Source organism: Magallana gigas, chromosome 2 (genome assembly GCF_963853765.1).
Source record: "Magallana gigas chromosome 2, xbMagGiga1.1, whole genome shotgun sequence".
Classification (NCBI taxonomy): domain Eukaryota; kingdom Metazoa; phylum Mollusca; class Bivalvia; order Ostreida; family Ostreidae; genus Magallana; species Magallana gigas.
Genome location: NC_088854.1, coordinates 5,628,839 through 5,695,228, shown reverse-complemented (window position 1 = coordinate 5,695,228; position 66,390 = coordinate 5,628,839). Strand labels below are relative to the sequence as shown.

The 66,390-nt window shown below is 31.4% G+C and overlaps 5 protein-coding genes across 6 annotated transcripts; all 5 read left to right on the top strand.

The window, feature by feature from the left end:
• The first annotated feature begins 9,751 nt into the window (after positions 1-9,751).
• On the top strand, positions 9,752-21,148 carry LOC105320739 (prohibitin-2). 2 transcript variants are annotated; one of them, XM_011418790.4, is made up of 9 exons: positions 9,752-9,830; positions 16,134-16,244; positions 16,716-16,849; positions 16,938-17,070; positions 17,587-17,726; positions 18,047-18,121; positions 18,466-18,587; positions 20,527-20,728; positions 20,870-21,147. In XM_011418790.4, exons 2-8 carry the CDS (start codon positions 16,142-16,144, stop codon positions 20,720-20,722), a joined length of 903 nt encoding a protein of 300 aa, XP_011417092.3. In that variant the 5' UTR covers positions 9,752-9,830; positions 16,134-16,141; the 3' UTR covers positions 20,723-20,728; positions 20,870-21,147. The 2 variants fall into 2 exon arrangements, with proteins under 2 accessions (XP_011417092.3, XP_034303079.2); XM_034447188.2 differs by lacking the exon at positions 9,752-9,830 and adding an exon at positions 15,703-15,805 and having other exon boundaries at positions 20,870-21,148.
• Positions 13,969-14,385, top strand: LOC136272675 (uncharacterized). Its single transcript, XM_066074686.1, has one exon. The coding sequence runs from the start codon at positions 13,969-13,971 to the stop codon at positions 14,383-14,385; it is 417 nt and encodes a 138-aa protein (XP_065930758.1).
• Positions 21,149-22,499: 1,351 nt separating the features above from the next.
• Positions 22,500-25,021, top strand: LOC109617690 (cholecystokinin receptor type A-like). The gene has a single exon (XM_020064267.3). It carries the CDS (start codon positions 22,540-22,542, stop codon positions 23,731-23,733), a length of 1,194 nt encoding a protein of 397 aa, XP_019919826.3. The 5' UTR covers positions 22,500-22,539; the 3' UTR covers positions 23,734-25,021.
• Positions 25,022-27,611: 2,590 nt separating this feature from the next.
• Positions 27,612-43,743, top strand: LOC105320756 (prion-like-(Q/N-rich) domain-bearing protein 25). Its single transcript, XM_034447186.2, has 21 exons — positions 27,612-27,658; positions 28,093-28,177; positions 29,305-29,371; positions 29,880-29,902; positions 30,100-30,151; positions 32,646-32,662; positions 33,666-33,729; positions 34,017-34,088; positions 35,137-35,156; positions 35,397-35,451; positions 40,135-40,154; positions 40,372-40,432; positions 40,761-40,777; positions 41,042-41,087; positions 41,357-41,391; positions 41,878-41,929; positions 42,345-42,367; positions 43,145-43,193; positions 43,301-43,329; positions 43,423-43,474; positions 43,605-43,743. Exons 2-21 carry the CDS (start codon positions 28,100-28,102, stop codon positions 43,613-43,615), a joined length of 843 nt encoding a protein of 280 aa, XP_034303077.2. The 5' UTR covers positions 27,612-27,658; positions 28,093-28,099; the 3' UTR covers positions 43,616-43,743.
• A 6,696-nt stretch (positions 43,744-50,439) lies between these two features.
• On the top strand, positions 50,440-65,860 carry LOC105343622 (uncharacterized protein DDB_G0272530-like). The gene is made up of 26 exons (XM_066074680.1): positions 50,440-50,539; positions 53,168-53,255; positions 53,387-53,441; positions 53,719-53,738; positions 55,006-55,066; positions 55,174-55,190; positions 55,772-55,826; positions 55,925-55,941; positions 56,113-56,161; positions 57,147-57,166; positions 57,568-57,622; positions 57,734-57,750; positions 58,995-59,058; positions 59,169-59,185; positions 59,339-59,384; positions 59,707-59,723; positions 60,839-60,902; positions 61,001-61,017; positions 61,790-61,853; positions 61,949-61,965; positions 62,099-62,144; positions 63,531-63,568; positions 64,180-64,231; positions 64,531-64,553; positions 65,597-65,645; positions 65,799-65,860. The coding sequence occupies exons 1-26, from the start codon at positions 50,499-50,501 to the stop codon at positions 65,858-65,860; spliced, it is 1,071 nt and encodes a 356-aa protein (XP_065930752.1). The 5' UTR covers positions 50,440-50,498.
• Positions 65,861-66,390: the final 530 nt, after the last annotated feature.

The window sequence follows — 66,390 nt, the reverse complement described above, 5'->3', positions numbered from 1 at the left end:
CATGTCTTTTATGGATACTTTTCTTGACTTATGTTGTCTGTTACCTCGTATTATCTTCACCCCTTGACTGGCTTTTTTTTATCATTTTAACGATATGTTTATGATGTACTGATGTTGTCTTAATTATTACAGTGCTACTCTTTAAATGATTCTATCTCTCTCTCTTCAGTTTCAAATGTTTTACATAGACTTGCATCTGAATCAAATCAAGTTATTGAAAACAGGGTGTTTTTAATTATACTTAATTGTTAAAATACTATATTATATAATTTTCACCTTTCTAACCTACTGATTGAATTATTTCTTTTTCTTTTTTTTTTTAAAAACGTAGGCAGTGTTTCATTTGCATTGGTAATAAATTGATATCCTTAGATGATGTCTTCAGTATAGTTGTTGTACATGTAGTTTAATAACATGGAACTAGATTTTGTTTTTTTTTAAGACCAACTTGCTACATAGATTCATTTTGTTGGTCAAACAAAATGCATTTGTCATTTGCTATCATGGCTGCATTGAGTATAAACCTATCCAACAATTACAATGGTTATAACATTTTGAACTTGTTTCAAAGGACCTCATTTTGCCGATGATAATAAATCAATTAAAATTGTACGATATATGGAAGAGATTACTTCTAAATATTTTCAAATATGAAATCAGGTAAAGATGAAACATGCTTTTAAAATACATGAAAAACCTCCCCTCTAGGGTTATCAAAAAATAGAGAGAAAATAGTTTTTAATTTATTCCGATGAACATTGGTCAGTATAATGGCAAGCAAGGGCAGCTTGTTCTCGTTATTCTGAGTGTAATGATATATGTGTCAGCTAGAGACACGTTATTAATATAGGTCACAGTTTCTGTGATAAAAATTCACAAACAGCACAATAATTACCGGTATACTACTTAGTTTTAGATGCTGGAGGACGTCCCATATCTTGTAGGAATATTATGATCCTTAATTTAAACAGGCGTGGTTAGTTCAAGGATGTAAATGAATCAAAAAATATATCATCAAATACATACATTTGTAAATGTATTACTGTTATAGATATGTATTTACAGTGAAATTCTGACAATTTTGATTTTAATTTTTCTTTGTTAACTAATTTTTTTTTTTTTACAATTCTAGAAATTTTTTTTTGTATGTGTTCCAAACCTTTATTATTCAATTCAATTATTTGTCCCATTTGAAAATAGCCTAGCGGGGTTATTAGTCCCATTAGAACAGTTCTAGTTAATGCAGCATTGCTCTCACCAAAAATGTATCTATTCAGTATCTATAAGTGACAAAAAAATTGTTCTTGTTCAAAGCGTTGCTCTATATCTCGATCGGGTTTCAGTATTCAGCCAGTGTGCAATCATATTAAAGATGCGCAAAGATTTTTCTTAAATTTACATTTAAAACATGTTTTCTTGTGGGACTTTAATCAAACTGGTATATCTAGATGGACATCACGCATTAAATCACTATTTGAATCTATGAAATTGTTACATATTTATGATAATTTAATCGGTCTGTGATGTTAATGAATTTGGAAACAAGCTTTTTCTTACTTAATTATGAAAATGAATGGTTAGAAAAGATAAATCAACTACCAAAACTACAATTGTATAAAAGCATTAATTAAAACAAATTTAAAAACTGAAAATTACCTTGAAATGAACATCTCAAAGATCTTTTATGGCACAATCCAGATACTTCCAATTAGAATTTAAACGGGGCGATAAAAAGGGGAAACGTCTCGATGAAAGAATATGTATTTTTTGTGTATTAAATGAAATAGAAGACAAGTCATTTTCTGTTGAATTGTGCAATGTATTTTGATTTTAGAAGGGAATTATTTAATAATGTCGGATATAACCAACATTATTAATGTCAAATATAGATTGTATTATTTTTCTACTGTCAAATTTTCCGAGACAAACCTTTAAATATTTGCTTGAATCTTACCTTTACAGACAATCATTATTGTATAAAAAACGCAATGCGTAATATGCGTAAATATATTATAATTGTATTATATAAATCCTATAAAGATTCAGATAGGTATTTGTATCGAAAATTTATAAATAAGGTCAACCACATGAAAAATATGCTATTTCAAATTATTATGATAACATTGATTCCCAATTGAGGGATGCAAGTAAAAACAATCAAAAACTTTATTGGAAGTTAATGAAAGATGTTTTTCACACCAAATCTACAACTGAAATACCACCTATGCATTACATAGACAATAATGGCACTGCTAATTTTGCATTTTCAGATAACGACAAGATTGAACTTTGTGTCATCTGTTAAGCAAATCTATATCATCTAAGAGTTTTCCTGACTGCTGGAAATTGGCACATGTAATTCCTTTATTTAAGAAAGATGATCCATCTATCACATCAAACTACAGACCAGTGTCATTGCTGAGTTGTATTAGTAAAAGTTTTGAGAGAATCTTGTTTAAACATCTATACAATTTTTTAAAGTCCAACAACTTATTTTATAAATATCAGGCTGGTTTTCTGCCTAGACATTCAACTGTGCACCGACTTTTAGAAACATCACTCTGTTATAAAAAGTATTGATGATGGTACCGTAATTATTGCTGTATGATCTTTTGTGATCTTTCAAAAGCTTTCGACAGGGTCTGGCATAAGGTTCATAAACTTAAATCATATTGAATCTCAGGGCCAATTCTTGAATGGTTTATTAGCTACTTAAGCAGTAGAACACAGAAGGTTATGTATAAAAACAAACTCTCTTCTAGTCAATTCATAAATGCAGGTGTCCCTCAGGGTTCTGTTCTTGGCCCATTATTGTTTTTACTCTATGTAAATGATGTGGCTAAAACATGAGATCAATATGTAGACTTTATGCTGATGATAGTACATTAAACAGTGTTCAAACAATATTTCTGTCATCGAAGATAATCTTAATTATGATCTTCATCTACTTAAGGAATGGTCAAAACAATGGCTTCTGGAATTTAATGCACAAAAAACAAAAGTTGTATTCTTTAGTTTTAAAAATGTTGAAAAATTTCCTAATTTGTTGTTTTATGATTGTGCTTTGGAATATGTTTCACAACACAAGCATCTAGGAGTATTGTTATCTTCAAATTTAAGTTGGTCTAATCACGTAGACATCATTGTAAAAAAAGCTTACAAAAAACTTGGTCTACTTAAAAAAACTTAAATTTACTGTATCTAGAGATATTTTAGCACAAATGTATATATCATTCACAAGACCACAACCAGAGAATGCTGTAGAAGTTTGGTCTGGATGTACCCAATTTGATATGGATAAGCTTGAAAAGGTTTAATTATATGCAGCATGAATAGTTTCAGGTCTTTCAGTCATAGCTTCAAGAAATTCTCTATATTTGGAAACAGGATGGGAACCATTAATAATGAGAAGAGACCGCTTTAAATTATCTACTATGTTCAAAATTCATAATAATCTTGTTCCTTCTTATCTAAAAGATATATAACTCCTGTAATTAAAAATGTCACTTCAAACTTTAAAGGGGCATGGTCACGATTTTGGTCAAATTTTATTTTTCTGTTTTATTATTTACAATGTTTCAGGAATGCATTTCTAATGATCAAACGAAATATGAGAGTCAGTCATTGAGTTATAAGCAAGGCACAGGGCTCACAGTTCTTTGTCATGTAAACAAGGCTCGTGCCCTGTTTTTGTTTACATAGGTTCAATTTACCAGTAAAAAATCTTTTTCAAGCTAATTTGTCTATCTTCTAATTCATTTTAAGCATAAATAAACAGTTTCTAACGGTTTTATTTTATTCATTTTAGGTCTAAAACTGAAAATTTCACTTCAACATTCAAAATGTAAACAAAAGCTTTGTTTACATAGCAAAGAATTGTAAGCTCTGTAACTCGCTTATAACTCAACGAATGACACGTACTCAAATTTTGGTTGCCTATTTAAAATGCCGTACGGAAGCATTGTGAATATTAAAATCGAAAAAAATAATTTTTGACCAAAATCGTGACCATGCCCCTTTTAATACTAGAAACTCCTCAAACTATTCTTTGCCTAGATGTAGACTAGATGTTTTTAACAAGTCATTTTCCTGACACTATTCGTAAGTGGAATAGTCTGAGTAATAATACCAAGGAAGCTACTTCATTAAATATTTTTAAGAAAACACTACAGAGCGATTATAAAAAGCCTCCTAAGTATTTCTCCTTTAATATCATTCATACGAAACTAAGGCATACTTGTGTTCTCAATTAATATCTTTATCGATGTAACACAATACTCAACCCAATGTGTTCATGTGGAAGTTTAGAAGGTGCACATCACTTGTTCTTCGTTTGTAAAAAATATTCATTATTGAGACAATCATTTATGTATAATCTTTTATCGTTGAACTTTTTGAATATAATTGATGTACATTTGATACTTTGGGATGACAAAACTTTATCTTAATATGATGAAAATATAAAAATATTTAAAGAAGTTCATACGAAAGAGTGGAAAATTTATTTGCATGACTTTCTTATCCATCCTAATCCTAAATCTAGATTTAAAACTTATGATTTATTTGTATTTCATTAAATGTGCTATAACTGTTATAAATGTTAACTGGCATTGTATGGCATTGTAATTGTAACATATTATGTACAAGGAGAGGACTTTCTAAGTTTTTGAAACTTGTGTCCAGTCCTTTTGGCATTAGTCAATAAAATATGTTCAACTCAATTCATAATTGAATTTGCAGTGACATATAGGCCCAATGGGCCGGATGTTTATATATTTTTGTATTACATATTTGTAATTTTGAACGTTATCACACATGTCACTATAATAAATAAGGTTGATGACAATTTGTTTTTGTACATGACCCTATGTGTTCTATTATTTAAGTAACCTCTTAAACCATTGTAAAAGATGTCCACTTATACCTTAAGTTTGAAGTTTAAAAATTAAAGCTAATTCGTGCCACACCCTGTCAAATGCTTTCGAAAAATCACAAAAAAGTCATACAACATATTTTCCCATCTTCTATACTTTTGACAATGCTGTGATATGTTCCTAATAGTTAGAATACCGTGGAATGGCCAGGCAAATAAAAAAAAAACCCCAAAAAACAAAAAACAAAAAAAACAAGCAAAAGAAAAAAAACAAATTAACCCCCCCCCCCCCATATTTGATAGGGTCTTCCTTGTTTGACCATCAAACTGTACTCACAAACAGTAGAATTTGGATGAGATATATGACGTGATTTGATTTTTGATCATAATGTAACATAGGTGAATGTACATTTAAATATATTTGAGTAACGTGTTCAGGGCTTTGTTATTCATGAGGTCAGGACGATTTAAATTCGCAAACAACCTGCAAACTTACTTTACCTTTACCACAGAGACAATCACACCAGATTTTGCATTTTTTAAATTAAAAAAAACCCACATGAACGCACGACTGTTCCAATTTCTTTCATACATGTAAATAATTAAGATAGCTGTTTCCATTGACCTTATTTACGACAACTTGGAACATTAATGCTCTTATTTACATGTAGAAAACAGGCTCTAACAATGAAGGGGTGGCCTAAAACCTACATGTATAAGAAATCGATGTAAACAACATACCTCTGTTATATAAACCGAGGTCTGGTTACAGTGTATGGAAGCGAAAAGTGAAATTGAAATTAAAAAACCTCAATGTTTGAAGGAAAGCATGAGGGAATAATTTGTAGAATATCTTTAATTTGATTCTTTTGCAAATTATGAGTGGCCGATCTTGTACGTTTGAACGTTTACGTTTTGTACGTTTCTTTAAATTCATTCCTTGAATGTTATCGAAATACTAGATTGGGAATGCATGTGAAAACGTTCAAACATGTTTTCTGCTAGAAGTGGAATTGGAGACAATATTATAAGAAATGGAATACCGCTAGACGCGTAATCTTGTCAATGTAATACTTGTCCATACGAAGAAGGTTTCATTTAAGTGCTTAGAAATGAACAAAGGTCGTTATAATGTCAATATGCAAATTACTAAATAATATGTAATTTTAAATAATTCATACACACTTCAAGTTTTTGAGCATAAAGGTGTTCAATCGACTGGGTGCGTCTTGTGGACCAGGCGCGGAATCAGGATTTTTTTTTCCAAGGGGGTGTTCGAGTGATATACGTTAACATTGTTTAAATTTCTGGCAGGGGTGACATGAATGAATGGTGGCAACGCACTTTGAAAACATTACGCACTTTGAATTTTTTTTTTTTTTAAAATTGAAAATTTTTTTCAAAGTGCTTTACTTTTCAAAGTAACACCCCGTCTAGATCCTCACTTGTAAATAATTTCTAACAATTTCAGAACAAGGTATCATAAGCAGAAAGCTTGATTTGTTCGGTAGCCATCCGATCGATATGTCTGTTGACATCTTTGGTGGTTATTTCTCCAGTGATAGACGTTAAATAGCTGTAGGGATCGGCGTGTAGCGTCACGTGACTTCTCGATGGTTTTTAATGAAAATGTACTTAGAACATGAATTAGTATATCCATCAACCATCAGTTGAAAAATACAAGTTAACTTGTATGATTACCCTCCGAAATGGCAACCGACGCATCCGATAATTTTAAATTGTTAATTGGTTTTCCGGTATTATTCATTAACCTGTTAGCTCTTTATATTCTAGCCAAGAGCTCAAAGTTGGATTTCAAAATCAGAACTTTGGCCATAAACCTTTGTTTAGCGGATTGCTGGACCTGTATTTCTTTGTGCCCCCCGAGAGATTTTTACCGCAAGCTATTCGGAAGCAACCTGAAAGACTTCTTCGTCTTGCTTCCTGCAACAGTTTCTTTTTTGACAATCACATTGTTCAACCTAGATAGATTCCTCGCCCTCAAAGCTACAATGATCTACTACAGGAAGGTGTCCAGACGTAGTTTACAGACCCTCTGCCTGGTGACATGGCTACTGTCCTTGGCTCTGACTTCCGCTCAGTACTGTAGCGTTACTGGAGGGAGCGTTTGCTTGATGGTGCCCTCCTCTGTCAAACGTAACACAGTGATAGTGGGCTACATACGGTTAGCCATTTTTCTGACGAACGTCTTTTTCTTCGGGACTTGTCTCTACCACGTCAAGTACGGCTTCGCGGGGGTTTCCGACAGGTATAAATGTATGAGTCAAACAAGGGCCTTCCTGAAGATATCCGCCATCACCGGTACTTTTTTAATTCTGTTTACCCCTGGGATGATATGGACCATACTGAAGCCGTATGCCACCGACCGGACCATGGTTGTTATCACTGACATTGTGTGTGGACTTAGTTTCTCTGCATCGTTTATTATGGATCCTATTTGGTATATTTTAAGGTTTTCGGATTGCCGATTCCAGTTGAAACTTTTACGGTATGTTTTCCAAAAACATAAACGGGAAGAAATTAAGGCACAGAGAAAGACGTATTATGCCACCTTCCAAATCGCATGTAGTTCACAAGAAGTCTCTGACTCTGTCAAAATGTAATTATCGGGTCTAAGATACAAACTGTTCAACTACACAGGCTTTAACAGGAAAACACTGAAAAGTATGGAAATTGATTTGTCATTGTAGAACAATTATTTTATGGAATATTTCATCATTTCAGATTTTTGATAAACGAGATTAGATTAAAATTGTATTTATACATCTTCTTTGTAATCTAAGTGATTTTCTGTGTTTCTGTTACATCATTTCAAACCCTCATTCAACGTACAATTTGTTTTCATTTCATTGGTAGAGCATTTGTCCTTATAACTAATCAGTTTACCTCGACGCAGAAAACCCAAGAATAAGATGCTATGTTCTTGGAAGATTAATGTATCAAGTGACAATTTTAAAATAAAAAATTCAGCGATAATTTGTTTAAAAATACTTTAGGTAGCAATAAGCGCGGTGAAATGTCTCCGGTAGGTGTATACTGAGATCGAGTTGTATGGCTGCTTTTGTTTTGCGTCACTACATCTTGTTACCTTGTTTGAGCAGACACAGTGGAGTCATTTAATTTGATATTTGATGAATATGGTAGATAGGTTAAAAAATCATTCTCGAGTCAGTTAATAGCGCCATTTTTTAACATCACAACTTCTCCTCAAAACAAACAAACGATATAAAAACAAACATGATGGAACCATCAATTGTCGCCAGATAAAAAATTTAACATAACATAATTTCCACAGAGAAATTAATATTTGTAAGAAAATTTGTTTTCAAAGCGTAATATGCCTTTTTTGTGCGTTCTGATAGTTGTTCGGCTACAAATTTCATGTTTTCATCTGATGTGCAAACAACACCATTATATTTATATTCATCTGTTATGTTAATTATTTGGTGTATCAATAAAATCTGTACAAAGTTTTATCAACTGTTTTACCACTTAAAATCATAATATTTATTGTTTTCATATTCACACACAGTTTTCAGTCAGAACAACATTTTCCTAACACATTTAAACTGTTTTGTAAACCAACTGGTGAATCTGAAACAATAATGTGATCATCAGCCAAATATAGTAACTTGGCATAGTATCAGGATAAGCAGGATATGTGGTCCATGATGTCAGTGGTCCTATATTTTTTCTAAATCCACATTGATACTAACTTTGCAAGTTATTTGATTCGAGATAATTATCCAAGCGTTTCTGTAAAAGGTACATAAGAGTTTTCCTAAACACCTTGTAAAACTGAGACCTCTATCATCGTTTTTGGGAGTTGATTTTAATCAACTCTCCTATGCAGTTACTCTGGCAAACAGAAAGTGAAACAGTGTTTGGTGCTAAGCACAAATCATCACGGCTGACAAGACTTCGATTACTGATACACAGTTTGATGGAATTAATTCTATCTTTAAATATTACACAACATGATTCATGTGGGGTATTTCTGTTGCAGGTAATACATTGAAATGTTGAACTTTCTGATTTGATGCCAACATATAATAAATTGTGCTTGAACCATTTGTATTAAAAATGTGAAATAACCTTGAGAGTCACAAAGAAACCTCCCAATAAGTATAAATAATCTATACGTTTTACAAATATTTGTGAGCAACTGCCCTTGTAAGTTTGATGTCTTATCGAGTTGATATCTGTTTTAAAATGCCAGGTTCATATATATGATTTCTGGTAAAGGGCAGTCTGAAAATGTATCATTTAATGTCATGTTGTATAAAATTTCGGAGTCGCGCATTAAAATAGAAATTTCTCCTTTAGATTTGTAGTTGGCTCATTTTCAAAATTTGAAAATGTTTCTTCTGATCTAGTTTTGTTCACATAACGCTTTTATATAACAGAAACAAAAATAATACGAATCGTTATTTTGTAGTGAATTGGCATTTTGAATATTTGTTACCAAATGCTAATCTCACTTTGAGACACTTTTTAAAGTATTTGTATATGTATATTTGTATATAATGTATATAAGTAATCCACCTGATGATCCAATCCTTGAAAGAAAATGGATGGCTTCTGTGGGATTTTTACAGGTTGTAAGAGTATCTGTACTGTTGGTGATAAATTAAGTCATCATTAAATGCACACTTCTGTGAAATTATTTCTACTTTTTAGGTAAATTCCTCAATTCAGAAAATGTAATCAAATTGAAGATTGATTCGACGATGTACTATCATCAACATAACAATGACGACCTGAGAAAAATCCTAATATATTTGTTGTTTTCGCCCGATTTCGCCTCTCCGGTTCACTAAATCGTCATACCATTAATATGGAGATTTATAAATTCAGTCAGATTACGTAAGGAGCAAGGATGTAGGACCATGTATGATCCTTCCGACTCAGTCGTGTGAGAGCCTCCTTATGACAGGTCTGTACATACACAAACTTGTATCTCAATTATATCTCTATAAATAGTGTTCAGCCAGTACTTGTTTAGTTTAATCCATAGATGATTACCAGATATTGTTTTTTTTGGTTATTAATATAAACTTTACACGTTCTTGAATCACGAACACCAGTTGATGAAGTAGACCGTGCTAGATCGATATCTGTGATATATGATGCTGCCACGTTCAGTAATCCAACACAAAAGTGAGAGACTCTCTCTGTGAGCGTTTACGTAATTTAACACTACCTACCGTTTTTGGAATTGAATTCTGTAATTCTGTATGTTTGGGCTTTTTTGTATTTGTAATCCACATTGTACATTTTGATTGCTGAAAAGCGATGACGTATAAGAACATGAAGAAAGGAAAAATAAATATTGTGTTTAAGGTATATGACATAACTACTAGTAAACAAGAGGCCCATGGGCCACATCGCTCACCTGAGGAACAACAGGTATGATAAACTCAGCTTAATGGAGTCATAATACAAACTATCTGGACAATGTACAATAATACATGTAGATCCTGTATAAATAAAATCCATTTTCCCCTGGATATTCTTATGTTTATAATCATTAGTCCCTTTTCTAACAAGATGATTTTATAGTCATATCATATGTTGAGTATTGCAGTTCTCAAAATGATCCTTAACAATAGTTTATATATTAGATATAAACGTACATCAAACTCTGAACCTTCTCGGGAGGCCAAAGAAGTGTCCTGGGGCCAAAGTCTTAACAATTATAAAGAAACATCTGGCTGATTAGTTTCTGAGAAGATTTTTAAAGATTTACCCTACATATTCCTTTGTTAAACTTTGACCCCCCATTGTGGCCCCACCCTACCCCTGGGGATCATGATTTTCACAACTATGAATCTACACTATCTGACTGCTTTCACACAAGTTTCAGCTTTCCTGGCTGATTAGTTTCTGAGAAGAAGATTTTTAAAGATTTACTCTGTTTATTCCTATGTAAAACATCAACCTCCCATTGTGGCCCTAACCTACCCCCAGGGTTATGATTTTCACAAATTTGAATCTACACTACCTGAGGATACTTCCACACAAGTTTCAGCTTTCCTGGCTTATTAGTTTCTGAGAAGAAGATTTTTAAAGATTTACTCTCTATAATCATATGTTAAACTTCTTCGACCCCCCATTGTGGCCCCATTCTACCCCCAGGGGTTATTATTTTCACAACTTTGAATCAACACTACCTGAGGATGCTTCCGAAGAAGTTTCAGCATTGCCGGCTGATTAGTTTCTGAGAAGAAGATTTTTAAAGATTTACTCTATATATTCCTATGTTTAACTTCGATCCCCCATTGTGGCCCCACCCTACCCCCGGGGGTCATGATTTTCACAACTTTGAATTTACACTACCTGAGGATGCATCCACAAAAGTGTCAGCTTTCCTGGCTGATTAGTTTCTGAGAAGAAGATTTCTAAAGATTTACTCTATATATTCCTATTTTAAACTTCGATCCCCCATTGTGGCCCCATCCTACCCCCGGGGGTCATGATTTTCACAAATTTGTATCTACATTACCTGATGATGGTTTCACACAAGTTTCAGCTTTCCTGGCTGATTAGTTTCTGAGGAGAAGATTTTTAAAGATTTACTCTATATATTCATTTGTTAAACTTCGACCCCCCATTGTGGCCCCACCCTCAGGTGAGCCTAAAAAGGTTAAGTTTACAATACAATAAGTTGTTAAAGTTGGTTTCTGGAAGAACAGACTTTGAAAATTTTCTTAATAAATATTGACAATTTTTTTTACTTTTTTAAGCTTTAGTTTTTAAGATCTGTGTACAAACATAGAATTGTGAGCAAATCTCTGTATCTTGCTTATAATTCGAAGCTTAACACTCAAATATGGTTAGTAAATAGAAATTGTAAACAATTAAACACAAGAAACATGCACTACATGTATAACAAATAAAGAACACAATTTATTTTTTCGAAATGAATCATATATATACATGCATATACCTACATATTTCCGTCAGCGATATCAAACTCTATTTAAACTGAATAAACTCGAGAAAATGCCGAGCATCTCAACAAAACCTATTGCATTAATCTACATGTACCATTACGCAAAAGATAATGCCGAATTACCGATAGAATGAATTGTATTTCAGTACCCCTACATCCGATTTTGCTCAATTTGCGCAGGTAAACAGTTAACTGTTTGATTTACCGAAGTCTCTGTTTGATTTGATACGTAAAATCACGAAATACAGACGATAGTTTCCAGGTTACAAAGCATAATGAGAACGAAACGAAAATCAGAACAAGCTAACACCAACGTCATGTGTGAAAACTGTCAACGCATTGAAATATTTAGCCTCAATTTACTTCACAAAATCGGCACCAATATATTATGTATGTTTCAAAATTTCCCTTCATACGCGAACTGTTGCACAACAAGCAAATTCATCATAGTCAGATCGACCCTTTTTCGTATAATGTCATGGCTGCTTTAAACAAAGAACCTCGTTTTAGAAGTATGGAATCATTTTACCGGATGCCGAACCCGAAGCTATTAAACTGATTGAAACACGCCTTTCCTTTATTATTATTTTCGTAATAACTCAGATTTGAAACAGAATTACCACTTAATTTTTGCAATTTATATTTTCCTTCCCATAAGGATAATTTATGCTAAACTAGGTTGAATTTGCCTCGGTAGTTCTTGAGAAGAAGATTTTTAAAAATGCACCCCCCTTTTTCTACAGTTTCAAGGTTTTCTCCGCTTTGAATACAGATCAAACTTTTATTTCTGCAATTTATATTCGCCCTCCCATAAGGATGCTTTGTGCCAAATTTGGTTGAAATTGGATAAGCGGTTTTAGAGAAGAAGTTCAAAATGTAAAAAGTTTACAGACGGACAGACGGACGGACAGACGGACGGACAGACGGACGATGGACAAAATGTGATCAGAATAGCTCACTTGAGCTTTCAGCTTAGGTGAGCTAAAAACCTAATCCGGTTCAATATTTTTAATACTAGTCTATTTTTACCTTCATTTAGCCTTATACTTATGTTCTTACGTCCAGATTTAGCATTTTTTTGCATATGTTTCTGTTGCCCTACTTGTCATCCAGTAGAAATATAAAAAATACTTAGAATATCAAGAATGAGCTAATGACACCACATTAACTGATTTATGTTCTCAACAATCCGGTAACAGGATCTGTTGATTGATAGAAGTACAGTACACAAAGAGGCCATGTCCTGTATTATCACTACTGACATTTATTCCGAGATCGATTGCGGGATTACCTTTTTAAATTTAAAATAGGGGGAATCATTGTCACACGAGTTGATAGCTACATATTATAAATTGATTAACATACAGATGCATGAAATCGTTGGGTATTTTATGTAGAAACTGTAAGTCATACTTTGCAAAGATTTAAGCAAGGGCCACGTCACTTGACAAGCATTGTAAAAATACGAATATCAAAGTAAAGCACTTTTAAGTAGCATCAGCCATGACATCAAACTGAAAACCAAGTATGCACGTGAAAGTTAAGTCAGGAAAGTTTAAGGTTTGTACAGAGTAGTTACCTGTCCAATTTTAGAAACCGATCAGTTCATTAGAAAGATTGTAAAAATACAAAACATGGAACTGTTTCTACATGATTGCAAAGGCACTAATACTAGAAATTAGAGATCATACTAAGGACCTCTGTACTTATAAAGACTCATGTTTATGGCTATATCTAGTTATTCCAGAAGCTTTACTAAATACGGTACATATAAAAAGTTTGCCTCTACAAATATAGAAACTTTAGCAGGTACACAAGGAGAACTGCATTTTGTTTTTTAAAAATAGAAATGCTCTAGTAGATGGAATGAAAAAAAACATACTTAGTACTTGGAAATAGAACTTAATGCCCCGTACTTATATTATGTCTGGTACCAATAAAGTTATTTCCGGTGCAGATATATTTGTGTCTGGTAAATACTCAGTATATAGCTGTGTCTGGTACAGATATGTTTATGTCCGATACAGATAAAGCTTTGTCTGGTACAGATATATTTATGTCCCTTACAGTTTAAGCTATGTCCGTTACAGATAAAGCTATGTCTTTTATAGATTAAGCTATGTCCAGTACAGATAATGCTTTGTCTGGTACAGATAAAGCTTTGTCTGGTACAGAAAAAGCTTCGTCTGGTACAGATAAAGCTTTGTCTGGTACAGATAAAGCTATATCCAGTACAGATAATGCTTTGTCTGGTACAGATAATGCTTTGTCTGGTACAGATAAAGCTATATCCAGTACAGATAATGCTTTGTCTGGTACAGATAAAGCTATGTCTGGTACAGATAAAGCTTTGTCTGGTACAGATAAAGCTTTGTCTGGTACAGATAAAGCTTTGTCCGGTACATTTAAAGCTATGTCAAGTAAAGATAAAGCTTCGTCTGGTACAGATAAAGATATGTCCAGTATAGATAAAGCTATGCCCGGTACAGATAAATCTTTGTCTGGTACAGATAAAGCTCTGTCCGGTACATTTTAAGCTATGTCCGTTACAGATAAAGCTTTGTCTGGTACATGTTAAGCTATGTCTGGTATAGATAAAGCTTTGTCCGGTACAGATAAAGCTTTGTCCATTACACCATTACCGATATTGATGTGTCTGGTATAGAAATAGCTTTATTCGCTACAGATAAAGCATTTTTCGCTACAGATAAATCTTTGTCCGGTACAGATAAAGCTTTGTCAGCTACAGATAAAACTGTGACTGGTACAGATTAAGCTATGCCTCATACACTGTATAACACATTAAGCTTTGTCGGTACAGATTAAGCTTTGTCCGGTATAGATGAAACTTTGTTCGGTAGAGTTAAAGTATATCCGATACAGATTGTAGCATGCTTGGTCATCGAATCGAATCAAGTCTTTGATAGTGATGAAGATTTTTATTCAATGTTGGTTCTTCAACGTAAGAACTATAAACAATACAACATTTATTAGTAATTACATAACAATCATACATTAATTTTATTCACAAAAATGTCAGTAAATAATCAAAATCATTTCTGTTAGAAAAGAAAATATTATGTTGATACTTCACCGAAACATGTAAACAAACCTGGCGCTTTACCTTACTTTACCGTACAAAGAGGGATAACTCTAAGTTACTAATAACACAATAATTCCACTAGTAGCAACTTAGGTAGTAAATGAAAACGATTTGATTAAAATACAGTACATGTAATGAAATATTGATACAAATTACTAAGTGACCAATCATTATCAATTAAAGTAACGTTTCACTACATATGGGTCAAAATGGCGCCATGTATAAAATCCACCCTAGCAATACTTGAACGTAAATGCTCTAAATACAGAGTAATCGTTATGTCTACATTAAATATATGTATATAAACAAGATCAAAGACGTTAACGTTACAGTAAGCATAAATACATATGTATATAATTGTAAAAAATACCTTGTTCTCCTGACCAAGTCAATAAGCGTTACAATTCGTTTATCGTTTTCGTCAAACCATGTGCACAGAGATGCTGGGCGGAAGTTACATGATACACTAAGTTTTACCGGACCCAAAAATAGAAAAATTTCCCATCCGGAATTAATTACATAAAATCATACATACATGCATTAGACAAATTGTAAATAAAGGTTATTTTAAACATTTGAAGTTTTGAAGAAATTACAACATTTACACAGATAAAGCTATGTACGGTACAGATAAAGTTATGTCCGGTACAGATAAAGTTATGTCTGGTATTGATGAAACTTTGTTCGGTACAGATGAGCTATGTCCGATAAAGATAAAACTGTTTCCGGTAAAAAGCAGAAAAGATTAGAAACTTAGAAAGGTCACTGTTGGTCTAAGACTCACATGAACTAATTTGATATATAGTTAAAAAGTGGGCCCGTCTACGATTTAGAGCGCTGATGCCAGATCTAAGTATGTCCAGTATTGGTATAGGTATATACGAATCTGATCTAGGTGTTTCCTCTCCAGGTATGTCCGGTGCTGATAAAGGTATATGTCTGATACAAATATAGATATGTCTGGTACAGGTATAGATATGTCTGATACAGAATATGCACGTTCGGTACTGATCAAAGTATGTCTGGTACATACGGTTATGTATAATTATATATGTAAAGAATATGTATGTCTGGTACAGATTGTGTAAGTCCAGCAGATAATATTTGTATCCGGTACAGATTATGTTTGTACCGGCAGACTATGCATGTCCGATACTGATCAAGGTATGCTTCTTTTTCAGCGTGAATAATGGGCAAAAAGAAGTACATCATTGGATCCTGTGTGGTCGTGGTTATATTAATGATAGTAGTCTTAATTTCCACATCCTATCACAAACTAGCCTCGGATGAAAGTAAGTATACAGTAGACGTTGCATTAGAGCAAATCTACTGATCAATACTAGTTTAAACAATATGAACAAACAAGAGTCCATTGGTCAGTATTGTCAATTCTAGCAAAATCTCTGTATACTGTTTTAATCGAAAAATAGTCCCTCAAAATAAGATTTCCTCAGACCTTATTGGTTACGCAATGAATTTAGAAAACACATTGACTGGGCTAGATAGATTTCGAGATATGATGCGGCTGAAATGGTGTCGTGAAACTCAGTCCAATCAACTGAGGTCCAGATTCACTGGTTGTGACTTAGATAAAGGGAGGGGTTCAAACGCATGCTGATCGGTAGTACTCTAAAATATAATGGGATTACTAGTATTAGAATTAACACCGATAAACTTATGCTTCGATGAAATATTTCCAAATTTGGAGATTTTTGTTGACTGAGGTAAATGTGTCGACAAATATTTATGTTTTCTGTGGGCAGTTGGCTTACAATATGACGTCATCAACAAGAAATTGGGCTCCTCTGCAGAAAGAGAAGGGCTACACAATGGACCTCCGGGGTTCGAGTTTATCGTCTTTCCTAGCGTCTTCAGGTCTCTGGAATTCTCTTTGAAGGTAGGCTACTCAGAAAACGTGATGATATTATTTGACTTGCGCAAAAAAGTTATGATGCGTCAATAAAAAAAATTGATCTATGTTTCAGTGCTTAAACAAAGATGGCGTCGAGATTAAACTGGATGTGACGTATCAGTACAAAGTGCGCGCTGTCAATTTACGCACGGTGATTCTGGACTTCAGGAACTTCACTGGCTACAAGAAAGTGCTCACCTTTGCAGGTTGATACGCGTGATTGTTAATTGTCAGTAGTGAACGGGATTCACTCATTTACTAGCATACCTTAACCATTAGGGGCCATATTGATATATATTTACATTTTCAACTGTCTTTGTCTGTGATAACATTACGAATCAATTTTTAACCCTAAAACCCAATAACTTCATAAAGCATGAGTGACACATATAGGCGTGTCTTACAGCATAACCATGACACGGTATTGGCCGAGGCGCGTAGTAATACATAGAGTGTGCTACATAAAAAAATAGTGATTTTAAAATAATGTTGTTTTAAACTGTACAAATTAAAAATAATATAAATATAAGTAATAAGGAATCATACTTTGAATATTATGAGGTGATAATTTCGACCAGAGCGTGGTCAAATATATCATAAGGCCCTTCGGGCTTTATTGGATTTGACCACACCCCGACTGAAAGTATCACCTCATAATACTCAAAGACTGACTCCTTATTCCTTAAATAATGATCTCACTTTTTATTTTTTTTTTATTTTAGGCGAGGCGGCTCTCCACGAGGCGTGCAGCTACTTCAACACCTCACAGTTTCAGAGTCAAAGAGCTGAATTTCAGGAGTTTGTCCGGAAGAAGCTTATTGAGAGGTACAATATATTGTACGCGGACATCACCGACTTACAGGTAACAAGTTAACGTGAAATGTACACGTAGTTTACATCTCAAACAGTGATATTTGCTTACTTATGACAACTTTTAAGTTACATCAAATGGAATAACGTTATTCTGAAGAGAAAAAATAATGTCAATCATTCAAATATCATATTTGTCGTACCTTTGAGAGTATATTATATACTTATGTTACGCTAAAAATTCTGAGTTACTTGTGATGTCAAATAATTGTGAAATTTCAATAAACTACATACCAATAATCCAATATCTGAATATGTGTAAGGGTTCCTTACCCAAGAATAGTGTTTTATTCTTTCACGCTTGCTGTTCAGGTGAGCAATATAGAGAGACCTCCGGAGTATGAGAGCGCCATCAGGAGCAAGGAAAGGGCCCGAGAGGACATTCAGGTACGCATGCTCAATGCTGCTTTATTTGGTCTAGACGCTACCTTTAATACGTGAATCAATAAATATGAGTTGACAAAATGAGGTGAATTAATACAAATGGTTATTATATTCACCTGACCTAGCTCCTGTGACCTCATTTGAGAAATCTTATGTGTGTGTTTTTTTTTTCGTAAAATACATGCATATTGATTAGTAATGCAGTAGTTTTCTAATACCAAATAACTTTTGAGGAGAATTTATTTACAAATAATTTGATACTGTATCAACCAAAATAATGTGATAACTTGTTAAAACGTACAAACATGCGTATTCCTAGCTAACATGTAATGGTTTCGTTTATCCAGGTGGCTCTAAATGAGAGACCGAGGCTGTTGACGGAAGCAGAGACGGCGAAACGTGAGGCGGAAACTCAGGCGGAAATAATTAAGAACAAGGCTGAGTCTGATGCCAGAATTCTGACCAACAAGTAAGGCCTTATAAAGGGACCATATAGAGAAGGCTTGTAGCTAAAGAAGATATGTCATCACAGTAAAAAACCAAGGTTCCTTAGCCCTATAAATTAGCTATTTCCCTGGCATCTGTATCATTGTCTTGAAAATTTACAAGAAATGTTTCAGATCCAGTTATGTTTTGTTCAAATTACAAGACTTGATTTCTACTCTGAAATAGAATCATACTAAATATTTAGAGCAACATTCGCTTTCTTCATGTTTAGCCTTATTGTAAATAGTACGAGGTAACGTCGTTATTATATTGTTGTCTTGAAGTAATGTGTTTTTAGTTCACTTCAAGCGAAGGTTTTCATGAGCTTTTCTGGTCACCTTATTTTATATGTATTGTGAAATCATTAGAATTCGTGGCGGCTCAATTTTCGCGGGATTCACTGGTAGCATTTCCTTACGAATTTACGTCCTCGATGACAACAATCTTTGATATGGTTAGCTTTCTTACTGAATTTGAAAACGGACACATCCACAAAATTACATCCCCACGAATAAACAAAAGCCCACAATCCACAAAAATTGGCCTACACGAATTTAAATGATTTTACAGTATCCGCCCATTTTTTATGGCCGTCACTTAATTAACTTTTTTAATTTTTTACTTTCTCTCTAGAACTATTTAACCAAACAGTGCATTCTTGGGTCAACGGAAATCAATTTTACCTTAAAAAAAAAGATGATAAAAAACTAGATAATGATAAGTGCCTCAAAGATCTCAAAACTCAATGCACTGTAAGTGCTGAATTAACAAGAAAGCTTCTTTGTATAAACATGTATTTACATTCTACTGTGTTTTCCCATTAAATTCCGTGATGCTTAAATGCCTCTAAATGCAACTCCTATTCACTGCGTATGAATTTACGAGTAATTTACATAAGTAGTTCTCAAACAGTGATTTCTATGTTATCGGTTAAAAAATGCATTTCATGAATGTTGTCAAAAACACCATGTTTTATAATTATTCAACATAAAAGTTGACTTTATTGTTAAAAGCAACATTTCAAGAGTTATTTATCATGGATTATATTTTCATGCTCGTCGATCTCATCTCAACAGTCTATGTGAAAACAGTTTAAACCGGTTTTACAAAACAGCTGTTCTTGCTTTTACTTCTTGCTCCGTGATCTGCACTTTATATCGATTTATTTAAGTAAACAATTGATTTCTTCAGTAATAGAATGTAAATATAAGCATTGAAAGATTTATTTTTGACGTCGTCGTGTCAATAACTGCCGTCAGGTGAGCAGACAAATTATCATAACGCGCTAACGCGCGTTATTCAATTTGTCTGCTCACCTGACGGCAGTTATTGACACGACGACGTCAAAAATAAATCTTTCAATGCTATAGTATACGGTATTTTTGTAACTTGTTCAAACCGTGGCCTTTAGGCAAATAATTGGACCACAAGTGGAGTGCAAAGTTCTACATAGGAATAAATAGGGAAATTATTTTAAAATAATTTTCTTGATAGAAATAAAAGGTTTACATTTGGTTTACTATTGCTAACGTACTAGTTAGTATTCTGGTATAGTAGTGATTTTAAATTGTCCAAACGAGATCAATAGTTCAGTGCAATGAATGGTTTAAAAAGTTCATCATTGAAATATACATGATGTAATTTTAAAACAATCTTTACAAACTTCATGTTCCACTATGTGATAAGCACCCTGACATAACGGAAGTTCTTGGTTAATCAATCCATGACCCTGAAACAGTTGTGGGGCATGTGGCGAGAGGGGGGGATGTGAACTTAACGTAGATGCGAAAACGTTTGATATTTCGTCTCAAGTTCTATAAAGCCACAAAAATCTATAGCGTTGTTCTGGTAATTGATTAGACCTATGGACCTCATATTTCAATAAAAATATAGGGAAATGTTTTTGTGTTTTTTTCCTTCAGAGCCAAAACAGAAGCGAGTGGAATTCTCCTTCAGTATGAAAAAGAGGCAGAATCCTATCAAAGGATTCTAGGGAACACGGGGTTAAACTTAACCACCGAGGGTTTCATCTCGTACCTTGGGGTACGAGTTATTGCTGATGCTAAGAACCCGGTCTACATTGGACTACAGAGTCCGGCCAAGTCGTCCTACAACTAACTTGGAGTGAGATTTAAATTATATTAATGTTACTGCATTACACACACACACACACACACACACACACACATATATATATATATAAATTGTATGTGAAATTGCATTATGGCGTAGGTAAATAATGGCCGGCCATTTATTTCATTTCAGATGATGCACCAAGCTGCGTTATTGCTTTGATTTGAGGAGGAGGAGGAGAATAGAGTTCAGTAACACTTATCACACTGTCAGACCATAGAGCGCTTAATCTAACAGTTATGCATTTGATTTTATAAAGCTGTGATACATATCTACTCTAGTTCGTCTGTGCAAACTTATATTAAAATGTTTTATTAAATGATTTTTTTTATTTTAAGTGTGATGTATTGAAACAACTATTTGAATATAGAGTGTTATCCAAATTTACCTTTGTTGAAAACTTAATTTTTGACAGCTAATGCTATCACGTGTCATATACATATATTCTTTTATTCTGTGTAACGATTAAAAACGTTCACACCAATTTGAGTTACGTACTTTGTATCTGTTAACAGAGTTTAATTATTATATAAATTATGTATTGTAAGTTGTAAAGTTTAACAATGCAGAAGAATACTATAAACACGCACTAAACATTCACCAATGGAGAAAGGTTTGCCACATACGTATATTTGAGGTAAATATTGAGGAGTGGATACTTCAACATTGAGGAAGGTTTACGGTATGACACGGGAAATAATTTTGCAGATTTTCGTTACATTTATCTTTCTTATTTTTTAACATTTATGCTGGCTTTCAACATTTTATTAGTAGATCCTACATCAGAAAATAACCACGATTGATCATATGATAAAGTGAATTTTAGCCCCATAATTAAATTTGTTAAACGTGTTTTTTAATAGGGAATATAAAGTGCATGACGATACAAACATGCCATACCTTTCTGCAATTAATATTATATATATATATATATATATATATATATATATATATATATATATATATATATATATATATATATATATATATATATATATATATATATATATATATATATATATAGACACACACACACACACACACACACACGTATTCACCAAATCCTGATTGCGAAATGTATTGCGCCAGTTAATTTTTTTTTCCAGTAATCATCTAACTTTATAACAGAAAAAAGAAAATATTTAAAAATCCCAATATATGTTCCGAAAATCAGGGAATTTGCCTTGAAATAATTTAGAAGGCGGTTGCTACTGAATCAAAATCTGTGTGTGTAGGGGGGGGGGAGTGTTGTGTTAGCGTAACAATATAACAAACTTATACTTTAACGTTACTTTAATTTTGTTCATTTCACGACAGTTTGCTATATGCCCCCCCCCCCCAATAAAAAATAATCAACATGAAATCTATATTTAAATTTAAGAAAAATGTTTGCTGGGAGAAAAAGTGATAAAGTGTACCCCCCTCCCCTTTTGATGTTTGACGCTATCTGCCTGAAATAATTATTTATTACAGAAATAAACATGTTGATAGCTTTAAATAAAAATATACCCATGGAAAATACGTTACCTGACGTTTTCAATGTTACATAGCTTTTCGCATGATTTTCAAAAGTCACGTGATCAATGACCCGTTTCCCCTTATTATATAGGCATTGTAATTGTTCCAAAGTCTAAATGTTTGTGTTTGGACCGGAATCAACCAGCAGGAGGAACAAATAATGCATAAAATGCATTAATAACAGTTTCCGTCCTTGAGCAAGAGAAGGAAACATTAAGTTTAAAACTTTTGATATCATATGATATGATATTCATACAAGTTTTGTTCTTAACTTCTTCAGCAGAATGAATGAGACTTTAAATAGTTTGAACGCTGATTTTTCTGTTCGATTTACGCCTCTCATTGTTATTCTTGGAATCGCAATGATGATTGGAGTAGTCGGAAACTGTTTTGTGATTCACATAATTAGGAGAAAGACCGAATTGTCATCCAGTGAAATATTCATCATGTGCCTATCAATACACGATTTTATCACGTGTTTTGTAGGAATACCCGCAGAGATATATGGCTTATTGCATTCAATCAATTTCACCTCGGACGTGGCATGCAAGATGTTGAAAGGTATACAAGGTGTATCAATAATGACGTCATCTATATTATTGTTGTCGGTTACGTATGATCGGTACAGGCGAATATGTAAGTTAGAAAGGAACATGAACCAGAAAACGACGAAAAGTATATGCGTGTTGTCTATGGTAATAGGAATTTTGGCAGCCAGTCCTATATTCGTTTTCTACGGGAAGGAGACGGTCCATCTAAAGAATTACAATGAGACAGGGTCGGCATGTTCTATTTCTGACTTGTACAGAAATTCCACAGCTCTCCTGGCTTACTTTGGACTTCTAGTTATCTATTTTGTCAGCTGTATTGTGGTTATAATCTTTGCTTATTCACGAATAAGATCTGGTATCGTGACCTCCCAAGCGGCTCTTAACAAGACGCGGACATCTTTGGACCCAAGACAGATGAACGCCGTCAGATACAAAGTCCAGGGTAGGCGGTCTTCTTCTGCAATCACTAACTCTGAAGTTAATATCTTCAGTTTATCTACCACGACTAACACAGAAATTGAGAACAGGGATAGAGAAACAATATCTAGTACTGCATCGACAGCCCTGGGACAGTCCAACGTCAATAACCAAACTAGTCTTCATCAGACATTGCCAACAAATGAAAGCATGACGATGAAAGTTCATCGCAGGAGAACATTGCACAGGCGTACAAGACGAATGACCCTTGTCTTTATGTACATAACTATAGCGTTTGTCCTCAGCTTTCTGCCGTACTTAATTGCTGCAATTCTTCTCAGTACTACTGAGCACCTTGAAGAAACACTCGGTGAAGAGATGCACGTTTTCTTCAAGTTTTGCCTCAAGTCTTATTTCTTAAGCAGTGTAGTTAATCCTTTGATATATGGATTCTTTGGTTCAAGATTTAGAAAAGAATGTAATCGATGTTTTTCAAAACTTTACAAATAGACTATCATTTTGATTTGGGATTTATACTCAATCTGAAAAAAATGACCAATCACTTCGAATACCTTTTTTAAACATTTTGAATTTTTTTGAAAGGGAAAAATACGTTTGAGTGAATTGTTTTTATAATTATACTTTTTTCTGATGGTCTTTAAAACAATGAGAAATTGATTGATATTACAAAGAATAAGCTTTAAGTCAAAATCTAGTAAATGATTCCAGATTGTCTTTTTGGTGCTATGATTATTACGACATTATAATTGATTTGATGAATCTTTTTCTGTACGCTTCGGAATTATAGGAATTATGTAGAAAATGAAATAAATTCTTTACAAACCAATTTAACATGATTTTAAAGAGGGGGTTAAAACTCAAAAGCTTGTTAAATGACATTTTTGGAGGGACTATAGGCATTCTAGATATATTTTTATTAGTCAAAAATGGATAAAATCCGAGATTTGGTAATTATTTCCTTCATATTTCATACAAAATGAGAGTCTAAAACATGGTTTTTCGATCTTTGTGTTAACTAAATATTAAGCCCAGGCTCACCCTATCAAACAAAGATATTGTTATGAAGCATCTTTAAAAAAAAATATATCTTGAATTTCATAAAACTGGAGGCACCTACCATTTAAAAGATTGACCTAATGCATTTTAACAGTATACAAACTGTACTACTGTATGGGAGCTGAGGGTTGTTGATAAATTAGATCGAATGATTAGTGAAATGTAGTTTTATTTGGTTTAATAGAAGGATCAGAAATTTTCAGAGATTTTCAAAGAACGATATGGAATAGTGCTTTATCAGATCTTTATTCTAGATTATTATTTGAATAAACAGAGTTCATGAAACCAAGTGTTGATGTAAAATACAAGTAAAATTTAAGGGTTTATCTAAATGACTGGAGTTTGACTTGTTTCAAATAGACAAAATTGTCCTTGAGTTTGATAAAGGAATGTACTAAAGTTCAGAAGTGCCTGTCAACGTTAGTTAGATAAAAGTTTTAGAAAATTGAAATGTTCAACAGGAAAATGAATCCATATTTCTATCCGAAACTGACAACACTGTTCACTTTGCTGTATTTTCCTGTTGACAACCTCTGTATTTACGGTGATTTTTATACTGTGTTTTTGCTTCTGATTCCTCAATGAGACCTTTTTAAGATAAATGATTAAATTTTTGCGAAGTTTATCAGTGTCCTTTTCAAAGTTTTTGTAATCCTTTTGGAGGATGTTCATTCTACCGTGACTCCTATAACTACCTTGACTTCATTCATCAACATCTAACATTGGGTGATGTAACGTTCTGATTTACATATGTCAAATAAGAAAAGCGAAACTACGACACTACATCACATCAACTACCGACTCATTCATCTCTTGCGCCGAAAAGTAGTACATAGTAGTAGTAGGTGTATAGTTTTCTACCAACGGTTTCTGGATCCGACACAAACATTTTTTAAACAATGACACATTTTTCATATTTAGTGTTATATTATAAGACACATTTATTCCTCACGGGTTTCGATTTTGTGCTATCAGAAAGCCTGGCCATATTTCAGGATGTGCCAAAAAAAAAAAAATCTTAAAAACGCTATTACCGATGTCTAACTTGTTGAGGAACAGCGTGTGTGTTATTTATACAAAACGTAAATTCTGTGTCAAAGTACAACTCAATCATTTAGGAAAACCCGAATCTGTGGTTGTCAGAAGTTCAGAATATCGCTATGTATTCTACGAAATATCAGCAAATGAAAGTACCATACAGTTATTATCAACAATGCCTAAGTTATGTGTGTGTTAAATATTTAAGCAGCAAATATAAAACATTATTGAATTTTTTGTGATTAAATGAATGTACTCAATAGTCTTATTTTAAAGAAGAAATGTGCATATTGAAAACTATGTTCTTTATTTCAACGAAATCTTTTATTAATTAGTGAAAGGCAACTTTTTATTTATTACAATTGTTTTGGAATTTGATTTGATTGCATTGACTCTGCAGAAAAACACGAATTTCAAAGAGCATAAAACCAACATAGTCTTGACGGGCTTAAAAATTCTCAAACATGTTAAAACAAAATGTTAAATAGACATTATAAAAAAAAATCACTTTTTATCATGTTTGATTTGGACAAGTTTAGGTCAGCAGTGCCTAGTATTATGAAAAATCTTAAAAATCAAAATTCCAAATTATCATCGATTGACAAGGGGAATATGTGCCCAGTAACAAGATAGGGATTAATCCGTCATTGGGTTTTAAGTTTTTATGTTTTAAATTAAGACTTTTTTTTTAAATTTTAAAACGTAAAGTATTGAATTAACAATTTTACACACGTACATTCTTACACTGAGTAAACGCTATCGTTCATGTCTAATTTTGTTTAAAGTAAAACGTATTAATAAGTTAAAAAAGTAGCTTTTTATTAAGCAAACCAGAGCAAAAAATCTGTACTGAAAATGATGGCATTTTCATCAGCAAACGGTTAATTTATGACTGTTTTAAAGAAAAGTTTAAGTTGTAGTTGCCATTTTAAAGTTTGTTTCCACATGAACATGAAAATAAATATCGTGGAATTCAATCGATTTTATTATCATATATTCTGAATCATGTGCCAATTGGAAGATGTTTATTTTGTAAACATGAAATGATTTATTATTTAATTTGTTTAGCTACCAGCCCTCTTCATTCCCCTTTTAGAATTAGATAAGTCACCCTATCTTACAACTTTTGAATGAATTAATATTGAAAGAATGCATTGACCAATTTTCATGTAGACATATTTAAGTTTTTAGAGGTACCGTATTCCATTTTGTACAATGTTTGTACGCTGTGGCTTTTACGCGATATTTAAATGTCAGCTGACACATAATCACCGCCTTTACCTAAAATCTGCCAAAACGAAATGATACACCTTCACTCCATTATTCATAAAATATGATGGAGTGCAGTACGTTTTCAAAATGTCTGAACTGAAGGTTTTTTCTTTATTTTTATTTTCTGACAGGGATTGCTTGTAAATAAATACCACAGCCAACACTTTTTCGGATAGTTTGTGTAGTTAATTATTTCCAATTTATCCACGTTTTTTGATGGAAACGTTGTGTTTTGAAATAATAATAACTTAACTTATTACTTTACATTTTAAAATGAATAGAATAATGACAATACATCAATTTAGAGTAAACAGCCATTCCAGAGAGAGAGAGAGAGAGAGAGAGAGAGAGAGAGAGAGAGAGAGAGAGAGAGAGAGAGAATAAGTTAAAGTCACTAAACGAAAGCACCAACGAGGAGTGGGCAGACTTGATAATATAAATCCCAAGATAAAAATAGTTGGTGTTTTCCCTACAGCGTTTTTACTGACGCAGAAAATATTCAGTGTTCATTCCTTAATTCTAAATACAATGAATATTTATTGAATGATTAATGAAAACGTGATTACTTTCATATCTTATATTTCGTAATTGATTTGTCCGATGAAGATTAGATTTCAAAAATTAAAGTATAATACCTCTGCCCAGTGCAATCGTGCTAGAGTTATACATCAGTAGAAAATTTAGCTAAAGATTTTTCTTTGGCGGGATAAACTTCTAAATCCTTCAACAGTTTATTAATCTGATCTGCAACTTAGCTTCATAAAGGTGTAGCTCCAACTTAAGGAATTACAAAAGGAATGATTCTAACTATAAAATGTACCTACTAAAAAGTGATGAATGGATGTATTCGCTTGAATGATGTCACACACATATCATTACGAAGTCTTTAAAATAAGCAATGCAAATTTGTTTTGAGTAAGCAATAACTTATACAGATGATTAATTTATACATCATAGTTGTTTTCATGGACCACTGAATTTCTAAATACCGATTATAAAATTTCTCAGGTTTTTGTTTTTCATTTATTGTAGAGGAAACTTCGAAAAGGTAAAAGTCTGATTGTTTAAAACATTTATAAAGATATACTATATTGTTTATCTTTATACATGTTTCCAGACAATTGTTACTTCATATTAATGTTATATCAGAAAAATATTTGAGAAAGACTTTGTGTTATCAAAAATGTAAAAGTATTTAATCTGTTGAAATAATCTATTCTTTAAATTGATTTGAATGTACGATTTTGTTTGAAAATCAGTCATGTATCATTAATTAAACAGACAAACATTAGAAGTGGCTGTATCATAAAACAATTTCGTTTATAATATCAACATTTTCGACGACGTTTGATTATCGTGTGACAATCATAATTGAAATATGAAAGTATGTGAAATCGGGTTTAAAAGTAAATGAATGTCATCCATGTTTATTCCAATATTTTAAAAAAATTAAATTAAGCAATTAAAACTTTTATCTACTAGCATCATCATGCTGCTGCTGTACCTAGGAATTGCGTTTGTCGTAGGAGCCAGTGTTAAGGCCCAAGGCCGGAGAGACTGTGTCATCGTGAGTAAAATCCAAATTAACAAAAAAACTTTATTAAATGTCTTTGAGAATCATATAAAAAAATTGGAAGCAAAGTTTAAGAACAGAGATTATATAAGGAACACCAGCCAATTTTTACATTAATTATAATATGGCTGCATAAATTTAATTTGAAACACTGGGACATTCAAAACACTTATGAAAATCTTTTAATATAAAATGCAAACGTAGTGCAAAACTAAGCAACTTTGACACAAGACCTAAAGAAAAAAGGAAGTTTTACAAAATGGGATCAGTATTATCTGTGAAACCATTGATTTAGCAAAAGTCTGCGAGCAAGGTCGTATATATAATGATAATTCTTATTCATCTATCTCTTGGTTAAATAATTATAATTGGTGTCGCGGTGTGAGAAAGCCATGCTTTGTAAAAACCTAAAATCGTGGAATAATGAACAAATTCATTATCGTAAATTGATTTTGCTGATGTAATGAATCTTAGTAAGAAACAAGAAATCAAAACAGCCAATGTTATAAAAAGAGATATTTGTTAGATTACTAAACAAATGTTTATAAAGCTGATCAGGAAGCAAAGTACTACATGATGTGGCAGAATACAGTATGTGATTATACTTACTGGCTGTACATTATTACCAAAACTGCTTATGTAAGAATTGAATATTGTCAACCTCTTGTCAATATGTACAACTGATTTTAAAAGGTGAAAGTGTAAAAATACTTCATCTTTTAACAAGATTTAAACTCTTAATGAATACTTCTGCATTAGAGAATAGGCACCTGATCCTATCTCTATCTTTTTGGAGGTCCGTGTTGCTCTGCTTTGAATTTGTATTTCGTTTTATGGATTTTTGAGATGGTTCACGGTTTGTTATTGTCATTTTTTCATTAGTATAAAGTCAAAATTTGTGATTCAAGTGCATAGAATTATAACGATTTTGTTTAAACATTACATCAATCTCTAAAGATTTAAAGCATTATCCACTAAATATTTGGGTAACCAGATATCCTTGAAAACACGTAAATGTTCTGAATACAATAAATTATACACACAACCATTTATAGATGATATATCATATCATATTTCATTTTTAACACATCAGATCTTTGCATCCTATTTGTATTTTTCAGATTTTAGACCAGGACACGTGTCGCCAGGGATATCGATGTGTTCGGGGACAGTGCAGACCCGATATAGGTAAATATACACATAGTTTCAAAAATCAATCTCCTATTAGATGTGTTATGATGGTGTCATTTTGTAAATTTTGAATTTACTGGGTGGCAGTAAATACAAAATTTACAACATGACACACTGCAACCCGGTAAATTCAAAATTTACAACATGACAGTGGAGTTGATGTAGCTTAATTATTCAATTATTAAAGGAAATATATAAATCAGTATAAATGACTAGCAGATTGAGGATTTAATAAGCCTCAAAATGGGCTGAATGTAATTGTACCTAGACTTTAGAAAAACCAGTCTTTAAGCCAAGTTACATGTTGTTAAATCTGAAATTTTATTCTTAAAATCAAATGACGCTTCTATTTTGTCAATACATTAGCTTAACTTTTAACAAGCTTGACAGTCGCTGCTTTATACCATACACACTATTTTCCCATTGGCAAACCCTAACTGATTCTTATCAATTACAGGTATTTAGTTTGTTACATTCCTAATTAAAAGTTTTGTTTGTATTTCAGGTCAGCCGAATGAATGCTCAATGGTAAGATTTCCAGAGACTTTAAAACATTCTGACACGGCAAAACGGCCACTTTTTTGTGAAAAAAGGATGAATAAGTATTTTATTGATTCTTTGATTTTAAGTTGTAACTTTGACTGATAGCCTGTTAGATGTCTTACATCAGACATTATTCGAGAACGTCCTAGTTAAGGAGTGTATCGTATTATTTATTTTTTCAGACGAGGCCTTGCAGACCTAATTACAGATGTATTCAGGGCTTTTGTGTTCCAGGTAAGTATTTTATATTGAAATGTCCCTATAACTGTAACTTAAGAGAAAAAATCTTGAAGAAGTTTTATTATATTGAACCCTCTGTCTTTAAATTAATTCTATTATTGTCAACACAAAATGCAAAGGATTTGTGTAATTTAGTTAAATATATTAAGAATGCTTTTGTGATCAGAAAACTTCATGTATAAACTTGCCTTTTTCAAGTGACCAGTATATGTATCGTAACATGTGTATATTGTATATGTCTATGAGCTGTACGGCTGTTGACCAATAAATACATACCAGTATAAGTAAAAGCAATTGACTAGAAAAGATGCGTGTAATAATTTAGTTTAAAGTTGTCGTTATTCGAAGAAAGTCACACACCTTGTGTGAACTCATCTAAACAATTTCGTATCGACAAACATGTGTTTAGTATAAAACGGTTTATTATTGTTTGTTGAAAATGTTTAATGGGTCCAAAAATGAGCCATCATGGATTTTAACTTAAATCTTCTGTTATTTTATGTTCAAACGCAGATTTGTAACGAAAAATTAGAATTTTACTTAATTAAGGTCTTCCGTTGAAAACGGAAGACCTTATAGTGATTGTAATGTTTTTTCTTTCTTTCTTTCTCTCTTTCTTTTTCCCCCCTTTTTTTCGGCAGAATTTCTCAGAGATGGCTTAATAGATTTCCCTGAAATTTTCAGGGATGATAGAAAATGATAATATCTCGAGGTATTTTTTTTTCATTTTTTCAAAATTCATTTCCGGTCGTCCGTTTCCTGTCCCACGTCAAAAAACCTTGTTCCCTCGAGATCTCAGAATCGGCAAGCACTTGGACATCCAAACTTTGTGGGATGATAGACCTATAGCTGTAGATGTGTTTAAACTATTTTGTTTTGTTCGTCGTAACTTCCGGTCGTCACCGGAAGCACTTCAAAAATAATTATTTTTACGCATTAAATTCCTTTTCGATATGATGAATGTATAAGTATAAATCTATACATAGGTTATCTATGCGATGCTATATCAACAAAAAAATTCTACTTCCGGTGAGATATCTCAATTATCTCAGGTAGCTTTTTTAAAACACATTTTGTACCCACGAGATCTCAGAAACTAAAAGTGATCAAAGCAGGAAACTTTCACGGATGAGAGACATTTGGTTGAAAATGTGTTTAACCAGTCTCATTCTGTCGACCGTCACTTCCGGTCCACACGGGAAGAGTTCAAACAAATCAAGCTGTTTATCCGTTTAACTGTTTTCATTCGATAGTTTCAGTTACTTTGATAAGTAATAATGTGAGATAGGCAAGTTAACAAGAAATAATAAATTAAATTTTCATTGAGCACTTCCGTTTGTCCGTTTCCTGTCCCGAGACTAAAAACCTTATTTCGACGAGATCTCTAAAACGGTGACGACTTGAACAACCAAACTTTGTGGGATGATAGACTTATGTTTGTATATGTGTTCACGCTATTTTTTTTATCCGGCGTAACTTCCGGTCGACACAGGAAGTACACCCAATTTTGATTTTTTAAAAATATGCTAGTTAATTAGCATGGGATATCATTTTAGCTATAAAAATACAACAGTCATCTACAAATGGTAAAAAAAAATAAAAAAATTCTACTTCCGGTGAGAAATCTTAAATATCTCAGGTAGCCTTTTTTTTTTAAAAACAATGTACCCATAAGAGACCAGAAACTGTGAGATATCAAGACACAAAACTTGTATGGATAATGGACATTTGATTGAACATGTGTTTAAGGGGTTTCATTCAGTCGTACGTCATTTCCGGTTCTCACTACGAAGCGTTCAAGCAACAGAAGTTTTTATTTTTAACTTTAGATTTTTTTAACTTTATACTCAATGTGATTAACAGTAACGTATCGTAGGTAAATGTACTGAAATATGTACTTTTAATTTCTTTAATCACTTCCATTTCTTCGTTTCCGGTCCCGAGACAAAAACCATTTCTCAATGATATATTTACAACAAATTAACAAAAACTTGAACATCCAAACTTTGAGGAAAAACAAAACAATGTATGAAGATATGTTTACCATGTTCTGTATGGTCGAGCCTAACTTTCGATCGTCAAAGAAAGCACTCAAAAATTGACATTTTTTCTTTTTGTTTTGTTTATTTTTTGGGAATTCCTGTACAGTCTATATTATATCCATTTTCTGTTTAAAAGATAAATGGATGTTTTGTACAGATTATTACATGAGGAACGGAAGACCCTTTTGTTGCTATAGCAACAAGAGTCTAGTTCTAAATATGATTGTTTCTCTTAAAGATTATGGTGTACTTTTTGCACGTGATTTACTCACTGAAACTTTGCATTTCATTTATATTTATCTATCAAAATGTTTAAGAACTTTAACGACAACAGAACATGTAATTAGATCCAAATCAAACCTATCATTATCATGAAATGGTCATAAATATAGCATAAGATTAATGTAGGTTGGCTTTTTGATGTGCCTACTTTTATTTTTTATTAGATGCAACCAGCGGATGCGTAAGTACTGTTTGAATATATTGACTCAGTTTAAGAATAATAAATACGTTGGACCATTTCAGTGAAGAAAATATATCAGGCATTTTATCCTTTCTGATTATATGTGTGGATTTTATTCACTAGTTCTGGAAACGATCGATTTTTTTAATCCGTGGTTTTTAAAATATGAAAACTCAAAGTGTGATTTCTGATTATAATTTTTCCGGCGTTTGTCCAGCGGTGTCGCCATCGCAGGCAAAATTTCATGTTTTTATGCTTAAATTTTAAATCAATTAATATTTCAACTGATGGCTGCTTTCACGTTTATTCACAGTAAGGACCAAATATGTTAAGTTTATAAAATCATCCTTTAACAATTTGTCATCTAGAAATGACAATATTTGCAGAAAAATTTATCTATATTCTTTTCATTCAAACTCGTCCAAACTAACGCTCATGAAGCAATTATGCAAATATTCTGCATAAGAATATATGGGGGAACATCTTAATAAATCTTGTATGGAAAGATGAACCGAGTTAAAAACTGATACAAAACGCGGTCTAATCACCAACGTATTGTAGATCCAAGTATGTTCATAACATTCCTGTTAATGATTTTATTACGTTTCCATTAAAATAATATACAGTATCTTTTGATTTTGTGATGTTAAATGGCAATCATACCTAAATCGAGAAGTTTCATTTTTTAAGAGGCAATTATTACATGACCTACAATGTGGCCACTGTAGGTTTAAATATGTTCAAATTAAAAAAAAATATTGTTTATACAGTATCACGTCAACCTAAAATGCTGCATTTTTGATATACTGTACAAATGATCTGATAATGATTTTAAAAATTGATTGAAAAGGGCAAAGAATATAATTTTTTAAATACAATGAGAAGAAGTTTAAAGTTTTCAATTAAAAATACGTAGAATGAGGTGGTTGAAAACTGGCAGAGGAAGAGTTTTTTTTTTTCAGGCGAGCAATGCACACCTTTAGCAAATTGTTTTATTTCGTAGCTTGGCTGCCAATTTCAAGAAAACGTCATTTGTGAAAATGATCGTTGTGTAAGGAGTCCGGGAGGTAAATTGATTTGTTTTACATTGACAAAAACATCAAAGAACATTAAACTATTTTCACTATCCTCTAAAACAACGATATATATTTCAGAAGTTTTTATTAATAAATGAAACGTTTAAATTATGTTCCTGATGGAAATCTATTTTTTCAAAATTACAAATAGACGATTGATATGTTTAAGACAGATTCTTGAATAACATGGCCGACAATTCAAAAGTAAGTTAACCTGATAAATTGTATGTAATTCCAATGTAACCATACCTAACATATTGATTTCCCCTTTGTAACAGCATCGTGTGGACCGTTGTACGAACCTTGTTCAAGAGGCTATTCATGTCAAGCCGGAGTCTGCACATCCACTAGTATGTATATTACACAAATCTGAATCATCTAACTGAATGAAAACCTATTATCTCTCTCTCTCTCTCTCTCTCTCTCTCTCTCTCTCTCTCTCTCTCTCTCTCTGGGTAGGGGGTTGTATGTATCATAACCATTAAAATGAGTACATTTGGAATACTTATTGTAGAGCAATACTCTCTCAAAAATTCTTTGACGTTCGTTGATGCCTAAATAAAACTATAAGTTGACAATGATGCAAGGTGTGTGTAATTCTTGCTGCGCTCGCCAGAATGGTAGCACCGTAAAACATATTAAGACATGAGTTAATTTTAAAGTAAGGTTTGCGGCTTGCATTTTTTAGAGGTTGTACCAAAGTTACATACCATTTTGTTCACTTTACTAAAGTCTTTTTTCTCATGACATTCAAATGAATTTTGCCCGTCCCGTTTTATAACTACAAAATGTCAAAGTTCATGATTTCCAATTTTCATTTTGATGAAATGTAAACAATTTCGTGAAACTATGTTAATTTTATATGTGACTATTATGGGGGTTATTTATGCTTAAAATGTTCGAAAATAATATCACTATTTATATCATGATTCACTTTTATTAATTTCTGATGAACTATCTTAAAATAAAATAAAATGCAACAACAGTCTTAATTTTGGACTACCATTTTGTAAACAAAAACATCCTATTTGAAACCTTTCCAAGTCCACCGATTTCAGGAAAAACTAATCTTAGAATATGTGTAATCTGATGTTTCTAAAACACTATTCAAAATCATATGATGCGGATTTCGTTTTCGTGGAAATTCAAAAAATGCTTGTGTCCCCTTATTTTTTCATTGATACTAAAAAAACCCGCGAAATAAAAAAACTGAAATCAATTATTACGTCATATAAATTTTTACGTCATAACTGAAATAAAGGGTAGTTGGTGTTACGTCACAATGAAAATGAAAATGAAATTATCTCCCTGTAACCGCAAACCTTACATTAGATACGGATGTAAATTAAAGATTTCTTCAAACTGGAACACTAATTAACAACCTGAAATATTTCTTAGGTTCACCAAGATGCAGACGAGTAAGTATCTTATAATCCAACTCCTCAGCTAATGGATTGGAAAAAAAATGAAATTGAATTGATTGAATCAAAATGCTATCTTTTATAAAAAAAATATACTTTAGCTGCAAGTATTTAATCTACTCTGAATGCTAGCGTTTATCTATTCTCAAATTAAGACCGAAGAGAATTGCTTCATGTATCTATCTAATAATTAAATGTCAATGAAATTTAAAGTTGTTAATTGAATTTTAATAACAGGATAGAGATTGTACAAGTATTGAACATTGCCGGCAGGGAGTGTGTGTTCCCAGAGGTTAGTTTTATATTATTTAGTGCAGCTTGTTGATTAACATTTATTGATATTGGCTTAAACCTTCAACGTTTAACGACAACTAACTGCAATTTGCATCAAACTTTTTTTTTGAAATTGAATTTAATAAATAATTTTTCCTTGTTATATCAATGTAGCGCATCCAGAAAAGATTGAGTTCCTAATTTTATTTATGAATATCCGTGTCTAATCTAGTTTATGCCCGTTGTTGTTACATGCAAGTAGTTAATGAAGTCCTTTAAAACATGTCAAAATATGTTTGTGATTTTATTTTTATAATTTTAAACGTGTTAAATAGCTTGTTTTATGATTGCACCATTTTAATTATGTAAACTTCTTAAACAAGACCTTGATTTTCATGTTAAAGACGACACAACAGAAAACACTTTTATAAATACCACCACCAAAGAACTATATATGATATTAGTCAAATTTGTCCCCCATAATTCGCAATTTTTAAAGTGATTCAGGTACAATAATTTGTTGTGTTATTTTATAAACGAGTTGACATTAAATATGTTTTTCACCTATTTATTTGATTTATATGCACTCACTTGCAGTATATGACGTCAGAAGTGTAGCTATTTTTATAATTCAATCAAAATCAGTCAAAAATTGACATTTTTCTTATCTTTTTTAAAATGGGAAATATAGAGCGACTTTTTGAACAAGAAGGAACTTTTTGTCACTAATAAGTACTGGAGAGATACATCTTCGGTGAAAATATTTTGTTTGTTCAAGGAGTCGCTCAATGTTTCCTTAAAGAAAAACTGCTTCAAAACAAGCCATTTCATGCTAAAAATGCGAAAATGGCGGGAAAAGGTAAATTTCATGATGTCATATTTTTAAATTGCGGGTACTAAAAACAAAATGAAAATTATGAAAAAATTTCAAATGTATATTTGTACAAATAAAACAAAAAATGACAGTAAAATGACAATGTTCATTCAAGGGGGCCATTTTAAGCTCAAACCATATATAGTCCTGACGATATTCAATACATTTGTAATACTTTTTCTTATTTTCAAAAATCATCACTCCTTTGACATTCAAGTATTGATGATTTTTGAATTTAACAATTAAGAAAAATTTAAATAGATAATAAGATAATTAGGTCACGTAAGTCACTCAGGTGATCTATTACCATTGGTCTTCTCCCTTCGTCGTGCGTTAACAATTTTACATTTTTAACTTCCTCTTAAAAACTACAAGGGCAATAGTTGCTATTTTTAGTGTGAAGCATCTCTATGTTAAGATTAATCAAAATTTTGAAATTCATGGCTCTACCATCCCGGGGGTGTCATAGGCGGGGCCAAATAAACAAACAAGCCATATTTCCAAAAATGTTATTCTCCATTTCCAAACATGTGGGGGAAACTTAATGCATTGTAATACAAAAATATTCTTCTCTACTCCTACATACGTTTGAGAAAAACTAAATGCATGGTTACAGTATGATGTCCATGAAGCCCTTTAGCAAATGTGCGAAATTGATGACCCCTGGTAGGTACAAGGGTTCAGGCCCCAAGGTAGGGATCAATATGGCTATGTAGTAAAAATATATTAAATCTTTAAAAACTCTTCTTCTCTACTTCCATCTATTAAAAATTGAGATATTTTGCCATAAAATTACAAAATGCCTGCACCAGAGTAACTGGTTACACCTTTAGTGTATCATCACGTGTGAGTTAATGTCCGTAAGCATAAATTGAATATTATCTGATAAGTTATTATTGAGAAATTAATTGAAAACCTACTTTCAATTTCGAAAAACCAGCCCGAAATAGTTAAAATGAGAGTTAGGTGGTGGAAACGTTTTGGCGGATTCAAGTCAGAAGGATTTTGTATCGAAGTATATGCTTGCAATGAAATAATATTGTATGATTCCGTAAAGAATGAATATATCTAGTGAAAACATATTTAGCGTTTGCATAGAAATTAAAATATGACAAATGTTGAATAAATAAAATGAGCCAATTCGTTTCTTGAGTGCGTGATTTTAGTTTTGATGGATAGAACTTTTCAGTGTAGGGCGAATTAATCACATTGGACTTGACAACTTTGGTTTAAGATATGCAAAAAATATATTATTTTGTTGATTATGAAATAATTCTATACCACTACAGATTTGTAGAAAACCTTTTGTATTGAAGTGTTAAGTATGAGCAGATTGTTATAACAACTCTATGTCTGTGTGAATTAATGATTATGCAAAAACGGGGAAGTTGCATTTGGGAGTGGGGTGACAGTATTTTATCTGAAATTGTTATTTGGGAGAGTGGTAACAGTTATATTGTGATTTGACCTTAAGAACAAAATTTAGAAAAAGAGATACCACGAAGTATACACCCACTCCCTAATTTGAAATAAAATAAAAAAGTTTGTAATTTTTTCCCAGTCAGCTGCAACAAAAAATGTGTACACATGACGCATTGTCTCATGTTATTGTATAAAGTTGCAATAATATCCACGCTTGCGCGGGATGCCATCTAGTATAAATATTATCGAGAAAACTAAATGTATTGTAATGATGTCTATGAAGCCATTTACCAAAATTGTGGTTTTTATGTCAGGGGTTCAGGCCATTGGGCGGGGCCAATGCGCCTACATAGTGAAATTGTATTGATTTAAATTTTCTTCGTTGTTGGAGATAGTCATGCATTGTTATTATGTTCATAATATTCTAATGTTCAATGGTAAGATTCATGGTTCCCAGGCCACGAGACAGATGTTGAGGCGGGAAGGGGAGGGGGGTTAATATTATCATATATTGAACGTGTATTTTTATTAAGTGTACCGGTATTTGCTGTTTGTCATCCATGAACAAATTTAACCTTTTCCTGAAAACTTAACAGTAAATTGTCACTTAGCAATATTGAATTGATATATGTTCTATTTTAGGAAATTTACTATATTATCAAAAATATTCTCTACTTCCGCACATCTGTAAGAAAAACTGAATTTATAATTATGTAAACCAGGAAGCCCTCTGTATTTGTATAAGTGTCCTAAGGGGGAAGTGTCTGTCTGGTTCATGGGGATCCGGACCATTTGTTTTTGTTTTTGATAAAACATGTTACGAGCCACCTTTAGTTTATCTATTAAAAATATAAACATAAAATCTTGAAAGTTAACAAATAAGAGGCAATTATTTACTACCAATTTCTTGTTTACAAAATTCTAGGAAGGAATATGGTGGGTGGTCATTACCATATTTTAGATTTTATTTTACTCCAGAATGTAGATTAATAAAATTCATATATGAGAATCCTCAAAAGGTCTGTCTGGTTATGGTACTAGGTGACCGTTAAGGTCCGTTGGTTTTTTGTTTATAATATGAGAATTAGCGCTTTACGTGAGTGTAAATCATTAGCTGTTATTAAAACATATCTATACTACTATATTAAAATAATAGACTCGAATTTTTAGTCTTTAATACCGAGAAATCGGAAGAATACTGTCTTTTGTTTTATATATTTTAAACATCTTTGGTACTTGAAGATTACCAATTTGTTTTTATTTTTTCTCAGTTAAGCTTCGCTAATTAATAATCAACGAAAATTCCTCAAAAAATCCCGGAAATCACCTGGATTTTTTGGATTTTACAATCTTGCACTTGCGCAATACATTCACACTAACGGGATCTTTAGTTTATATTTGTTTCCACAATATCACATCTGCCTGAATAAACTCAGAAATGATAATACAAATACGGTTAAATTTTAATTGGACTTTTGCTATATATTTTGTTCATATAAATTAATGATTTCTTATGAGAGAAAGTATAAAATAACAAATATAAATTTCAACTAAGCACTTACTTTCATCTTCGTGATGACAAAAAATATTTGATTACATGCAAAAATGTTACATTATATTTGTTAGGAGAGTGAAGATAGAATATGTTTTATCGTTTAAATTAATAATGTCCTACAGACCCAGTTTTACAAAGAATATACGTGTACGTTGGTGAAAAGGTGTTGAGTTCTTCCATTCTATGGATTAAATTTTTTAGTTGAAAGGTATTTGCAGTCTCAAAAAGGTTTGTTGTGATGTATTTGACTGTTATTTTCAAGGCAACATCATTCATTAACTTTCTCCAAAATCGTTCCAGAGCGATTCTGCAATTTTCTGCTACTTTACGGGTATAAGTAAGGGAGGGGCTTTTCCCGAGACACAGTTAGGTTATTCAAACTAAGGAAAGTGTAGTGAAATTAATAGCATTATTGTAGGCTTATAGCTTTGTTATGTAAATGTCAATAATAAGGTGTATCGATGTACCTATTTCTAAATGTCCGATATGCAATGTCAACCCGTGTACGCACGGGTCAAAGTCTAGTAATTTAATATGTAGATACTTGTTCCAGTGTGGTGTTTACCATTGTTTAAGACCAAGTTTATACCCGTATTAACTGATTCTCCTGACCTATAAGATTATTAAATGCAAACAGAAACTATATCATATTTATATAATCTTATAAAGACAACAGCCAATTTTTGTCTTTGTAGAAATTTAAATGCATAATCTCAATTTAAACTTGCATAGGTATTGAATTCATTTAAAAAAAACCCCACAGATAAGCTTGATTAAAAAATAATACTTCCTAAAGTTAACATTTTGAAACTTGTTTGTTGAGAAAATGTAAATGTCTTAAATATTTCTAGGTGGAGATACATGCATGAATGTAAGTACTGAATTAAGATAAGGATCAGATACTCAGATAAAATTCTCAATTGCATCATAGTTTAAGATATTGTTTCAAAATTATTTAAATCAAAATATTAGTTTCTTATAATTACGTGTTGCAAAATTTGCTGCTATTTATAATTGTATATTGAAAATAACATTTAACCTACTTTAAACACGACAACATAATTTAGACCTTTTGCTTTTTGATTCAGAATCGCGACTGTACCTTTAATGAGGAGTGTCGACGTGGAAGATGCGTGCCTAGAATAAACAGTAAGCATGATTATTTGCTTAAAGAGGCTTATTTGACCAATTAGATCGATCTTTAATTTTCAGAAAGAATTGTTTTCAGCTAAGAAGTATGAATTAATCAATGACAATTTAATTTATGTATAATTTAAATTAAAAAAAATTGAACGTATTTTATATCTTTATTCAGAGCTCTTTTTTTCCTTTTTTTCAAGAAAAAAGTTTCAAAATTGTTTAAAAATGACCACGACCATCTAGCATTAAAATATATTCAAAGTTTTTTCAATCATTAATAATTTACAGCTTTTTATTCATATGGATCACAAGATTAATACTTGTACGTTTTTTCCAGCTCCAGAATGTCGACGAGTATGTATAAATTCCTTATATATAATATTTTTTAACTTTGAAAAAAAATGTATAAATCATAATCCATCTGTAATTTAGATAAAACTTCATTTGGTGACATTGATTATCTTACAGAGTCAAATCTATTATAAGAAATACACACGTTTTCCTACGTAGAACCATCCTTTTAACAAGGCAGTAAATGATAGCCAATTATTTTGGTAATAGTTTTCGCTCCAAACTCATGAGAAATGACCTTAAATATTATGTTCTGTGTTTTACTAGGATACCGATTGCCCTTATGGCAGGTGTCAACGAGGAACATGTGTAGGTATGGTATATTTATCCTACTATTATTTAAGTAGCTTTTTACGTAAATAAGATAAATATTTCCTTTTATCATTTTATCATTGAGTACATTTATGCTCAAGATACCTATAATTTGGATTCACCATTTATATCTAAGTATCACAACAAATTTTAAATGCACAATAATAATTTCTGGTATATGATGTGATTTGTTTTGGGATTATGAACAATCTACAAATGTGATTGTTAATGGAGTAATTTTTACATCTAGCTAATTTCTTTTTATTTAAGGTTCACCCACAAACACATGTGATCCCTACCGTGGAGTAAGTGTTTAGATTTTGCTGAAACTGTCATAAGAAAACAATACACATCCGTAAACTGTTGATTAAATATTCACTTTATTCTATGTAGAAATTTTTTTCCTACTATCCGTGACCAAAACCTACTTATTGGATTAAAGAATCATTATGAACAATACAGTTCCGTACCACACGCTCCCGCTTAATGTATCACCTAGAACCCAACATAATGAAATCTATATGTGAAGACTACTGCTGTTCGTTCTGTACAATATATGTACAAAACACAGTCCAACTATATGTGGAATTGCTAATTAATTTATCCAAAACATCTAAGTTATTTAAACGATGCATTCCAATAATTAGTAGGTTATAATTACACTCCATTTTTGTGAAGCATTTTCTACATAAAATTAATGTATTCCTCTTGTGTAAAAGCAAATAATGAGAAAGCTCTTACAATGTCATTTTCCTTTTTTTCAATCGTAGCATTTGTTAATTCTTTTTTAGATACGTTGCAGCAGAGGATACAGATGTGTGAATAGGCAGTGCCTCCCAAATGGTAGGGATTAGTTTAGATAAATCGTTAAGATTATAATTATGTAAGGTTCTCTTTAAAGATTAAGAGATTAAACCTGTTTTATGTATTTTGTCTAATTTGCAAGCGTGATTCTGTTATCTTTATCTTCAAATGAATTGAACATATTTTTTTGACTTAATGTGTCAAAATTGTTCTCTCCTTAATACATACATTATATTATACACTGCCATACAAGTACACATTCAGAGCAATAGCAGTGCAAGTGTTAAAGAAGAAATAAAATATTAATTTTAAAAGTTCATTTTGCATTCAACTATTTCAAACTGACAGAAATATGATATGTTTTTATGTTTGAATAATTAGGTCAAATAATACCAAAAATAATTTTATTTTAAATAGAGTGCTTTGCTAATATTTTGTTTGTTTGTTAATATAGATGAATTTGAATGCGGACCACAGGTAATATAAACATTACATTTTTTCCACGGGGAGCATAATTGCTAGTTTTACCATAAAAAGTGTTTTAATCATATACTTGAATGCTCATCGCAGCTTGTCAATAAACCAATGTTGTAGAAATCATCTTGTTTGTACTAATGGTATTACGTTAACATATTCGTGTATTTGGAAGCTTATTTTTCCTTTTGTTACTGTATTTCATTAATGTATAAACATATCATTATAATATGTGATATATGATGCTGTTCTGTAGATGTAATCAGATCATGATCAGTTCACTTAATTATGTTTCTATAGTGGAGCAGTTAAAAGATTAAACTGTTAAAGGCTTTAAAACAATCACAAAATGATTAAACGAACAGGACCGATTATTTATTCATTCATTTGTTTAAAATAGGTTCTACAGGTACTTTAGGTCAGAGGCGAGCTATCTTTCATTAATTTCTGTTTGTAATATCTCCGCAATGTGAAAATTTCAACTACGTTATTCGAAAGTCATTTTTCATGTTATGTGATATTTTTCTTTGTAGATATATAGTTTCAATGGAAAATTATTGCAATTTTCATGCTATTATAAAAAGAATTGAAAATATTCTAAACCCCAAAAATAGCCTGTTAATGTATCCTGAATTTTTGGGCATTATTAGATTTAAATGAAATAGATAAGGAATAATATTTCATGGGAAATTATCTAATATTGCTGAACTTTTATTGTGTCTTTACTATTTCACACTACTTTCCAGCCTATTCTACTGTATTGACTTTTTAATATTATAGAGGCCCTGTCAATCCGGATACCGATGTCGTATGGGACTGTGTGTGAGAGGTAACTTTAACGAGTCTTCTTAAGTTAAATCGGTTTATATTCTTTATTTCTGTTTTGTTATGTATCTGTTGCTTCACATTGTCTTTCACATGTATTTCCTTTTTCAGATGTAAATCCACAACCTACTTGCCGAACCGTAAGATGATTGATCAGTTTGTCTATGTAATCACCGATGTTAAATACTGGCCTGTTAATGTAATTAATATGACGATCGTTTTTACTTTTTCAGAATAGAGAGTGCCCACCTTACCAACGGTGTGTTCGGGGAAATTGTATCCAAAGTAGGTCGTAATATTGAAAGTCAATATACAAATAATGTAATAAAGTACAAGTATGCGTTCTTTATTCATACATTTGATTAAAGTTTAATGTCGCATTGCTGTGTGTAATAACAACTGTTTATAATTCCAGGAGCTGGATAGACAAAACGTCGGTCTTCTTAATAGAAAGAAACTCAAGAAAGAAAGACAGCAAACATCGATAATAACTCCACGAAAGGGATTTTAATTTTGTTTTTATATTGATCACTTTGTAATTTTATAATATCTAATGTATAATATATGCAAAGGGAAATAATGAAACAAATTTTGATATCATTTTGAGTTTATCCTTATTTTTGGGGTTGAATTACACTAACAAAATTGGCACAGCAACTACCATTAGACTCGTGTAAATTAAGACATTTTCGTTTTAAAAAGCACACCCAAAAACATTTCGACCATGCTCCAGGCTTTTCAAGATTTGTTGTCAGTTTTAAATCATGGTTGGATACATCTCTGATTTAAATATTCAAAACCATAAATCCAAAGGAAAAATAAAAAAAACAGGAGCAGAGAAAACACGGACCTCTACGAAAATAAGAGGTAGGATCAGGTGCCAATGAGGAGTGATCATCCTCTATTGAACGGTCATGCCCGCATTGTGTTCTTTGTAACCAGGTAAACAGAAATATCCGTAGAAAGTTCGGTGAATCATAATGGCTTAACAAAATGAAAACCGTCAACCAGCATTCGACCTAGCTGGAGATTGTATTTGCTGACAAGGTCATAGTATCGACCACAAAACTTACAAAATGGTGACTTCAACAGAGAATGCTAATAATCTTGTTTTTGGGTTTTATCAACTTGTTTGCCTCGTTTTAGAAATTGATCATACGTAGAGAATGTCTTGCGCATCTTTTATTTCAAATTCACCGGGATATATCTAGTCGACGTAAGAATACAAGTAACAATTGTTAATTGCTAATACGTTGTCTGTATACCTTAATGTTGAGTTGAAGACCACAGCGAGTGATTTTTTTTTATGTATAAGTCTGCTAATGAATTCTGCTTCATATGTATATAGAAATGGGCCTATTAACAATGACGCGCCATTAGTATCCATGTGAATTCCAAAAGATTGTTGGAAGACCCGATTTCCAATAACTATATAGATGTTGTCAATCAGAAACGCACGCATATTTTCATATATCTATTTCAAAGTACTCGTCGACACAATCCAGATGGTTTTTATTTTACGAGATCATTTTTATTGAAAAAGTATCGACTATTGTTTATCGAGTAGAACGGTTGCATCAAGTGTAAAAAAGTCGTAAGTTTTGATGCTATTGATTTTAGTAACATTTTGTGATTTCGTATTTCTAAAAGTTCCTGTGAATGTTTAAGTCTCAACATCTGATTTCCCCGCTTCTTTAATAAACTACTGCACAGAAATCTTGAAGTTTCTTTGTTACTGCTGCTGATATTTTAGTTGGTAGTTAGGAAGGAGCCTTGGTCGAACATCCAATGGAACCCGCTTTGTATCTTTCTTTAATTGTTAGAATTTTTATGAAGTTAAGGTATCAAATATAAGAAAGGTAAATCAAATTCATTTTGCTCTTTGGGAATATTGAAACATTCTAAAACTGACTTAAGGATGACGTTTTTTCAGAATGAAAAAAATTCCACTGATGAAAATGAAACCCCATCTATTGTCTGTTATAGACCTTTGATTGTAGTGTTATTTTTCACTTTCAAAAAAGTAGGTCAATGACCTACTTTTTGAGTAAATGGCCATTGAATATTTTTTGAAAAATCAAGAAAAATCCTATAAAATTTTACACTACAATTGAAATTTTCTTAATTGTAAATATATTTCAAATAATAAAACCCTTTAAAAAATGTAATACATTTTATGAATGGCAGTGGCACTAAATATGTAAAAAACATTAAGATTTCAGCGACAATTCGAAAAAATATTCCAGTCCGAATTTCCTCTATCAGTTTTCAAATTCCGCCCCATTTTTTATCTAATTTTACAAAAAATTGAATGATGATAATACAAAAACATTTATAGCATTGAACTACTTATACTGACCTTATTCTGTTGGCATAAAATTTATATGAGGTCAATGATCAAAATTTTGAGATATGGTGTCTTTTACCGTTTTTAAGCATTTTTTAATATTTTTGCAGTTCGTGCCATACAATTATTTTAATGAATAAGTAAGGTAAAACCAGCAGAAAATATGAAAAATTATAAAGAATAAAATATAAAATCTTAACTTTCAATATTAGAGTACTGCCAAATTTTTTTTAGCGGAAAACAAAATCTGCAAAATTTAGTCCGAATTTCCTCTTTTTGGCTAAAAGTCTATTTTTGTTGGAGCCTTATTCCGTAATAAAGTAAAAATATCAAATGTTTTGTCAATAATAATTCATTTTATTAATACTTTTTTTGTTTTGAACAAATTTTACTCATTACATTGAACTTTATAACAATCCGAATTTGAGAACTCAAACCCTGAGTAAACAACACCCTTAAGAAAGAAAAAGAAAAACTGTTTGAAAAAAACCTTTTTATGCTAAAAATGCAAGAATGGCGGGAAAAGGTTAATGTTTCAAAGTCATATTTTAAAATTGTAAGCATTTTGATAAAAATTTATGAACAATTTCACATTTTTAAACCTTTTTTGAGAGGGTAACATTTACTTACTTAACATTAGATATAATGGATGTTCTAAAAACAAGAGGCCCATGGGGCCACATCGCTCACCTGAGCAACAATGGGCGTTCAAAAGATATTGTGCCATATTGTCCCTTTTTATAATAACAAAAAATAAATATTGTAAAGCATTCGAATTTTACACTTATTTTTGCATACACGTAATCTTTGACATTGTACCTTCATGAAATACTAATTTTTACCAGAATAAGAAAATCATACGCAAGATATAAAACTAAACATTGGTAGGGGTACACTGTTAAGTTGTTAACTTCCAATTCCCTATATTTTCGTTCTGCCCCTCCCCCCACACTTTGTAAAGCGATCAAAATATATGAGAACATATAGGTACATTTTTTTCATCAACTACTTACTAGTTATTGTATTTTAAAAAAAAATATATATTAAGGCGTCGAGCTAATGCTCGGCAGCCTTCTAGCGATCGTCTGGATTGGCAATCGTCCAAAAATTCATGCACTGCACCGCCTTTTAAATGCGCATAAGAAATAAGTTCTTTAAAGTATTAAACGTATTACAAGATTTTAATTCCATTTATTTAACTAAATTGTGTACAAAAAACCCAACTTTGCCCCCCTGGTTATTGACAACTCATTGCATAAGAATAAATTCAAGAAATAAAATCAAGAAATGGCGGATGGATAAAATCAGGTGTAAAAATTCACTAAATATTATTTGAGTTTATCGCTTACATTTTAATTGGAGACCATGCCCGACAGAAATAAAATTTGAGGTGTAAATTTATTTGTTATCGGGCACGGTCTCCAAAATAAATGTAAGCGATAAACGTATTTGCAAAAAATAAAAACACGATAATGCAGTTGGTTTGGTCGAGCATTTTAGATAGCACGTGTTGTGATTTGTTTGTAAACAAGTGTACCATAGGGAATCTAGGGAATCTTGTTTCAAACTGGAATTGAAAAAAAATAAAAAAAAGTATGTTTTATTATTATAATTAGGGAGACACTGTTAATGTATTCAAATTATGAACCCGTGAAAATTGTTTAAAGAATGTCTAAAGCAGAAAGAAAATATAATTTATTTTTGAACTTTGAAATTTCTTCGATTTTTGTAACCATAATATGAGTTATTGAATTGTAAAACCACCACTACCAAGAAAATAAACTTATTTTTGTTTTTAAAGCAGCACAAAACATAATTCATAATTATACTTTTCTATTCTATGTCTAAAATTATTTGATAAACGACTATTAATTATTACAGAAATTCAAATTATTGATATCATTCTATATAAAAGAAAATGTCAGTTCGACGCCTTTGTGGCCGTTCCGGCCTTTGATTAACAAAAATCCTACATGTATAGATGTGAAAAAGAAAATTGGACCTCAATGTGCTCAATTCCTCAAATTAAAAACATTCAAAAATTTAATTTGTCTTCTCCATTATAATTAAATGACTGTTATTTACCTCGCGTACAAACCAGGATAATTTTCCGCTGTGATATTTTCTTAGGAATAGCAATAATTACTTTATCCCCGCAACAGAAATGTGTCAGAACTATGGAAACTGTTTTAAAGATGTCGTTTTTATTTACTCGTGTCTGAAAAACTATCAAAATTGATGTAGATTTCACATTATTTATTGTATAAAGAGGAGGCCACAGAGAGTAGGTAAATACAGAATATCATTCTTTTATTTTGTTTATACAAGTATTTAACATACTCTAATTCATATAGAATTTCTAATGTTCAACCAAATTTTCAGCGTCAATCGTAGAATTATAAGCAAGATACAGAGCTCACAGTTCGCCAAGGTTTGCGTCATATTTTGTTCACATGAGTTTATTACATTCAGCTTAAGATTTTTAACTTGGTATTTCCTATTCAGCATTTAAGATTTTTAATTCTTTTATTCACTCAAGACCAGTTCACTGGTATTTGAGATTCAAAATCAGTTTATACAAATGTACACAATTACAGTCAAGGATCACATGTACAGTAGAAGTCATAATGACGAAAAAAGGTTAAGTTTACAATACAATAAGTTGTTAAAGTTATTTTCTGGAAGAACAGACTTTGAAAATTTTCTTTGAAAATTTTGACAAATTTTTTAGTTTTTTAATCTTTAGTTTTTTAAGATCTGTGTACAAACATAGAATTGTGAGCAAATCTCTGTATGTTGCTTATAATTCGAAGCTTAACACTCAAATATGGTTAGTAAATAGAAATTGTAAGCAATAAAACACAAGAAACATGCACTATAACAAATAAAGAACACAATTTATTTTTTCGAAATGAATCATATATATACATGTATATATACCTACATATTTCCGTCAGCGGTATCAAACTCTATTTAAACTGAATAAACTCGAGAAAATGCCGAGCATCTCAACAAAACCTATTGCATTAATCTACCATTACGCAAAAGATAATGCCGCATTACCGATAGAATGAATTGTATTTCAGTACTTTTTTGATACATTAGATTTTGCTTAATTTGCGCAGGTAAACAGTTAACTGTTTGATTTACCGAAGTCTCTGTTAAATTTGATATGTTAAAATCACGAAATACAGACGATAGTTCCCAGGTTACAAAGCATAAATAATGAAAACGAAACGAAAATCAGAACAAGCTAACACCAACGTCATGTGTGAAAACTGTCAACGCATTGAAATATTTAGCCTCAATTTACTTCACAAAATCGGGACCAATATATTTTGCATGTCTCAAAAATTTCCCTTCATACGCGAACTGTTGCATAACAAGCAAATTCATCATAGTCAGATCGACCCTTTTTGTATAATGTCACTTTAAACAAAGAACCTCGTTTTAGAAGTATGGAATACGAGTCTTGGTAAAATGGGTATGCAAACCCGGGCCGTGGCAAAATAAAAGCCGGGACAGATCGGCAATCGTCAATTCCAAATACGCATTATTTTGCAGCAATATTTACAGCGAATACAAATATACTGGTCCATCAAATATCCTGAAATTTTAATGAGATTGGCAGATTAATAACTGCCAATCTTTTGTTTTGCCCAGGCCAAGTCTTGCCTACACATTTTACCGGATGCCGAACCCGAAGCTGAAACACGCCTTTCCTTTATTATTATTTTCGTAATAACTCAGATTTGAAACAGAATTAGCACTTAATTTTTGCAATTTATAGTTTCCTTCCCGTAAAGATAATTTATGCTAAACTACGTTGAATTGGACTCAGTAGTTCTTGAGAAGAAGATTTTTAAAAATGCACCAACCTTTTTCTACAGTTTCAATGTTTTCTCCGCTTTGAATATAGATCGGACTTTTATTTCTGCAATTTATATTCGCCCTCCCATAAGGATGCTTTGTGCCAAATTTGGTTGAAATTGGATAAGTGGTTTTAGAGAAGAAGTTCAAAATGTAACGACGGACAAAATGTGATCAGAATAGCTCACTTGAGCTTAAAGCTCAGGTGAGCTAAAAACCTCTTGCATGATCATTTTTTCTCACTCAAAAACACTATGAAGGTTTTCTTTGCCACATTGTCGGAAATGACATTTGTTGAAACCAGGGTTTCAAAATGAATCTGTATTTCATAAACTTGAAGTTTTATGAGCTGATGCAACACGTTGCAGTTTTTAACTACGTCATTTGCACTGTATGCTATGTTAAAGATAATAAAAACTTAAGAAAATAGTTCTTTAAAAAGTGTCAATGTACAATATGATTTTTTAAGGAAGTTAACTTTTTTAAATGAAAAATGACAATAACAAACCATCAGCCATCGCAAAAATCCATACAGCAAAATACAAATTCAAAGCAGAGCAGCACGGACCTCTAAAAACAGAGGTTGGGGCAGGTCCCTAGTAGGAGTAATCATCCCTTGCCGACGGACGCACTTGCTGTATGCTCATTGTGAACATCATGAAAAAGGAAGAAACCGTAGACTGTCCGGTGAATAGATAATGGTCTAACAAGTATGAAAAACGTCAGCAAGTGCTTATAATATTGTACTCGCTGACAAGTTCATTGTGTCGACCATAAAACCCGCGAAAAGATTATTTTCATCAAAGTTCTTGATATTCTTTTTCCAACAACTTTTTAAATTGTTAATAGCTTGCCGCATTTAAGATATTGACCCTTATGTAGATCATGCTCTTGCATGACGAATAAGCTGAGAGACTTAAACCCTATACGCAGGTGATGTATATGTATTTTCATTCCTCATTTTGTTTTCCTCATTATACCACCGCATTTTTAATCATTGTTTACATTTGTTTTTTTTTTTACAGATTTTTTTCTGTCAGTGCATTTTCTGTTTGCTTTGTCTCTCCGACATTGGATAGTATCTTCCGGGGAATGCAGTGTAATTTGGCCTTGATTAGAATATCTACCGTGAGGTAATTCATTGATATGTAGCATTTCCTTGGATTTAAAACACTATGATGATAATTAATTGAATCGTTGTGTGTCTTTACACAAGATAAATGATTTCGCGGTGGGGAATCAAAGGTATACCATTAACACAATGAGTTCTCTGTAGAAATTTTTCATCTTTTGTTTACTATGCGGTAAAGTAGTTAGGAGTGGTCTAACTCTTTTTTAGATTCACTATCGTCTTTGTCCGTATTTTGGTTCAATTAAAGTTTTATAAAAATAACAAATATGATAAAATGTTACAGTGGATAAGTGAGCCATCTGAAGACGAGATTATTCTAAATATTAGGCGAATCTACAGTCATAGATTGTTTTGTTATCTGATAAGCAACACAATATCGAGTCATTTTAAAAAATTAATACATTATCATCTTTTCCTTATCGTTGAGCCTAGTACACAACAGTTTGCATAAATATAGATACACCAGTCCATCAGCCAATAAAATCAGCCCATCGATTGTAATCATTTCAGCGCGGCTTTTTGCAAGAGATTAAAAGACCACGAGTTTCGACAGATTTGACTAGAAAAGTTCAAAAGAGATGAAGACAAAATACAAGTGCAAACTACAGATTTGGCCTTAGTATCTCGAACTTCACAACAAAACTTCGAGATATCCAGGGGTTCGAGGTATTCAACATGCCTTTCATATTTCGTGAAAATCTTATATATAGAAATGATACGCGCATTAATGAATATTTCTGGTCATTTTTTTATAGGTCGATCAATAGATATATCACTTGATTCTTTTCATACATATCATTCAGGTTTGCTTGTCTGATATAATGTATACGTTTTCGCATACCTGTTAACATTTCAAACATACTCAATTGGAAAATCGTAATTGCGCGTAAACGACACTTTCTAACGTCAATAAAGAGTTTCCGTTTTAAAATATGATATATTGCATTCATGTTTAATTGATTTTTTATGGTGAACAAACAATGCCACTTTTCAATATTGAAAATAATAATCTCCTAACAAGTATAGCCAACAAAATGAACAAAATTTTGACTTTGCAGTAAACACGCCCTAATATAATACCAGTTTTAATGATATTATGGCAATGGTTTTACTGTATCAAATAATATAATATAATGCAGATACCTGGTTATCAATATTATTAAGGAATGATATTTTTTTAACACCTGTAATACCCCCCCCCCCCATATATCACTTTTCAAAGAAAACTTTTCTTTCAAAATGATTAAACACTTGTTCACTCGCAGCAATATTATCAGCTTGTAAAAACACTAACCATATATAGTTGTATTAATGGTATATTTTGTAATAGAAAATACATTATTTATTTCAATAATGACATTTAAAGATGAATCCATCCTAAAAGTATAATGCTATATATAGTATAGCACCTATATTGCCGCTAGGTGATGCCCGTCAAATCTATCAAGTTCATTTTTGACAATGACCTGAAGCAATAGAGGAGGCTCATTTGCTTTTGTCTTAAAAGGACGTGAATTGCCCCTATACCTACACATTATTTAGGCAAATAACAACAAAGCTTAATCTTTTATCCAAACAAATAATTCTGTTCTTTGTATTTTGGTACAAAATCAACTAATGACATTCGAAATTGGTGAAGCATACTAAATACGCAAAAATGATCATTTCAGACAGTAACAAATGATATATTATTACGACACAAATGGTTCTTGCTGTTCGGGAAATAAGTAATTTTTAGCGTTTAAATCAAAATATTGGTCAAAGTTAGAAAAAAGTCACTGTAGACCGGCTGGTCACCAATTGCTGTTCTGCATATCTAATGTTTTATGCATCAAAGTTCTAAAGAAAAAAAATGTTAATTAGGCAATGATCGTTACATTATTGTCAACATAGATCATAATATATCAGTATCCTCTTTGCAATAAAACGAACGTGACACTATAAAATTTCTCAAGAGACACTAAACATTCATTGCTATGAACCTTAAGACAGGTATAGTGTTTATGTTTTTAAAACCACAGTTGTAAAAAAATCATTATTCAAATTAAAACATTTGTTCATGTTTTGATTAAATGTTGCAATATATTTAAAACACTTTGTAAATTACAGATGAAATAGTAACAATTATAATGTGTAATAAAATATGTTAAAACCATATATTTCGCTGTTTAATCAAAAATTGTTCCACTAAAAAATAAATGTCTATTTCAAAAATATTTGTTTCGGAACAATGCACTTGATGTACAATGTATCATACGAAACGTTATAATAGGGTACCTTTCCATTTAATTTTGAGACCCTTTTTTCATATCTGAAATGTTAAAAAAATCTAATTGAACCAAAAAATGTTGTTCACACACTGAAGATATGGAGAATAAAAATAATGGGAAAATGTTGGGAAATGATATTACCACCTTTAACTATTATTTTAAAAAGCTGATCAAGCCTGTAGAAAGAAGGTTTGCAATGTGTAATTTGATTATTTCTTTTTGCTAAGAAGAAAACGCAAAAATATGTAATACCTTAGCTTATTATTTTAGAACTGCTTTAAAACTAACTCTTATTAGAAAATTAAAGGTTTAGAATCAAAGATGTTTATTGGGTCGACAACTTTCCTTTCTTTAACTAGTATGAACATGCTGAAAATGTTTGTGGGATTTGTGTTCGTCGTAGGAGCAACTGTACTGGTTGAAGGCCAATCGCGAAGATGTTTTATTGTACGTATTTGTTTACTATTCACATTATTTTTTATTCACTAAATGAAACTTTAAATGTTTCAGTTTAATAGACTGTAAATCACTATATTTTTTTTTATTCTTTTAAATGTGTGAATAAATCTTTAAAACAGGATTTTGACTGTTCAGGAAATGAGCGGTGCCATCGTGGACTATGTGTTCCCCGGGGTAAGCATTTTATCTCTTACATTCATTAATTGCGTTAATGTAAGATACATGTGTTTGACAGAAACTTGAAAATTATAATCATTGCTTCGTTACATTTAATTCAAGTTAATTACAACCGGTTATTTCTTGGTTTAAACTGAATAAGACATCGGGACAGATATTATCTCAAACTTTAAAAGTATTACAACTAATGTTACTGCCAGAAAATTAAATAAAATGAAAGAAACTCTTTTTTTTTTTTTTTGAAAATCCTTCTGAACGTTCCTTTTCTTTTTAGGAGGAAATGCGTGCACGTACGTAAGTACGAACGACACTCACAATTTATTTTTAAAACAAATTAACTTTCTCTTAAGAATTAGCACCGGGTTATATCAAATCAAAATTAGCAAAAACAATTTTGGGTAGATTTCACTCAAACCGAAGCTAAGGATCAGCAAATACCACTATGAGGGTTACAATAAAATTGTATTACTTGTAAATTAAAAAAGAAGATAATAAAAATCTGCCAGCAATTTAAATTATCAATGTATGTCAATATTAAAAAGTATCATACTTGCATAGGGCATATCCAAATCAGATTAGGAAACGCAGACACACACTCACGTGATATATAGATGATCGAGAAAGATAGATAGAGAGATAGATAGATAGATAGATAGATAGATAGATAGATTGATTGATTGACAAATCGCAACATTTTTTGACAAATAAAAAAAAAGGTGAATGAAAACCAGAGTTATAATAGTAATATGCTTGTACAAAAATTTCATCGAATCAAGAGGAAATCTCATTTATAGTATAACGTTAGTAGCTACGATTGAAATGTGGAGCATCTCGTAAGGTTGGGTCGGTAAAATGGAAACTTTTCCTTTGACAGGCGTTTTGTATACCTTAAAGAGACATAATTTATCAAATATCGAATTTTGTCACGATTTCCACGTATTTTACATATCATAATGAAAATATGAACTTTAAAAAGCATTTGATGTTGAAAAGTGAATCATTCAAATTAAAAAGAGAAAATAGTATTCAGCTGCGGGTCAGCTTAAAAATATTTAGTTTCCCTTCCATTTCATAGCCACATGGAAATGTAAATATTGCAACGAGGACTATATCACATGCTAGCTTCCTATTGAGGAAACTTGATTTTCTGCTGAATTTAACGGATAATTAATTACTTGCAATGCGTGAACCTTCCATCTGACAAAATTGTGTATACTATATCTGTGTTAGTTTGATTTTGCCTGGCTGCAGCTAAATCTTACTCCAAATAAGAAAAAAAAATAAAAGAAAAGAAAACTAAAAGAAAAATGTATTTTATCTTAAATGATTTTTTTAAACAAAATTAACTATGGTCATGTTTAATTTGAATTTCATTGAATAATGAGAAAGGAATATACCCTCGAGCTATAATATTGGATAATGGAACATATGCAAAATTATTCATTTAGCCTATAGACATTTTGTTTGTTTTTTTTCTTCAAATTATCTCTTTATTAGTTCTAAAACTGTAATTCTAAATATCTAAATACTGCTTTTGGAATTTTCTAATGAATATTTACAGGATGAAGATTGTTCTATCAATGAAAGGTGTGAACTTAGAAGATGTGTAATGAGAAATACATGTAAGCATTATGTTTGATAAAAATACGTATACTGAACTACTTTTCTCGTCAATTAAACATAATTAACATGTTTTAACTTTTCAACTTTAAATTATATATTTTTTCAGCTCCAATGTGTGAAACAGTAGGTGGACATTTCATAAACAGGAATCAAATATAGCAGGGATATTGCCTTTAAAATATTTAAAGAGTTATTAAATTTATGATTCTCTAACATTAAACCTCAAAGTATTGATTAACTGAAAATGAAAAAAAAATCTTACTACTTGTATTATGGTAGTCAGAAATATTGGGAAGACAGGGCATTTTGTTTAACTTTTAATTGGCTCACTAGCGACATTAATTCATAATTTGAATGTTTGATGCTTTACATCATACCTCAAGCCAAACATGTTATTATGCAACAACATAAAAGATTCATTGGAACCTTTAATACAAATCCCTAACCATTGATAAAAAAGACTCTCGAAGAGTTTAAGTTTTTTGAACAGGATTAGAGATCGTTAAATTCATTCTTACTCTTTTAAATGTGCGCACGCACTATTCGATTTTCCATTTGATTTTGAAATTTGATTTTTTGACCACTTGAGTTACCAGTTAAGTCTGAAATTTGATTGAGAATCTGATAACGACAAATAAATGCAGTCATTTTCTTTTGAAGTCTCGATATAATACTCAACACTACCATCGATGTCTTTTTTTTAGAATAACGATTGTTCAATCAACGAACAATGTCGGTTTGGAAGATGTGTTATCGGTAGTGAGTATGATTTGTAATTTAATATTATTTAATATTATTGTAATTTACACTTTTAGATCATTCAAGTTTCAAAAATTTATCCGTTTTGATTTTTTCAGCTCAAGGTTGTCAAAACGTAGGTACACAAGTAATTTACAATAGTACAAATGATAAAAAATTGAAACATTGCTTTATTTTTACAATAAAATAAATCGAGAGATTCCAAGAATAATAGTTTTTTAAACACTGTGTACACAAAGGTAAATATCTTATACTAATGAAATACATATTGTTAAAATTATCATAGGATTTTGAGTGTCCGAATGGTTGGTGTATCGGAGGAACTACTTGTGTAGGTACGGTTTTTGTTTCATTTCCCCCATAATAAAACTGTATTCAGCCTGTCTATGTCGAAGATATAGGTTTGCATTTGGGCCTAAATTCAATCCAATATTTTCCTATTGAGATGTATCCATTTCAGTCTCATAAATGCATATATAATAGGATCCATAATTTGGTATCTAGCTACACTATGATTGATATATGCCAAAAAGGTAAATCAAAGACTTGTTTTTGTATGGTTGATCGGGTAAAGATAATACAATACTTACATCTACCGAGTATAATTCCCTGTATTTCTTACGGAAAAGTATAGTTAATTCTTAGCCCTTTTAGAAAATGACTGAAATATACACACCCCGTTTATAGATTGGTCGAAACCTACAGCGACCTAAAAAAAACCGGACTGAACACAATTTTCATGATTATGTCAAACTGAAACTCTAAGAGGAGATGAGTTGGCTGTTTCTTTTAGCAAACGTACTAATGTACATTAACAGTAATTTGGTGAAATTTACCTATTACGATCAGTTCATTTTTTTTAAAGTTACGTGAGCTAGGTATATTTTTTGCAATGTTGTCACCTCATAATCCGCATGAAGCACCAAAAAGACTTTAGAAAGCAAAACGCAGCATTTTTAAAAGAAGCAATAAGGACGCTACATGTGAACATAGTGTGTATGTGAATGAGGCTCTTTGGTCAGCAAGTAAAAAAAAGTTTTGGAGAACTTTAATTTATCGATGATCAACTTTCTTCTACAGAATCTAGCAAACAAAGTTTTCCCAAAAATATTTTATGCAGAGAAATAGTTAAGGTAATAAAGACAAAACTCAAACTTTATCACCCTGAGCCTAGCAGACTTATAAAAGTGTTGACTGTTGAACCATGCTGCAAAATCGATTTCTTATTAAAAAAAAAAAACAAAAAAACAAAACACCATATACTCCCTTCTCTTCCACAAAAATTTCCGAAATATTAAATATTTCTTTATTTATTTTTAGGAGGAGATACGTGTAGAACTGTAAGTATAAAACTGTGTTTTGTTTATATCAGAAACTGCTTATCTGAATCTATTATTTTAAATCATGTATGGCAAAAAAATTAGAGAAATGTTTAAAAGTCGATTTGAATGAAATGTACTTGTTCGCGTTTTTTTTTCTTGTTTAAGTTCTATTAACTTGTCATTTTATGTTTCTCGGAAAGAGAGTCGAATGAATAATATCATATAGTCAGGATCTCAATTAGTAGTTTTCATTGACATTAAATTATAAATTAAAATGATTGACAGTTTATTTGTTATTATATGTTTCATTTCTACGTATTATTTCCCCTTCGACATTTATTGTACTCTTTGTAATATCATCTATACTATATCGACGAGTATTCATTATTTTGGTTGAAAATATTTCGTTTATATTTCAGAATGACCAATGTAGCTTTATTGAAAGGTGTGAATTTGGAAGATGTGTAATCGACGGTAATAAGGGATATTTGTTAGAATTACTTTCATTTACATTTCTTAATTTAACTATAACATTCAAATATTTAGACATTTATGTAGAGTCTAATTTGTATTCTTTTTTTTCAGGTCAAAACTGTCGAAGTGTAAGTTGACAGCAATTTAAACACGTATATTAACTGCAGTCATAAGCTACTAACACTATGTTAGATGTTTAGACTTTCAACTATACACTATCTAGATTGTGTGTTAGAAAATAACTTACGACATGCGACCAAATTTATAAATAACTATAAATCTCGAACAAATTAACGCTTCAATCTAATGATTATTAACCATAAGTATACATGTAGCTATAGAAATATAAATAGATATTTTTGTAAAAATGTTGCTCCCCGTTAATCCTTCCTTTATAATAAATATGTGAATTACTTTACGTAAGTTCTTTATTTAAGAGAGAGCCCTCGGTGTCAGTACTGTTGTATTTTTTGGCTTTTAAAAATAACCATTTGTTAATTAATAAATTTGCTTTGGTATTTGCACGCATACACACGAGTTTTTAAATAAATATTGATTTTTAAACCTTAGGAACTTTATATCTTAAAGTACGAGAGTTGTAAAAAATACTGTAATGTTTTGAAAATTTCTTATTACTTCAGAAAGTGTTTGAAAAATACAATATATTAATTCACTAGTCATTTATTAAAATGATTCTACAATACAGGTAGAGCACATATAAAGAAAATCAAAACATGAAATTGTGGTAATAACGAACAGTATTCAAAATCAAAAGTCCAAAGGAAAATTCAAACCAGGAGCAGAAAAAACACAAACCTCTAAAAATTAGAAATAGGATCAGGCGCAATTGAGGAGTTAACATTCTCTGCTGACTGGTCACACCCGCCCTGTGCTCTTTGTCGTATTCGGAGAAAAGGAAAAAATCCGTATACAATTTGGTAAATAATAATTGCCTAACCATAATTATAAAAAAACGTCAGTCAGAATTCGACCTACGTAAGATTTTATTTGCCAACAAGGTCTTTGTATCGACCACAGAACTTGCCAAATGAACATCCCAATCGAGACTGTTGATAATCTTGTTTTATAAACCTGTTTGTCATCAGTAAGAATTGACCATACATATATAGCATGCCTTTGCATAACGAATCATCTAAGAGAGACACTTTATCCCTTCATAACTGGCATTGTAAAAAATGAACAAATTATTGTACTTCACATAAGAATATGATAAATTTCATTATTTTTGTCTGAAAGCTAATAAAATATGTTTAAAATATAATTATTTCTTCCTCAGAATAACATTATCATTATTTGTCAGATACCAAAGCATAATTTCTTTAAAAGCAATGAATATACCATTTTATTATAGGTTTCTGACTGTCCCTTCAACAATGCATGTCGACGTGGAAAATGTATTGGAGACGTTGTTATGAGTAGGTTTTTGTAGCATGCAAGGACGAACGTTTGCTGTTTGGTTATCCGTCACTCTTTTAATATTTACCTGTTTAATTTAAATGTTCATGCTTGGACACTTTTATTTTAGTTCCAGAGTGCCGCAGAGTACGTACATACTTAATATTTTGATTAACATAGTCAATATTATAGAAGAAATAAAAAAATATATAAAAAAGTATTTGCATCGAATGAAACACCAATTATTATTGAAAGGCTTTCTAAATTAATAAAGACTTATTCATATCTATTTAAATTCAGGATTTTGAGTGCCTTAGAGGCCGTTGTCAGCGAGGAAGATGCACGGGTGAAATATGTTTTTTTCAATTTTCGTCCAACACATTAATGATCAAAGTTTCTTCTATCCAAACTATATAGAAATTAAATCTTAATCCTAATACATTTTTTCTCTATCATTTTCTTTCGTATATTGTATAATATCTTTATTGCTACTTATAAATATTCTGATTTTTTTGTATCATATGTTGCTTTCAATGATCTCTTAAACACCGTTTGTATGCAGGCGTAAAATTTTAATACTTCCATTATGCGTTATATGATAAAAACATCGAATGATGTGCTTTTGTTTACCTGTATAATAAATTGAAATAATTGTTATTAATTTTCAGGTGGTGAATGCACGTTTGTAAGTATAAATATATGAAATACAACGTACAGAAACTTCTCTGGATAACTACAAAAATAGCATGTTGGCATTACTCTGCCAAAATGTGGTATTTATTTTGATGTCTGAAGTCTCAATGGATTTATCTGACATCTTGTAGGTGCAGCGACAAGTCTGTTAGTTATAAGTTTGATATATAGTTTTAAGATTACTATCACTTTTTAAGTTTGATACTGTATATGATATTAAATTTTAAGGGTGGCATTTATAAGAAATCTGTTTACGAGTACGAAAAACCTGTATTAACTGTATTAAACAAAATGCATAATACATAATAGCAAGAAATTTGCTTCAATTACAAATACATTGTAAAGTAAGACCTTCAATGCATTACAAAATTAAAAAAACAATAATATTGTAAATTTTGTAAAAGCTAAACTGATGTGTATAGATATGTAATAGTATAGTGTATATACTATAACAGTTTGATATTAGATCAACGAGGTTTAAAATTTAAATCATACTCTGAAGAAAACTGAAGCTTCCACTACATGATCTTCAGGCTAGCAACTATATAAAATATCGCACAGCTCTTAGCTTTTAAAACATTCATGTTTTGCATTGCCAAAAATTATATGAACATTTTATTTGAAAGCTACATGTATTATTGAGATTTTTTATTTAACAATGAAACGTGATATAGAATTTATATTTTAATCACTGGACAACAGAAAGATGAAGAAGCATTTTTAAAATATCAATTCGCAACACCGATTTCAAGGGATCAAAGAGAGAGAGAGAGAGAGAGAGAGAGAGAGAGAGAGAGAGAGAGAGAGAGAGAGAGAGAGAGAGATGTCTTCAATGTTTTAATATTCTGTCAATTAAAATTAAATTCAAATTAATATTGAGGCTAAAATTGTAAGACAATAAATGGAATAAGATTAAAATGAAACTGAAAATTGCTGTCAGTAAAAAAAATATGCATTATTGGGTGTTCAACTTTACAAAAGTTTTTATCATAGATATTAATTTAAAAACCCTAGTCAAGAACAATATCTTTTGATATTATGTGGAATTTGAATAGTTACATTAAATAGCAATACATTTGTGTCATATGACACATATTTTCGTTTTAGGATTTACAGTGTTCACGCAACCAGCGTTGTCGACTCGGACAATGTGTGCCAAATGACATAAACCGTAAGAATGACAATTTTTTTTTATATGTGCATCCATACAGTTAACTGATTCATTTCACGTATTTTTTGATAATTTTGTTGTTTTGTCTTGTCTTTTAGCTCCAAGGTGTCAAAGCGTACGTAGTCAGTCAATTAAAGTTTAATTGCAAGATAAAAAACTTTCTATAAAGAGTTTTAATTTTGAGTCACTAAAGTTTTAAAAAAATGCTAGAAAAATATTTTTAAATCACAGGATTTTGAGTGCCCTAATGGCAAAAATAAAGTTAGGTATCCTTCAAAAAAGCATTAGTGATGTATACTCTAATCTTGTGAAAGTGTTGTAAAAGCAAAGCAATGTCTAAACATGTAATAGTTTCACGTATGTACTATACTAAAAGCTAGATATTAGAACAGGAATGAACGAGGTTTGAAATTTGATATGCAAATATATGACATAAATGCTCCGAAGAAATTCGAGGCTTCCATTGCATGAATTTCAAGCTAGCAACTATGAAAAATAATCGTGTTTTTTAACACAGTAGCTCTTGGCTTTCAAAGGTAACATGTTTTATGAAACACAATAGAATTATTTTATTTGACAATGAAACGTAAAAGAGAATTTATATTTTAATAAATGGACAGCAGAGACAGAATAAGGCAATTGTGCGAACGTGACAAATTATTAATACATTTTAAACAAAAATATCGGTTCTGGCTGCCTACATTTTCAGTAGGAATTTCAGCTTTTATCATTTAGAATATGCCATATTAGGCGTTTAACTTTACCAACATTTCTATTTTGAATATTATTGCCAAGTCAAGAGCAATAATTTTGAATGTTATGTAGAATCGAAATAGTCACAATGAACAGCAATACACTTATGTTATATGAGATTATTTTTGTTCTAGGACTTACAGTGTTCACGCAACCAGCGTTGTCGACTCGGACAATGTGTGCCAAATGATATTAACCGTAAGAATACAAGTTTTTATATGTGCATCCAAACAGATAAACGATTTATTTCACATATTTTCCGGAAATTTTTGTCGTTTCATACTTCTTTTCAGCTCCAAGGTGTCGAAGAGTACGTAGCAAATTGAGCAATTAAAATTTAATCGCAAGATATAAATTTTTCTACCATGAGAAGAAAGATTGCAATTTCTAATAACTTACACTTAAATAGAATTGCAGGTAATTCAAACATTTTTATATAACAGGACTATGAGTGCCCTAATGGCAGATGCCTGCAGGGAACATGTATAGGTAAAGTATTTTTTTTTTAAAATTTGACTGTATCTAAATTATTATTACTGCTTTTCATCTATCTTTGCGGGTTTAGGACACTATGTAAATGAGTGTTAATCCTAAACCACTTGAGCCAAAACATCTACAAAGTTTTTCCAATCAAAATTTGTCTGCTGGTTGTAGATTTTTGGCTTTGCTGATGGCCAATCTTACATAACTTAGACTTATCGCGCCGCTAATGATACGTTATACAGGATCTGTAAAGATTGTCAGAAAATAACACAAACTGCACAAAACTTTTATGAGATAATTTTGTGTTGTTCTTTTGTAATTCTGTTTTATGAAATCCTTGCTTTATTTATTTCTGGAAAGAAGAAAGGAAAATGGTATCATTTTATTTTGCAAGGCTACGCAATTTATGACGTCGAGAATGTATATTTTTATCGCAGATGTAAAACCTCATCATTTTCATTAACACATACATTTCTTCCAGAAAAAGAAAATTGTCATTGAACATGCACCAAGATACATATTTTATGCATTTCTGTGTTTAAAAAAACATATATTTTACATACAAAATTTTGTTGAGTTAAACATTTCCTCTAACTTTTCTCACTGATGTGTGAATTTTTTTTCAGAATATTTCATTTAAAATATTGTTTTTGTCGTCTCTCGGTCATTTATTTATTCCATATAAAATATTTCCTACGCCCCCCCCCCCAAAAAAAAAAACAACAAAACACACACACACACCCACCCACCCACACATTAAACAAAACAGAAACGCATATTTTAAACTATCATTTAAGATTTTGGCATTGGTGATTTCTTTGGCGTATTGATAAGACCTCCGGGTTGACCAAATATGTAGTGTTATTAGGCTGTCAAGGAGCAGATTAACTAGATTAACATCCATTAAAACAATAGAAGGTTAAAAAGGATTTTTAATCTAGATCAATGGTCACCTACTCCATTTATTTAGTTGAGATAATGAGGAAATCGCAAAGATAGGGGGAATTATGTTCCATATAGTAATGGAGCTTATCAAAGGAAACGCCTTGGCTTTAAACTTGTCAACAATTGAAGCAGTGTTTAACATATATATATATATATATATATATATATATATATATATATATATATATATATATATATATATATATATATGTCTTTGGTTACACTGTAAATGTTACCGTTGTGTTATTTATGCACGGGTATTTATTCTTTTATGGTTTTTTCTTTATACAAGAAAAGTGCCGCTCTATAAACTATTCACATCACAGTTTACTGAGATAATCGTTTAAACTCGTGATTTTTAAAATATCACAAAGAACAATAAGGTCATTACAATTAAAGAAATTGATTGCGTTGAATATTTTTTCTGGCAAGTGTTTATTTTTCCAGTCAATCCCACACCAACCGCCTGTAACCAGTATCTTGGGGTAAGTTTTCAATCTATCAAATCGGAATGTTCATGTTGATCCCTAGACCATATTCACAAGCCGCCAGGTAAGGTCTTAATGTATTATATATTTCAAACAAAGATCATGCACACTACATTTCATGTATTTATATCGCTGATTTACTAGTATACTTCTGAAGCACAATGTTTTTACTTCTCCATCCATCTCCCATGATTTCGATTACTAAATAGACTAGCACAATTTAACAAGTTACATTCAACCTAAATGTAAACACACCCCGTGTACAAGTTACTCCGTTCTTGAATTAATATAAACAACATCAAATGTATGTGCAATATATTAAATAACAAAGATCATAAAACGTCTGTCAAAATGGAACGAATACACTACATCAATGTACATGCACACCATATCTTTGTTCCAATGGCTAACTTTTTTCTTCTTCATTTAACCCCTTGATAAAACATACTATCTTACAGCATTAAAGTATAAAGGCAGTCTATTTATGTTTATAATCTAGTTCGTTTGAAACCTTACATATACCTCTATGTAATTATTTTATATGTTCTATCTTTGGACACTACTATGATTATTTTATCTTTGAAGTATTTTTCTTTTTTTCAACAAAGCTACATTGCAACAGAGGATATAGATGTGTGAATAGGCAGTGCATTCCAAATGGTACGATAAAATGATTGTTTTCCTGTGCTTAAATGCAATAGAAAGAACAACGATAAAGCCAAGAAAGAATTAGTTTTACAGAAAATAGCTTTGACATTTAAGATCTTTGAAATTTAACTTTCAATACTCCTCTAATTTAAGGAATATATCTTGAAGTAATGGCGAGGCGTACTATTTTAAGTTTATTTTTACAACACTATTTTCGCTAATTAGATAGTATCAATTTCTTCTGACAATACTACTATGTTAAAATAAAGATATTATTAAATCATAATGTACGTTATTTTTCTTTATTGAAGATGAATCTGATTGCGGACCACAGGTAATTAAAAGTTAAATCAATCTCTTTGAGAAGCAGAGGTAAAAAGTATCAACAATTGTAAAAAAAAAAAAAAACCCAAATATTAAAGCAAATTTTGATACAGTATGTAGCAAACTTTTTAAAGACAGATTTTTCTATGAGACATTGTATCATCAAAAGATTAGATTTATATTTTATTAATATTATTATTTTTTTATATAGTTGACGTTTGGATAATCCCGTGTTAAACTTTCTTCTTTTGAGGGTCAATTAAAAGATGCTGTTTGTTATATATTTTTCAAATAAAGTCTTGGCTAACAGATTGATAAATGCACCAACACTTATAAGTTAAGTTTCAGTCCAATTAATGGAACGGTACTTTTTACTCGTTTTTAAAACAACATGTCTGTTCATCACGAAGCACGGTAACGTCAAGGTGACGCATGCACAGTTTGTAGGAATGTCCCATTTTATATCATGCTTAATATCTTAGGCCTTTAACCTCAGTCTGGTCTACTGTACTGGCTTTGTGCAACATCGTTTTTGCTCACATTTGTACTGGAATCATAAATTAGTAGTAAAAAGTTTTCATTATTACCGTACATGGTTTACAATGACGGAAACCCGGGACGCCAGATAAGGTTACTTATTGACTAGATCAAATAAAAACAGATATTCTATTTTCTTTCGGAGTGCTTGATATCCAAAATACAATTACTACTTTCCCCACATAACGTAATATATATATATATATATATATATATATATATATATATATATATATATATATATATATATATATATATATATATATATATATATATTGATACGAATGTGCAAATATTTTTGACTGATTATTTTCATCACTGAGCACGTTAATAGGTTTTTTAGGTTATTTCCTGCATTGGCTATATGTTGAGTCTAAATGAGTTTAAATGTATTTTATAAGCTAAACGCATTAATTTAACAAAAGCTTACTTTTAAATGACTTTGAATAGGGTATAAGGGTCTATCATTTATACTCAAATGTCAGTTATTTAATTTAACGGCACTTTCTTATTTAGAGACCCTGTCAACTCGGCTACATCTGTCGTTTGGGACTGTGTGTGAGAGGTATGATTTTTCAGAAAGTATGTTTAAAATCATTTGAAGCTTGTTTTCTATCTGCAATTCAAGGGTAGGAATATTATAAACCATACAAATTATTTAGATTTTCATGTTATATATCGTTTGTTTAGTAATAACGGAATGTTTTCCCTTTTCCAGATGTAACATTACAACCACGAACCTGCCAATATGTAAGAGTTTTTGCATTACTTAGACGTTAATTTTTAAAATTAAGTTGTTTTGCAATAATAAATAAATTGTATTCCTTTTACAGAGCAACCAGTGTCCTCTCTTACAACGATGTGTCAGAGGGCGCTGTGTACAAAGTTAGTAATTTTGTCCAGTTTAAAACAGATATACTATTATGTGTTTATTTACATTGTAAGGGTTTTAAATACTACATTGTATATATTACTGATACTAGCCACGAAATAGCGAATGAAAAAACTATTAATATTATATTTGACCTTTTAATAAGCATAACATAATAATAGTGTGAACTTTTTATAATTCCAGCAGCTGGCTAGAAATAACGAGTCAACCGAACGGAAGACAATTAAAAAAAGAAAGACATCAACGTATTCTTTACAATAGATAGAAAAAAACGTTAAATGGAATTTAAAACTTAATAAATTTTGTTCATACGTTACTAGCATTGTATTGTTCATAGTAATTAAGAAATAAACAGCAATTTAAAAAGTTAACTGGGATACGAACTTGGTTGGTCACGTGAAGCCCACTAAGTGTGATT

Coding starts and splice junctions, on each gene's coding strand:
- LOC136272675 (XM_066074686.1), top strand. CDS start 13,969: ATGTCCAGTACAGATAATGCTTTGTCTGGTACAGATAAAGCTTTGTCT.
- LOC105320739 (XM_034447188.2), top strand. CDS start 16,142: ATGGGCAAAAAGAAGTACATCATTGGATCCTGTGTGGTCGTGGTTATA. Junction 17,071..17,586: donor GAAAGTGCTCACCTTTGCAG/GTTGATACGCGT, acceptor TTTTTATTTTAG/GCGAGGCGGCTCTCCACGAG. Junction 18,122..18,465: donor GGGCCCGAGAGGACATTCAG/GTACGCATGCTC, acceptor TCGTTTATCCAG/GTGGCTCTAAATGAGAGACC.
- LOC109617690 (XM_020064267.3), top strand. CDS start 22,540: ATGAATGAGACTTTAAATAGTTTGAACGCTGATTTTTCTGTTCGATTT.
- LOC105320756 (XM_034447186.2), top strand. CDS start 28,100: ATGCTGCTGCTGTACCTAGGAATTGCGTTTGTCGTAGGAGCCAGTGTT. Junction 28,178..29,304: donor GCCGGAGAGACTGTGTCATC/GTGAGTAAAATC, acceptor TGTATTTTTCAG/ATTTTAGACCAGGACACGTG. Junction 33,730..34,016: donor TTGTGTAAGGAGTCCGGGAG/GTAAATTGATTT, acceptor CCTTTGTAACAG/CATCGTGTGGACCGTTGTAC.
- LOC105343622 (XM_066074680.1), top strand. CDS start 50,499: ATGCAGTGTAATTTGGCCTTGATTAGAATATCTACCGTGAG. Junction 53,256..53,386: donor AATCGCGAAGATGTTTTATT/GTACGTATTTGT, acceptor TCTTTAAAACAG/GATTTTGACTGTTCAGGAAA. Junction 53,442..53,718: donor TGGACTATGTGTTCCCCGGG/GTAAGCATTTTA, acceptor TTTTCTTTTTAG/GAGGAAATGCGTGCACGTAC.